Source organism: Podarcis cretensis (genome assembly GCF_951804945.1).
Source record: "Podarcis cretensis genome assembly, chromosome: 1".
Lineage (NCBI taxonomy): Eukaryota > Metazoa > Chordata > Lepidosauria > Squamata > Lacertidae > Podarcis > Podarcis cretensis.
Window position 1 is genome coordinate 158,968 of NC_137170.1, and position 71,097 is coordinate 230,064.

A 71,097-nucleotide genomic window follows, 5' to 3' on the forward strand; every position below is an offset into this window, starting at 1 on the left:
CTTGTACAGCAATGGTCCTAGTACGTGATTAATAAATGATTGAAATACTGCGGAACCCGCCTGGAGGCCGAAAGGCATAACGCAGTACTCAAATGCCCCCAAGGGGGTGAACATAGTGGTTTTCCACTCATCTCCCTTTCTCATACGTATCAGGTTATACGCCCCCCTCAGGTCCAGCTTGGTAAAAATCTTCCCTTTTCTCACCCGGGTCAGAATGTCATCGATTCTGGGCATAGGGAAGGTCACGGGTTCGGACACTGCGTTTAGGGCCCTGAAATCCACAATTAATCTCGGTTTGTCCGAGTTTTTTTTGTCTACAAAGAACACTGGGCTACCCCCCACCGCTCGTGACTCCCTGATGAACCCACGCTTGAGATTTTTGTCAATAAACTCCCTTAGCTCCTGCATCTCTCTGTCAGACATTGCATACACCTTGCCCACTGGCAATTGCGCTCCTGGAAGTAAGTTGATTTGGCAGTCAAAGGCTCTGTGCGGGGGTAGTTTATCTGCTTCCCTTTCGCTGAAGACGTCGGCAAAATCTGCATATTGTCGTGGTACCCTACCTTGTTCCATTGCTTCTATCTTTGCTAACGTGGCCTGAGTGCCTGCTTGGCCCCCTTTTTCTGTGCAGTGTCCCATACAATGTGCTGACCCAAAGGAAACCACTCTCTGATGCCATCCCACAAGCGGATCATGCAGCGCTAGCCAGCTCATCCCCAAAATGATGGGCGCTCCTCCCAACGTGGCTATATTAAACGCTATCCGTTCCGTGTGTCTTGCCACCCTCATTGTCATGGGGACCGTCTGCTGGTCTACTTCTCCCCCCAACAGCGCCCTCCCATCAATCGTGGTCACCTGCAGGGGATTTTTTAAAGGAATGGTTTGTATCTGATGGGCGGCTGCAAACTCCTTACTCATAAAGTTGCAGGAGCTGCCTGAGTCTAATAGCGCCTTCACTTTTAGTGGGTGTCCGTTTGCCAGCTCCAGCAATACCTCTATTACAAGAGCTGGTCTTGGGGGTTCTGGCGTGGGCACATTTACTGTTCCTTGGCCTGGCTGCTGTGCCCCGTCGGTGGCAGCCAGGCGTTGGCTTTTACTTGCTCCTTAGCTCCTTCTCCCTCCTCCCCAACAGCTCCCGCCATTCCTTGCCATTCCTTTCTTTGCGGACAAACTCTGGCAAAATGACCTGGCTGTTGGCAGAGAAAACATTTCTTGGCGCCTTTCCCCTCCTTCTTCCGCCCTTCACTGGGGTTTGAAATTGCGCGCGCGCGCGCTGTTCCGATTTCCATCGGCTCTGCTGGCAGAGAAGGCTGCTCTGGCATCTCTGGAATGCGGAAATCCCTCCAACGCTCCCCTTTCCCTTCCCGCTTCTCCAAGGCTCTGGCCTCCTGGCGTGACCCTATGGCCAGCGCTGATTTAGTCAGAAGGTCCATAGACTCCGCCCTGGGCCCCCGGGAAAGTTCGTCTTTCACTGCCGAAGATAGTCCTTCTTCGAACAGCATTTGTATCGGTTCCGCTGACAAATCCCATCCTAATTTATGGATCAACATGGTGAACTCAGTCCAGTACTCACGGACAGATCGGTTCCCTTGTTTACACGCCATTAACTGCCTGCGCGCCACTCCCTGCTCAATCTCGCTGGAAAACATCAGATCCATGGCGCGAAAAAACTTCCTTGTGTCCCTTAGGGCTTCATTATTGGCTGCCATTAGTGGCCTCACCCAATCCCGGGCTGTGCCTTCGAGATGCCCAATCACAAAACCAACCCTCGAATCCTCATCAGGAAAATCATCAAACTGCAGATTGAGGGCATATTGCATCTCTGTCCTGAAGGCTTGATAATTCCTGGGATCACCCCCAAACTTCTGCACCAGTCCTGGCACTTTCCTCGAGAGCTGGGCGGCTTTCCCCTTTTCTGCATCATGAGCCCTCCTCTCCTCCAGCCTCGCCGTTTGCAGAGCTAACTGTACCTCCAACATCCTGTACCTTTCTTCCAGGCTAGGACCGGCTGCAGCTGCTCCCCCATCTCCGCCTCCGGCTGGGTTGCTCATGATGCCTCTCTTTGCACAAGCTGCTTTCAGGGACTGTCAGATTGCTGTGGTGGGATAATGAGCAGCTTGTGCGTTAAAGCTGGATCCCTCAGAGCTCACTCTGTGTAGTGAAACCCTGCCTTGAGAAGAGCCCTTGAGCATGGCTCCCTCAGTCGCTGGTAGAATCTGACAGTGGGCGTTTGCGGAAACGTTTCCAACATAAGAGCTGTTTCACAGACATGCGCCTCCTGGATTCCCTGCGTGACAGCTTCCGGCGGGGGGTGGGAGTCCTTATGGGCTGTTCTGATACCTCCTCGCTGTTCTCACTGGAAGTATCCCAGAGCCTCCCCTCCGACTCCCTTTCCTTTGGAGCTCCCGCACTCCCCCTACTGGTTCCCTCTTCTCCTGAAGAAGAGGCTCTCCTATTCTGCTGAAGCCTTCTCACCACCTGTCCTTCCGATGGCAGTTCCCTGACACATACATTAAAAAAAATCTATCCTTCTTTGACACCAATTGGCCAAACATGCCCAGGAGAAAGGCCTCTGGTTTCTTCAGAAAGGTATATTTAAATACCTTTTTCATTTCATTATAGATCATCTCCCAGAAAGCCTTAATCTTTGGGCACGTCCACCAGAGGTGAAAGAATGTACCTTCATTTTCTTTACATTTTCAACATTTATTATCGGGCAAATGATAGATTTTTGCCAGCTTGACTGGTGTCATGTACCACCTGTATACCATTTTCATAATATTCTCTCTTAAGGCATTACATGCCGTAAATTTCATACCTGTGGTCCATAACTGTTCCCAGTCAGCCAACATAATGTTATGTCCGACATCTTGTGCCCATTTTATCATAGCAGATTTCACCGTTTCATCTTGAGTGTTCCATTTCAACAGCAAGTTATACATTCTTGATAATATCTTAGTTCTGGGATCTAACAGTTCTGTTTCCAATTTTGATTTTTCCACCCGGAAACCAATTTTCTTGTCCAAATTGTAAGCCTCCCTTATTTGATAATAATGAAGCCAGTCTCGCACTTTGTCTTTTAGTTTCTCAAAGCTCTGCAATTTCAATTTATCTCCTTCTTGTTCCAAGATCTCCCAATATTTCGGCCATTTGGCCTCCATATTAAGCTTTTTCTGAGCCTTTGCTTCCATCGGTGATAACCACCTTGGGGTTTTATTTTCAAGTCTTTATATCTTATCCAAACATTGAACAATGCTTTCCTGACAATATGGTTTTTAAACGCTTTATGTGTTTTAACCTTATCATACCACAAATATGCATGCCACCCAAATACATTATTGAAACCTTCTAAATCCAAAATGTCTGTGTTCTCAAGAAGCAGCCATTCTTTCAGCCAGCAAAATGCTGCTGATTCATAATAAAGTTTAAAGTCTGGCAGGGCAAATCCACCTCTTTCTTTTGCATCGGTTAGTATTTTAAATTTTATTCTGGGCTTCTTGCCCTGCCAGACAAATCTAGAAATATTTCTCTGCCACTTCTTGAAACAGTCCATTTTGTACAAAATTTGCAATGATTGAAACAAAAACAACATTCTTGGCAATACATTCATTTTTTATAGCAGCAATACGGCCTAGCAAGGAAAGCTTCAAATTTGACCATATTTCTAAATCTTTTTTCACTTCTGACCAACATTTTTCATAGTTATCTCTAAATAAGTTCACATTTTTTGCTGTCATGTTAATCCCCAAATATTTCACTTTCTTAACCAATGTTAAACCTGTCTCCTTCTGAAACCTTTCTTTTTCAATTGATGTTAAATTTTTCTCTAAAACCTTAGTTTTAAACTTGTTCAATTTAAATCCTGCCACTTGACCAAATTCTTGAATTAAGTCTAAAATCCTTTTAGTACTAGATTCTGGCTCCTGTAACGTCAAAACTAAGTCATCTTCAAATGCTCTCAGTTTGTACTGTTTGGCTCCAACCTGTATACCTTTAACCAACTGGTCTCTTCTAATCATATTCAGCAGGACCTCCAGAACCAATATAAAAAGCAATGGGGAAATTGGGCACCCCTGTCGTGTCCCGTTTTCTATCTTAAATTCTTCTGTAACCACATTATTTACAATTAATTTTGCTTTCTGTTCAGAATATATTGCACCTATACCATTTTCAAAACCTTGCCCTACCCCCATCCCCTGTAGATTCTTTTTCATAAAACTCCAAGAAATGTTGTCTTCCATCAATACTTTTTTCAATCTTTTAGCCAAAATGTCAGCAAAAATTTTGTAATCCACATTTAATAACGATATGGGGCGGTAGTTCTTAAGTTGAGTCTTTTCAGTCTCTGTTTTCGGTATAAGTGTGTGTCAGGGGCTTGGGCAGCTCTGACAGTGTGATATATGCCTCTTTCCACAACTCTGGCGCCCTTTTCCCTTCCAAAATTTCATTGCAGACTTCCTTTAATGGTGTATTATCCAGTCTTTCAAAGATCTATAATATCTTGAAGTTAAACCGTCCGGCCCTGGAGATTTACCCAGTTGCATATTCTGGATGGCACCTTCTACCTCCTGTTCAGTTATCTTGTAGTTCAACATTAACTTATTTTCTTGAGATATTTTTTGTAATCCATTTAATTTCAAAAATTGATCTATATCAATTTCTTTCTGTGGCCCTTGTGTATATAGTTGTTTAAAGTACCTCTGGAAACATTTTCTAATCTCAACTGGGTCCTGTATATTCTTTCCCTCCACTTCCAAATTTGTAATAGTGTTGAGTTTTTGTCTTCTCTTCATTTGCCAAGCTAACAATTTCCCACATTTGTTGGCCGATTCGAATGTCTTTTGTCTCATCTATTTGATTTTCCACTCTATTTCCTGGTTCATCATTTTCATATATTGTACTTGATGTAACTTTATTTCTCTCAGAATCTCTTGCGATTTTGGTTTCACTCTCAATTTCTTCTCACCTTCTTTTATTTTGTCCAAAATTTTATCTTTTTTCTCATTTTGGGTTCTCTTCTTTATTGCATTCTGTTGTATCAGAAACTCTCTCATAACCGCTTTGCTTGCGTCCCAGATTACTCTTTTTTCAACACTAGTCTTCAAATTTATCTCAAAATAATCTCTCAAAGTTTTTTGGGCCTTCTTGGTCACTTCTCCATCTCTAAACAAGGTGTCATTCATCCTCCATCTGAAGGAGCCAACTGGTGTTAGTTTCATCTCCATTTTCACAGCATTATGGTCGGAGCAAGTTTTAGGACAAATTTCCACTTCTCTAGTCTTTGGAGCCCCCTTCATGGATCACTGCCTTGCCGTGGCGAAGGGGCTTGAAGAACTCAGAGAAGCTATGAACTATGCCGAGCAGGGCACCCAAGATGAACAGGTCATAGTGGAGAGTTTTGACCAAACGTGATCCACCTGGAGGAGGAACCGGCAAGCCACTCCAGTATCCCTGCCAAGAAAACTCCATGGACAAAGACAACAGGCATATAAAAGTTATGACGCTGGAAGATGAGCCCCTCAGGTCGGAAGGCGTCCAACATGCTACTGGGGAAGAGCGGAGGGCAAGTACAAGTAGATCCAGAGCTGATGAAGAGGCTGGGCCAAAGCCGAAAGGACGCTCAGTTGCGGATATGCCTATCGCACAATTCACTAATTTCTCACGCTAGCAAGGTTATGCTTAAAATTCTACAAGGAAGGCTCAAGCAGTATGTGGACCGAGAACTCCCAGAAGTGCAAGCTGGATTTAGAAGAGGCAGAGGAACCAGAGACCAAATTGCAAACATGCGCTGGATTATGGAGAAAGCTAGAGAGTTCCAGAAAGACATTTACTTCTGCTTCATTGACTATGCAAAAGCCTTTGACTGTGTCGACCATGGCAAACTATGGCAAGTTCTTAATGAAATGGGAGTGCCTGATCACCTCATCTGTCTCCTGAGAAATCTCTATGTGGGACAAGAAGCTACAGTTAGAACTGGATATGGAACAACTGACTGGTTCAAAATTGGGAAAGGAGTACGACAAGGCTGCATTTTGTCTCCCTGCTTATTTAACTTATATGCAGAATTCATCATGCGAAAGGCTGGGCTGGATGAATCCCTAGCCGGAATTAAGATTGCCGGAAGAAATATCAACAACCTCAGATATGCAGATGACACAACCTTGATGGCAGAAAGTGAGGGGGAATTAAAGAACCTTTTATTGAGGGTGAAAGAGGAGAGTGCAAAATATGGTCTGAAGCTCAACATCAAAAAAACGAAGATCATGGCTACTGGTCCCATCACCTCCTGGCAAACAGAAGGAGAATAAATGGAGGCAGTGAGAGATTTTACTTTCTTGGGCTCCATGATCACTGCAGATGGTGACAGCAGCCACGAAATTAAGAGACGCCTGCTTCTTGGGAGGAAAGCAATGACAAACCTAGACAGCATCTTAAAAAGTAGAGACATCACCTTGCCAACAAAGGTCCGTATAGTTAAAGCTATGGTTTTCCCAGTAGTGATGTATGGAAGTGAGAGCTGGACCATAAAGAAGGCTGATCGCCGAAGAATTGATGCTTTTGAATTATGGTGCTGGAGGAGACTCTTGAGAGTCCCATGGACTGCAAGAAGATCAAACCTCTCCATTCTGAAGGAAATCAGCCCTGAGTGCTCACTGGAAGGACAGATCCTGAAGCTGAGGCTCCAATACTTTGGCCACCTCATGAGAAGAGAAGACTCCCTGGAGAAGACCCTGATGTTGGGAAAGATGGAGGGCACAAGGAGAAGGGGGCGACAGAGGACGAGATGGTTGGATAGTGTTTTCGAGGTTACCAGCATGAGTCTGACCAAGCTGCGGGGGGCAGTGGAGGACAGGAGTGCCTGGCGTTCTCTGGTCCATGGGGTCACGAAGAGTCGGACACGACTAAACGACTAAACAACAACAAAGTCTTTGGAGCCAGTCCTCTAGTTATCCAAATTTGGTCAATTCTTGTCCATGTCATTTTGGCTTCAGAGAAGAAGGTTCCCTCTCTACCCAAGGGGTTCTTTGTTCTCCAAATATCAACTAAGTCCAAATTGTCAGTCATCTCAAAAAAAGTTTTCGGTAGTCTACCATCCTTGGTGACTACCTGTCTTTGTGCCTTGTCCATATACAAATATGGATACCACTCCATTCATATCCCCCATCAAAATCACATTATAGTCCAAGTAATCCATCAAGGTCTCATGCAACTTTTTAAAGAATTCAGATTTCCCCTCATTTGGTGCATAAACTCCTACTATCAAAAATTTCTCTCCTTGTATTTGAATTTCAATTGCCACATATCTTCCTTAGTCATATTTAAAGATAAATTTCGGTGATAAACTCTCCTTTGCATAAATCACTACTCTTTTTTTTTACTTTTTTTTACTTTGTCCGATGAGATAAACTCTTGACCCAGTCTTTTGCTGATCAATACTTTTCCATGTAGCCTTGTCACATGTGTTTCCTGTAGACAAATCAAGTCCAATTGTTCCTTTTTTAATAAGTCAAAAACTTTTTTCCTTTTCTGAGGGGAGTTAAAACCATTAATGTTCCAACTTAATAGTTGCAGAGCCATGATGTAGTTACAGTTACAGATAGGTAGCCGTGTTGGTCTGCCATAGTCAAAACAAAATAAAAGAAAAAAATTTCCTTCCAGTAGCACCTTAAAGACCAACTAAGTTAGTTCTAGGTATGAGCTTTCGTGTGCATGCACACTTCTTCAGATCTGGAAGGCATGATGTAGTTACTTTGCTTTTCCTCTGACTGCGCCCAGTGTTTGTTCTTGTTCTGTCGGTGGTATCACTTTCTCTGAGCTGTCCCATCCAAAAGGTAGTGTTGCTATGTCTAGTATTCCTCTTCTTAGTGCTCTTGGCTCTTCTCCAGATTCTTTCTGCAGATCTTCTCCGTAATCCTTCAAAAATCTTTCTTTGTCTTCCACTGATCTTATTTTTATCTTTCTTCCTTTGATGCTGAACAAAAGGCCTTGGGGAAATTCCCACCTAAAGACAATTCTGTTACTTCTCAACAGGGCAACCAAATCTCCATAATTGGTATTTCGGAATACCATCGTAGGCACAGCCCAGCCTCACTTGGCTGACACCGGTCTCAGGGCCAGCCTTGCACTGAGCCTGAGGTCTGCTGGATCTTTTGCCACCGGGGCCAAGTGCTCAGCTCCAATGCTAGAAGCTTCAGCAAGAGGAGCACATGGGTGATTTTTTTAAGCACCTCAAAGATTTTGTCTACCTGAGAGTTCTTCTCAGAGCAGAGATTTCTTAGTTTCCCCAGTGGGAAATGAGAACCAGTGTGGTATATTAGTTAGAGTGTCAGACTGGGAGACCAGGGTTTGAATCCCCAGTTGGCCATTAAGCTTTCTGTGACCTTGGGGGCTTCTCAGCCTAAACAACCTCAAGGGGTTGCAGGGATTAAATGAGAAGGGGGAGAACCAATACATTTATCACCTTGAGCTTCTTGGAGAAACGAGGTGGGAGAGCAAGACAATGAATAAATGGATGCTGGTCTAGATGAGCCATTGGCCTGATCCAGCAGGTTTGTCTTATGTACTTATACAAGCTTCCATCCCCTGTGATCTCAAGGCAGGAGGGTTTGGTGTGAGATGTTGTCTTCAAAATCATTTCAGAATCCACACATGTTATGTCCTCTGGACCAGACCTTCCTGATGGCAGGCAGCTCAAAAGAGGATGAAATGACCTAGAGTGGAGCAAGACCAGCAGAGGCTCTCAGGTACCCCGCATGTGGCCAGCAGCTGGGCTGAAAAAGAGGAAGGGTCAGCCAGAGGCCTGACTGTGGCTCAGCCGAGAGAGAGAGAGAGAGAGATCCGTCCCTCACAAACAGCCACCTTCCGTGAGCAAGCAGAGCTGAAATTTCACCATCATCAGAAATGCTGTTTGTGTGCCCTGCTGCTGCCACTGAGAAAAACTTCCTTCTTCCCCCACCCGCCCTGGCAGCACCCAGGAAAGTCCAGTGGAGTACCTGGGTGCAGCAGGAGCTGCCTCTCCCACCTGCAGGAGCCCCCTAGCTCTGTAGATGGAGAAACTCGATTCAGTTTCCACTGAAAGGGGAAGCAAACCTTGCAAGAATTCAAACACAGCTATCCTTTAAAATTCACCCCCCCCACCAAATTTTGGAATGTAGTTCTCCAGCCAGGTAATGTATACTAAAATGCACATACGGTAATCAAGTGCACATAAAAGTGCATGCATTGGTGAAAACAACATACAAAAATCCATTATTGGGGGGGGGGGCACTTTGCAAAGAAGTGTCTTATCAGGCAAAATCACCTACAAACATGGCAATATTGGGAGAAAACACACTGAGGGTAAATACTGTTGGACAGTGGAGCAGACTCTCTTGGAAGGTGCTGGGCTCCATCATTGGGGGGTTTTAAGCAGAGACTCAATCACCAACTATCAGGGAGGCTTTAGTTGTGATTCCTGCATTGCAGGGATTTTGTCATGGGCCAGGAATCAGCTTCACCTGTTGAGCAGCAGCCTGAAGGAGCAAAAGGCAGAGTGACGCCACCTGCCACTGATCAGCCTTCTTGCTCCTGATGAGAACCAGCTGGCTCCAGCTTTCTTCAGCAGGGTTTCCAGCCTCAGTCAGTTGCTGGAAACAATATTGGTCGTTCCTGGCCAGACCTTGCTGCTTCTTGCCTCTTGTGACCTTGGACTCTCTGCTTTCTTGACCCCAGACTGTCTGACTACATGAACTGAGATACTTCTGACCTTAGGACTGGACTGAACCTTGCATATAGACTCTGCCTCCAGACAAGTACCCCCTGAGACTCGGCTGGTTGGCTGGCCTCTCCTGCCACTGAGCTCTGCCATGGTTGAGCAGCACGGGACTATGACAGGGTTCGACTAGATGACCCTTGGGACCCCACCCAACTCTATAATTCTGAGAGTCCCTGCTGCTGCTATGACTACTATTAGAACCACTCCAGTCTACTCTCCCTTTAGAGCCAGCGAAGCCCGTGGGCCATCAGAGCTGGGGGCAGCAAGGTTGTGGCTAAGGTGAGTTTTGAACAGGGGGTGGCCAGTCCTGGCCCACACCTTGAACCCGTGGCCAGTTCCTTACAAGGAACAGGATTTCTTTGGGTCAGCTGTTTCGCAATTCAAACGGCAACCACTTGATGGTTAAAGATTTCCTCACATTGGTTAACACACACACAGCCAACCCAATCTGCTCCTGGCCTTATGAGCATCATCCTGGGGGTGCGTGGGCCAGTCAGCCTGTCCACCCCAGCAGGGGCTGAGCAGGAGCCAAGAACTGCGGGGTTGGCACATCCCTTCCCCAGCAGGATTGCCCCAGCAGCTCTTCCTCCCTTGCTCTTGCTCACTTAGGGCCAGATTGCACCAACATTTCCTCCCCATGCGACTTTCATAACTGTGTCACGCGAGTCACCCTGAAGTGGGGCAATATCTCTGGCCAAAGGGGCAGGAAGGCTCCCAAACTCCCAAGCCCCTTCATTTGGGAGGGAGGTGCCAGGAGGGGGTTTCTGCTGCCCCTCCACAAGGCACAAGACCAAGAGTAGCTTGGAAACAAGGAGTTGAGCCCAGGTGGAGGTGGAGGGCCAGAGCAAGCCCAGCCCAGGACCAAGGCCAGTGTCAGGGCAGCCAAGAGTATGGGGGGGGGGCTCCATCAACAGGTGGGAACAACTGTACCTTCTCCTGGAGCACTGCCAGGGGAGGAGGGTGGCCAGGATATGAGCAAACTCACTACCTCCAATAAGGTCTAGGAGAATCTCTGTTGGGGGACAGAGCACTGAGAGGGTGGCAAAGTCAATCTTTCTCCTCTTACCCCACCCCTAAGCTTGCCAACCTCACTGCCAGTAGCCACAGGCTAGCACATGCCCCCCCCACCCCACCCCAGGTGCTCGTTATCCGAGGGCAGTGGAAGATCTGAAGATGTAGGGATTCTGTGGCAGGAATGAGCCTGTCCAGTTAATCTGATGGCAACTGGAGTGTGTGTGTGTGTGTGTGTGTGTGTGTGTGACGCCGTCCCTTGCTTGAGCCCCTCCTTGCCCCTCCCTCCAGGTAAGTGGGTGAGCCACAGTCCTGGGGAGGAGTGATCTTTTCCAAACTTTTATCCCTGGCAGTCACTGGTGAACATGCAGAACTAGATGTAACAAGATTCCCTGGACAGGAAAACCATCAGCTCAGGGTGTGGCCCTTCATAATAATCTGCTTGCCGTTGGCCTCTGTTGCCACTCAGTGCTGAGGCAGCCTGAATGGAGCAACATAAAGGAGATTCTGGCTGGATCAGTCACTGAGGTGAGCCGGGAAATGCCAGCATTGCTTCCTCTGCCATGGCCTGGAGAACGGTGGAGCCAACAGCAGAGCCCACCTTTGCTTCTGAGCTCTGTCCTGAGAGCAGGCAGCTCCTGGGCCCCTTGCTCCAGACCCTGCCATGTGCCTCCCCAAGTGAGGCTTTCTCCATGGGCTGCAGTTCCTTGTACAGATGCCCAGTCCACAAATTGGTCAGAGGACTTGCTGTCTTGAGATGTTTGTTGGGCAAAGGGATAGCACCGCTGCATCAGAAGGAGAGGAAGAGCAGGGAAGGCTGGCCTGCCATGTGCTCCCGAGTGGCACCAAGGCTCTGCCTTGACTCCCTGTAGAAAGAGAGCTACTTTCCAGTTTCAGTGGGAAGGCCCATTAGCAGGAAGAGGGTTCCCTCTGCTTTTCCTGTGAGTGAAACTGCAACCCTGGAAGAATTGGTAGATGTATCAGCTTGTGACTCAGGGGAGTCACATCCGTCTCATGAGTAGAAATGCATATGGGTAGTTTTTCCTTGCCACACAATCTTTCATGGAGGGTTTTGACACAAGGAACCTCTTCTTAGTCACTGCCATGACGGTCACTGGGGCAAATGGCCGGATCCTGGAAGCCAGCAGGCCCCATCACAGCTCCCCTGCCTGCTTGGTCCCAGCACTGGCTGAGAGAGCAAGGGGCAAATCCTCAGGAAGAGCCAGCTCTGGAGGTTCCAGCCAGGCTGGTTCATGTGTGGCAGCAAAAATAAGTTGGTGTGTGAATATGCATCAGTTGTTTAAGAAGCCTATTAACATAAGAAGCTTTGAGCCTCTCCTGCATGTGGGTTGCCCAAGAATACTGGAGAGAAGGTGGGAGGGAAAGGGACCCTTTCTGAGGTGCCTTTGGAGGGTCTCCTTCCTTGAGTGCTTTGTTGCCACAGGCCTGTCATCAGTCCTGTGCTGGGATGGGCGTATTGGAGGCAGGAGGTGGTGTGTTCCTGCTTTTGACAGAAATGGCCTTGACTTCTCTGGTAACAAGTTCAGGGAAGAGTTGACCTGCACACAGGCAGCTGCAGCCATCTGCCACCTCCCACCCAGCAGAACTGCAGCTGGCAAAGTGTCTGACATGCAGGGAGTGCGGGATGCAGCAAGGAATTAGAGTTAAGGAAGGATTGCAGCTTAATGAGGTTGCACCACCGAGCTGTTCCCCAGTGGGAAATGCTGGCTTCATGGCTGCATGAGTTAAGAGATGCCCTAGTTGTAGAGCCCCTTCATGGATCACTGCCTTGCCGTGGCGAAGGGGCTTGAAGAACTCAGAGAAGCTATGAACTATGCCGAGCAGGGCACCCAAGATGAACAGGTCATAGTGGAGAGTTTTGACCAAACGTGATCCACCTGGAGGAGGAACCGGCAAGCCACTCCAGTATCCCTGCCAAGAAAACTCCATGGACAAAGACAACAGGCATATAAAAGTTATGACGCTGGAAGATGAGCCCCTCAGGTCGGAAGGCGTCCAACATGCTACTGGGGAAGAGCGGAGGGCAAGTACAAGTAGATCCAGAGCTGATGAAGTGGCTGGGCCAAAGCCGAAAGGAGGCTCAGTTGCGGATATGCCTGGAAGCGAAAGGAAAGTCCAATGCTGTAAAGAAAAATATTGCATAGGAACCTGGAATGTAAGAACCATGAACATGGGTAAGTTGGAGGTGGTCAAAAATGAGATGGCAAGAATAAATATTGACATCCTGGGCATCAGTGAACTAAAATGGACGGGAATGGGTGAATTCAGTTCGGATGACCATCATATCTACTACTGTGGGCAAGAAACCCGTAAAAGAAATGGAGTGGCCCTCATAGTCAACAAAAGAGTGGCAAAAGCTGTACTGGGATGCAGTCTCAAAAATGATAGAATGATCTCGATACGAATCCAAGGCAGACCTTTTAACATCACAGTAATCCAAGTTTATGCACCAACTACTGGTGCTGAAGAAACTGAAATTGACCAATTCTATGAAGACTTACAACACCTTATAGAAGTGACACCAAAGAAGGATGTTCTTCTCATTATAGGGGATTGGAATGCTAAAGTAGGGAGTCAAGAGATAAAAGGAACAACTGGCAAGTTTGGCCTTGGAGATCAAAACGAAGCAGGGCAAAGGCTAATAGAGTTCTGTCAAGAGAACAAGCTGGTCATCACAAACACGCTTTTCCAACAACACAAGAGACGACTCTACACATGGACATCACCAGATGGGCAGCATCGAAATCAGATTGATTATATTCTCTGCAGCCAAAGATGGAGAAGCTCTATACAGTCAGCAAAAACAAGACCTGGAGCTGACTGTGGCTCAGATCATCAGCTTCTTATAGCAAAATTCAAGCTTAAACTGAAGAAAGTAGGAAAAACCACTGGGCCGGTAAGATACAATCTAAGTCAAATCCCTTATGAATACACAGTGGAAGTGAGGGACAGGTTTAAGGATTTAGATTTGGTGGACAGAGTGCCTGAAGAACTATGGATGGAGGCTCGTAACATTATACAGGAGGCAGCAACGAAAACCATCCCAATGAAAAGGAAATGCAAGAAAGCAAAGTGGCTGTCCAATGAGGCCTTACAAATAGCGGGGGAGAGAAGGCAAGCAAAATGCAAGGGAGATCGTGAAACATACAGGAAATTGAATGCAGATTTCCAAAGAATAGAAAGGAGAGACAAGAAGACCTTCTTAAACAAGCAATGCAAAGAAATAGAGGAAAGCAATAGAATGGGAAGAACCAGAGATCTGTTCAAGAAAATTGGAGATATGAAAGGAACATTTCGTACAAAGATTTCCATAATAAAGGACAAAAGTGGAAAGGACCTAACAGAAGCAGAAGACATCAAGAAGAGGTGGCAAGAATACACAGAGGAATTATACCAGAAAGAAACGGATGTCTCATATACCCCAGGTAGTGTGGTTGCTGAACTTGAGCCAGACATCCTGGAGAGTGAAGTCAAATGGGCCTTAGAAAGCACTGCAAATAACAAGGCCAGTGGAAGTGATGGTATTCCAGCTGAACTATTTAAAATTTTAAAAGATGATGCTGTTAAGGTGCTACACTCAATATGCCAGCAAGTTTGGAAAACTCAGCAGTGGCCAGAAGATTGGAGAAGATCAGTCTACATCCCAATCCCAAAGAAGGGCAGTGCCAAAGAATGCTCCAACTATCGCACAATTGCACTAATTTCTCACGCTAGCAAGGTTATGCTTAAAATTCTACAAGGAAGGCTCAAGCAGTATGTGGACCGAGAACTCCCAGAAGTGCAAGCTGGATTTAGAAGAGGCAGAGGAACCAGAGACCAAATTGCAAACATGCGCTGGATTATGGAGAAAGCTAGAGAGTTCCAGAAAGACATTTACTTCTGCTTCATTGACTATGCAAAAGCCTTTGACTGTGTCGACCATGGCAAACTATGGCAAGTTCTTAAAGAAATGGGAGTGCCTGATCACCTCATCTGTCTCCTGAGAAATCTCTATGTGGGACAAGAAGCTACAGTTAGAACTGGATATGGAACAACTGACTGGTTCAAAATTGGGAAAGGAGTACGACAAGGCTGCATTTTGTCTCCCTGCTTATTTAACTTATATGCAGAATTCATCATGCGAAAGGCTGGGCTGGATGAATCCCTGGCCGGAATTAAGATTGCCGGAAGAAATATCAACAACCTCAGATATGCAGATGACACAACCTTGATGGCAGAAAGTGAGGAGGAATTAAAGAACCTTTTATTGAGGGTGAAAGAGGAGAGTGCAAAATATGGTCTGAAGCTCAACATCAAAAAAACGAAGATCATGGCTACTGGTCCCATCACCTCCTGGCAAATAGAAGGGGAAGAAATGGAGGCAGTGAGAGATTTTACTTTCTTGGGCTCCATGATCACTGCAGATGGTGACAGCAGCCACAAAATTAAAAGACGCCTGCTTCTTGGGAGAAGGGCAATGACAGGCCTAGACAGCATCTTGAGAAGTAGAGACATCACCTTGCCAACAAAGGTCCGTATAGTTAAAACTATGGTTTTCCCAGTAGTGATGTATGGAAGTGAGAGCTGGACCATAAAGAAGGCTGATCGCCGAAGAATTGATGCTTTTGAATTATGGTGCTGGAGGAGACTCTTGAGAGTCCCATGGACTGCAAGAAGATCAAACCTCTCCATTCTGAAGGAAATCAGCCCTGAGTGCTCACTGGAAGGACAGATTGTGAAGCTGAGGCTCCAGTCCTTTGGCCACCTCATGAGAAGAGAAGACTCCCTGGAGAAGACCCTGATGTTGGGAAAGATGGAGGGCACAAGGAGAAGGGGGCGACAGAGGACGAGATGGTTGGATAGTGTTTTCGAGGTTGCCAGTCTGACCAAGCTGCGGGGGGCAGTGGAGGACAGGAGTGCCTGGCGTTCTCTGGTCCATGGGGTCACGAAGAGTCGGACACGACTAAACAACTAAACAACTAGTTGTAGAGAGGCCCGTGTACCTGCCCCAGAGGGCTGGCCACTTGAGGGCTTTGTGCCAAGGCCTTCCTAGAAAGACTAGGGGAAAGGTTACTGGTGGCTGATTCAGGCCCCTTTCTTCTGACCTGGAAATGACTCCCTGCTGCATGCACCCTTTCTGTCATCAGCCTTCCTGGAGTGAAGAGCCACCCAGAGTCACTCCTGCCTGCCCCTCCCATGGCAGGCGCACTCTGTCAGGGAAGGTTGCAGCACTGTTGGTGTGGCTTGTGAGCCTCGCCCACCTTTGGACAAAAAGGAGGAGTCTCCAGTGTGCTGCATATAAGGCGCTTCCAAGCCCCTTGAGAGACTCATCCTATCCCTGGGAGCTTCTCTAGAGGACCCAAAGAGCAGCAGAACAAGAGAGAGGATGGCTGGTGAGTACAAGCTGCCCTGGGCAAGGCCCCAGTATGGGCTGCCTGCAGGGCTGGGCAGGTGCAAATAAGGAAGGCTTGGCCAGCATTTCATGGACCTGTTGGGCATGCCAGCAAATCAAGGCTTTGGCTTTGCCTTTGCCCTCTCCTCTACCCCTCCACAGCACCAGCTAATAGAATACAAGTCAGCTGGGTTCTCCTGCCTCTACCTCTGCAGGGGGAGCCTTTGCATCTCTCTGGTGGGCTGGCCTTCCTCTAGCCATGCACCCCACCTTGCTCGGACAGACCCAGCACACCTGCCTCCCTGCCCAGAGGGGCTAGGCACAGCCCTGCCCATTTTCCCCAGCCCTGTTGCTGCTGGGAGCACAGCCTGGAGGGGCTGGTGAGGGTGGTCTGCTTTCTAGAGTGGATAAAGACCTGTAGGGCTCATCCTGGGCCGGCAGCAAAGCAGAGCCAGCTCATCAAGGACATGGATGGGAAAGGGGACCACCCTGGGCAGGGCAGGGCTGGAGCAGAGAGGCTGATCGCCTGACGGGGGTAAAGTTAACCTCTATCCTGACCCCAAGGAATATGCATATACCACTATATCACAAAAATAACCCGTGCTTACAACATCTATATGCAGCTAAAAGCACATGAAAATCTAAACACAGGAATCCTCCACTAACTACAGTATTATGGTGTCTGTTCCAACCTTTGGAACTCCCTCTCTAGTGATCGCTCGGTCCGTAGAGTATGAGGCTCTTACTCTCAGGGTCATGGGTTCAGCCCCACCTCGGGCAACAGATTCCTGCAATGCAGAGGATAGACTAGATGACCCCGGGGTGCCTTCCAACTCTACTGTTCTATGAGCCTTTGAAAGGTGGTGTCTTAATTGTCTGCATGAGCTGGGCAGCGCGGAAAAGTTTTCAGCAGGTGTCCATTGGACTTCCAGTGACAGCGCGTTCCGCAAGGCGGGGCCGGCTCTCTCCGAGGAGCCTCGCCAGCTCGGGGGACCAACGAGGCTCCGGCAGTTCCGTTATGGGGCGCCCGCCGCCAAACAGCAGCTTCCCAAAGGCAAATCTTTAGTCCTGGGCTGGGACCTGGGGCTGCCCTCTCCCCACCGGGACACGCTCCGCGCGCTGTCCGCCCCGTTTGAAGAGCCGTGATTACAGCGAGAGGCGGGGGCAGGGCAAGCCGGTGCTTGCGGAAGGCGGCTGGGCTCTGGGCTTCGGGGCCCAGCTCCCTCGGTCCGCAGCCCAGCCCAAGCGCTCCGCACCCCGGGCCACGGAGCGGCGGGGCCTGGAGTCTTCCCAGGGCGATGCAGGACGCACGAGGGACGGTTGCACAGAGAGAGCGCGCGCGCGCAGGCTTGGCCGCATCCAGAATGTGGCCGGGCGGCCATGGCGAGAGTCTGGGCGAGTGCCCCCCTCCCCTCCTTCCCTGATGAACTGCTTGCCCGCCCGGTCCCGTCCCAGGCGCTAAGAGAGGTCGCTCCGGAGCTGCCCAGCAAGTGCTGAGCCCTCAGATTCGTGAGTGGTTTTTGCTTAGTCACAATCCATCCCTTGACTAAATACGTTGGCACCGGGGACGACGGTTTCTGTTCTGTATACGCAACCCAACACGCGTGAATCCGCAGAAAGCGACTGAGCTCAGCTGGCGCCAGGCCGGGACAGGTGGGCTGGTGCCCTTGCGCTGCCCTGCTCCGCAGCGGCTGCTCTTGCCGAAGTGCCGCAGCGCCACGTGGAGGGTCTGCCCTGCCCACAACTCCGCAGCTGCCACAGATCTCCTCCTCCTCCTCCCCTCGCACGGGAGATCTACAGCATTTGCATTGGTGTCAAATGCGATGAAGTCGAGCATCAAGAGCTGCGTTTCTCCAGCCGGTCTGAGGGAAAGAGGCGCTAGGAAAGGCGGTCCCTTGGCTCTTGGTCTTCAGGGAAAGGAGCGCCCTGTGACTGAAGGGTGCCTTCTGGGTCGCTGCGAGGGCATGACCTGTTTCGGAAAGGTGCAGGCGAGCCTCTCTGCCTCAACCTTCGTGGTCTTGTCCCCGTTTCTGCAGCTGTGCCGAAGATTGACTGGAAGCGGAAAGCCAATGGCAGCGCGCACCACACCGAGCAGTACCCCGGCACCGAGCTGGTGGTGCGACGGGCACAACTTTTCTATATCTCTCTGGCCTTCGGCGGAGCAGCGCCAGCTCCAGGCAGCCTCACGTTCACCGTCGAAACAGGTAAGCCGCCACCGAATTGCAGAGTCCAGCTGGGTGACTCCTGGGCTCTCCATGTCGAGGGGGCCACTTGGCGTAAAGGCCCCCACCCGGAGGGCGGGCGGGCTGCCCAAGATGTGACCTCCCCTATGCCCAAAGCTCACCGCCTTCCTCCTGCTGCCAGGATCGACCTCTGCCCTGCACGAGAAGACCCGCGTGGCTTTCGGCATCTCCAGCGCCGCACCCAGCGGCGGCTCCTGGGGCGCGGTCCAGGACTCTCCGGCGGCTTCGGGCTCCCTGAACATCGCCATTTCCAGCCCTGCCAGTGCCGCCATCGGGCGCTACCGGCTGGGGATCAAAACGAGCGCCGGCGCCTCCCACCTCGGCACCTTCGTGCTGCTCTTTAACCCCTGGGCGACAGGTATGTAGTTATTGATTAAATCTGTATGCCGCCCTCCATCCGTAGAGCTCAAGGTGGTTCACAACATAAAAATATAAGAAACACGAAATACTTAATAAAAACAAGAGCGAAAACAAACCCAAAACACAGCCCCCCCCAGCGACTGATGCCCCCGACCCCACCGCACCGTCCCCTCCCCGACGACTGCCCCCTCGGCCCCCGGGACCCGAGACTCCTCCTCCTCCTCCTGGCTAGGTGCTTCCAGCTGCACGAAGCGGCCTCAGGGTGGCTCAGGAGTGGCGCCGGGGGGCTTCGTGCCCCCAAGGCGCACAGGGACAGGACGGGCCACCTGCAGCTGCAGGGAGGAGGGCTGGGGGCGTCCCAAGGAGGTACTCAGCACCGGCCGGTTCTTTCGCTTGCAGGAGACGACGTCTTCATGGGCAACGACGCGGAGCGCAAGGAATACGTCCTCTCCGAGTTCGGCGTCGTCTTCGTGGGCAGCGCGAACCGCATCTCCAGCTTCGGGTGGAACTTTGGCCAGGTAGGGGGAAGCCTTTGGGCGGGGCTGGAGACCGGGGTGGGGAGTCCGGCTTAGGAGAGACGCTACCGGCCCCGTCCAGAAATGCCCAGAGCAACTGGAGCTCAGCTGCGCGCGCGCGCGCGCCCTCCAAATCCCGGGTCCTGGGTGTGAAACCAAAGGACCTTTCCAGCTCCTCCTCAATTCCAGGTGTGGATGGCAATGCCTCCTGTCTCCTCACTTCCTAGGCTGGCGGGACGCTCCCTGGGGGTCTTCGGGTTGCCATCTTTGGAAGAGCAAAAAACAGGACACATTTGACGACTTCTGCTTTTAGCTATGGATCACCATGATAGGGCTGCTATACGTCTCGGTTTTCCCCCAGACACGTCCGTGAATCGCACTGTCAAAACGGTGTCTGGGAGGATTTTTCGCCAAATTGGCGAAATGTCCAGAAAACTCCGGAAGTATGGCAACTTTGGGCACTTTTTGAGGAAAATTATGTAAAAATCCCCCCAAAGACCCCAAACTTAGTTTTTTGGGGGGAGATGATGGCTCTACCCGGGAAGTGGGGGGGGGGGAGAGGGAGAAGGAGGAGCCCCTGGCCTGGGTCGTCTTAACAAGCTGAACCTTCTCTGGGACAGTCTGGGTTACTCCCAAGCCTCTGCCCAAGGGAGGGAGGGGGGCAGGAAACCTTGGGAGCCACTGTGGGGCCCCTCTCGCCCACCCAGGCCCTGTGAGAGATTAGCAGCCAAACCTCACAAGCACATATTTATATTAATTATTTATGTTATTAAGTTTGTATATCAGCCTTCTTCCAAAGATCACAGTTCACAACAGAAAAATACAGAAAAATACAAAATGAAAACACAAAATAAGTAAGAAAATCAAAAGCAAAACAAGCCAGTAATTCCCCCAACACATGAGAAGGCGCTAAATCCACAGAACTGTATTGATGAGAGGCCGACTCAGACCATAGAAATGCAATTGGTAGAGAGGGCTCTGTGTGACATCATTTCCCCTCCTCTCCTGCAGAGGAAGGAACAAATAGTACCTCCTGGTCCTCTCTCTCTTCCTTCAACCAGTTCATCGTTGGAGTCGCTCAAAACGCAGGGGGAGCTCCAGGTTATTATGTGTGTAGCACTGGGGGATGCTGCCACAGGATGAAGAACCATTTCATTTGTCTTCCTCTCTGTGTTCAGTTTCAAGACGGCATTTTGGACATCTGCCTTGCCATCCTAGACCGGAGCTTGAGCTACCGCAAGGACCCAACTGCTGACGTGCGCAGACGAAATGACCCCAAATACGTTGGGCGGGTGCTCAGCGCCATGGTAAGGAAAGCCCAGCATGAGCCAGCCTCCCCCCCCCACCCCACGGATAGGAGCGAGTGTCCCCGAGAGGAGCCACGAGGGGGCTCTCACCTGCCTGCCTACAATTTTATGATTCTATTAACTTTGCAAAAGGATGTGGAGGTGGGATCATGGGTGGAAAGGGGAAGGCAGGCGGGCAGCCCACTACTCCCTTCCTGCTGCTCCCTGGTCCAATCCAGCCTGTGCAAAAAAGGGGGAGCAGCTCATTGGCCTCTCTCGACTCCCCCCTCCCCCGCTGCAGGTCAACAGCAATGATGACAGAGGAGTCCTGCAAGGAAACTGGAGTGGGAATTACAGTGGTGGGGAGAGTCCAAGCAGCTGGAATGGAAGCGTGGACATCTTGAGAAAATGGAAGGACTCGGGATTTAGACCTGTCCTGTATGGGCAGTGCTGGGTCTTTGCTGGAGTGCTGACTACAGGTAGGTCTGCCTGAAACACTGGCATGCACCACCAAGCCGCTGGGGTGAGGAATTAGCTCAAGCACCAGCTGTGGGTTTTCATGGCAGGCTCTGCTGCCTCTGGTCAGCAGCCAAACCACAGGTGGCAGACCTGCAGCAAGCATTTAGTCTGGACAAAACGGATGGCTGAGTGCAAAGGGTGCCAATGCCTTTTGCTGCAAGCAGCTTCTCTGCTGCTGCTGCTGCCCCCACCACCCCCAGAACATTCAGAGTCTCCAGGGAACCATTGCTGGATGGATTTTGTGGGAAGGGTAGGATATATGATTTCCCCCTTTCTCCCTCTTAATAAAAGAATCACATGTAGAATAGTACTTACATAAAGTCTTGCACTTGATTCCAGCAGTTACAAACAGGCAAATTCTGCTTCTAGATTACAATACATAGTTGAGGTCAAAAATGGGATCTCCACTGGAGCAGAGACCAGACAGACATCCATCTGCCTCAGAAGCATGGCGGAAAAGATAATGAGTTCTGAAGCAGGAGGAAGTAGAAAAAATTAAATCCCTTTGTCTTTTTCCTGCTAGAGAACTCAAGGGAATTTGCAGCACTGTGGTTGTTAGTCTCTAGAATTAAGGGTAAAGGTAAAGGGACCCCTGATCATTAGGTCCAGTCGTGGACGACTCTGGGGTTGCAGTGCTCATCTCGCTTTATTGGCCAAGGGAGCCAGCGTACAGCTTCCGGGTCATGTGGCCAGCATGACTAAGCCGCTTCACCACCACCTTCAGATCAGCAAGCCCTAGGCTCTGTGGTTTAACCCACAGCACCACCCGTGTCCCTAGTCTCTAGAGTTACTCAACCTCAATAATGCATTGTTATTTTGACTACAAACCCCCACAACCAAGGGGTCACAGAAAATTCTCTAGAATATTCCAAGGGGATATTCTAAGCATATTCCAAGGGGGTCACAGGTGAAAATCACATAAATGGGGGGGGCCATAGCACGAGGCTAGGGGGCCACAGAGGGAAGTGAGAAGGGAAGAAAAATAGGCACATATAAAATCCTGATTAGCTAGCTATGCGCTTGGTCAATGGCAAGTGGGTAAGGGGGAGGCCCACCAGGGCCTAGCACTCCTTTTTGCCACATGTGTTTACTTGGCGCAGTCCTGGGTTGTTTCTGATAGGAGAGGGCGATTGCTGATGCTCCTATTTTGACCAGTAGAGCTACCGATCCAGAACCCCCAGGTCAGGTGGGGTGGCAATGGGTAGGGCTGGGCGAACCAGAGCTGCTTGTAGCTGCCACCAGTGCTGGGCCCAGTGGCAGCCTGGGCCTGACTCTGCAAGGCACAGGGTCCAATCCACCCAGCACTGGATCAGGTAGATCAGGGTCTTCAGATGTTGCTGAGGGGCACAAGGCCTGTTGGCAGCATCTGCTCAGCTTTGCAAGGCGCAAGGTGAAGCCCACCCCAGCGCCTAGCTGAATGGGGTCGTTTGGTGCAGCTGACTTGCATCTAGCAAAGAACTGTCTACTCAGAAGAAAGCTGCACTGAGTTCAGTGGGCCTTACTCTCAAGTAAGGGGGGCGCTATAATGTTTTATCTAGGCAGCCAGGGCTCCTCCGGATGACAATATCTTTTTGCACCCGGTCAGTGAGGACCACTTGCTTTTTAAATTTCTCCCATACATGCAGAACTCCCTGTGTGCCTTTTGGACTGTATCTGTAGGTATCCCCCTCTGTGTCAAATAACTGAGGTCAAACAAGTGTTTACTTTTTATAAGGAGGGAGGTTCTGGACTCTCCTTCCTTGGAGGTTTCTAAGCAGAGGTTGGGTGGCCATCTGTCAGGGATGCTTGAGCTGAGATTCCTGCATTGCAGGGGTTGCACTAGAAAGATGATCCTTGGGGTCCCTTCCAGCTCCATGATTCTATGCTTTTCTGCTTCAACATTTCATTATGTTCCTATCATTTGATGTAACTGTGGCAAGTGAAATGTCCAGTCCAGGGGTCACAATCACACACAGGCCTAGGAGCGGGACAGAAGGATGTGCTGCACCAGTAAATCCGGAAGTGAGGAGAAGGAGCCATAGCTGGATCCAGAGAGCCCTTTGCTCCACGGCTCCCCTTCCTCCTCATGGCTCAGAGCGACCTGCACTTGTGCTTCTGGCCTGAGCTTTGATTCAGACTTGTGGCCCTTTCTGCCTGGGATCCTGGGCACGGAACTGGGCTGGGTGTGTTTGTGTTGTGACTGGGGAGAAAAGCGTCACCCTCTCTGGATCTGCGAACTCCCCTGGTGGGGCTCTTTCCGGCCTGGTGGTCTCGGTAGTCTGATACGCTCTGCTGGGTCCCCCTGGCATTTTCAGATGTGTGAGGAGGCAGAAAAAGTGCTGGCCCTGACAAAGAGGGCAATGGGGCATGAGGCAGCCGTCTAGCTAGTGATGAAGTTTCAACTTTGCACCTGCCTCTCGCGCCCAGCACCTTAGACCAGTCCTCGTCACAGGAGACTCCTGAGTGGGAATGGCAGCCACTGCTCTACTTCCTTCCAGTGACCGCTCCCCTTTCCATGCTTGCTCTTGTGCCAGCCCACAGGGGAAGGGGGTTGGTCAATGGCAACGTCTCCCAAGGAGTGCTCACAGGCCACAGAGCCAAGAGCACCTGCCTGAGAAGTTGATGTTTCAACCAAGAGTATTCTGCAGCCATTGCCTCTGCCCCTGAGGAACAGCCTCACAAAGTTCGTATTCTCTCTCTCATTCCCTCTCAGTCCTCCGATGCCTGGGAATTGCAGCACGCATGATCTCCAATTTCAATTCTGCCCACGACACTGACAGAAGCCTGACTGTGGACGAGTACTATGACAGCTCTGGGAACCCCCTGAACATTGCCTCCGACAGTGTCTGGTAACTCAGCCTGACTCTTCCCCCACCTCACCAGCATCAGTCACATTTCTGCACAGAGAGGCAGGGCCCTGGGTGGGTGAAAGGGATCTTTTGGTCCTTTCCTTGCCTCCCTTGGCAGGAGGAAGTTGCCGTGGTGGAAGCCACAATCTACCCTCATCTCACTGCAAACCTTCACATCAAACTTGTTTATTCTCTGGCCCAGGAACTTCCATGTCTGGAATGAAGGTTGGTTTGTCCGGCCGGACCTTGGCTCCCAGTTCAATGGGTGGCAAATTCTGGATGCAAAACCCCAGGAGAGGAGCACAGGTGAGGACGGGGGCGGGGGGGGGCTGATTTGTGCTTTGCCTTCTTGCCACACTGTTCCCCATGGCAGAAATGCCCAGGTTTAGCGAGGGGCTAAGTGGCGGGCAGCAGAATCAAAGAACTGTAGTGTTGGAAGCGACCCAAAGGCTCTGTGTTGTTCCAGTTCAATTCACTATTTGGGACCAATTCTGATCTGCTAAATCTCCAGCACTGTCCCCTCCCCCTTGACTATAATGGGAAATCTAAAATCAGCAATAATTCCCCACCTGCATTTTTGCAGAGGCGGATGACATTTGCAGGCAAAGGATCTCCTCCAGAGTGGAATCCAAAGCCTGCCAAGCTTCAGGCGGATTCGTCCAGGGGAGTTTCATCCAAGGGACCTGTGGGAATGTTCAGGGTGGCAGGAGAGGATATATTTTTTATTAATATTCTTCCTAACATGCGCTAGCAAGTTCCTTATGTAGCAGAGTTACGTTCCCCTTCTCATGCACAGCAGAAACTGGTTGCAGGCTTGTTAGAACCTCTTAAGGTAAAGGTAAAGGTACCCCTGCCCGTACGGGCCAGTCTTGACAGACTCTAGGGTTGTGCGCTCATCTCACTCTAGAGGCCGGGAGCCAGCGCTGTCCGCAGACACTTCCGGGTCACGTGGCCAGCGTGACAAGCTGCATCTGGCAAGCCAGCGCAGCACACGGAAACGCCGTTTACCTTCCCGCTGGTAAGCGGTCCCTATTTATCTACTTGCACCCGGAGGTGCTTTCGAACTGCTAGGTTGGCAGGCGCTGGGACCGAGCGACGGGAGCGCACCCCGCCATGGGGATTCGAACCGCCGACCTTTCCTAGGCACTGAGGCTTTTGTGATAAGATCTTAATTGGCTAATTACTTTATGGCCCCAATTAGCCCCAGTTTATTGCGGTCCGGCACACTTCTTAGCCAAGCTGCGCAGACCTTCTGCTCTCCGGTTTCGCCTTGCAGAGTAAAAACACAGCGGAACAAAAACCGTTGCTGCTTGCTTAGATCCAAACACACCAAGCACTGTGAGTCCAAATTCTTATCAGTTCTTTATTGCAGCAAAATATTTACAGCTCAGCATTTCTCAGATTCTCCTGGACTGCTAGCATTCATGGCGTCCTCCTCTTTTAGAGACCAAGAGAGAACAAAAAGTAATGCTCCTCCCTCCTTCCACACGTCAGAATGTGAGGCGTCACAGAACATCTTAACCCTATAAGTTCTGAATCCCAACACCCCCTCTCGCCGAGCATTCTGACAAGACCTGTGGATGTACCTTTGCAGACCTCTGTGAGATCAATCCCTTCCCTAATGCCTTGCGCCCTCTCCTGGCGTTCCTGTCAGGCATCTGTGGAACATCCTCACAACTCTCAGATTCGCACTGTGCGAAACTTACCCACGCACCTGTGGCCTGATATCTCTCAGGTGGAATACCCTTCGTTGTGCGACTGGACCGTCTGGGCACAAACTCAGGCACTTCCTCTGACTCACTGCGGTCAGCAGGTGTGTCCTCTGCATCCCGGGATTCCCCCTCTGACTTAACGCGTCTTCGAATCCTTTGCATTACCCTCACAGGAGAACTAGGCTCACTCTTGGGCTCTCTTTTTACAACTTGTGGAGATGCCCCATCCTGTTCCTGACTTTGGTCAGTGAGCTGATCGTCATCAGCAGACTCAGCCCCTGGCTCTCCTTCCTCCTCATCAGAACCTTCCTGCTCTGAATCAGAAAGACATTCTGAAAGAATATCACGTCTGGCAGGAGTCTTTGACCTTTCAACCTGCTTACAGAACTCAGCGTGTTTACTGATCAGCAGCTTACTCTGATCACCTGACGGGTACGCAAACCTCCATGCATGAGCCGCTGGCTCATACCCACAGAAGATCATTTCCTGGAACTCGGGTTCACCTGGCCCTCGCAAAGCTTCAGGCACAGGCACCGAGGCCGTTGACCCAAACGCACGGAGGAAGTGAACCTGAGGTTTCCTCCCGTGAAGCATGAAAAACGGGGTGTCTCCTACCACTGAATTGTAGGACCGATTCCAGGTGAAGCTCACATATTTAATTGACTCCATCCAAAACCTTGAAGGTAACCCAGAATCTGACAGCATCACCTGTGCAGCCTTAACCAGAGCCTCACTTCTTAGCTCTGCCACCCCCCTCTGTTGAGGAGAAGTCACTGTGTGACGTATCCCTTTCTTGTGAAAGAACTTCTGCAAAGCAGACCCAGTAAACTGTGCATCTCTGTCACTAGCAATTGCCTGCACTTTCGTGGAGAACCTTAGTTCCACCTCCTCAATCCAACGTCTAATCAGCTGTGCTGCATCTTCCTTGGATTTGAGACCATGTGTCCAGGTGTTCTGCGAAAAATCATCCTGCAGCGTCAGCAGAAACCTGGCCCCTCCCAAACTTGGTTCCTTCATGGGACCCAACAGATCTATGTGCACAAGATCAAAAGGTTTTGTGGTTACCCTCTCCACCCTGGGATAACTGCACCCTTTTACCTTCGCCTGTCTGCAAGCCTGACAATCTAGGACTCTTGCACATTCCTCAATTCTACAGCCTTTGCTAACCTCAGGTAGCACCTGTAGTTCTTCAACAGAAGAATGAGCTGTCTTCTTATGCCACGCACAAGCACATGAAACATGAGTGGGAACTGTAGCACGCAGGGCTTGTGCTTTCTCAACCTTCCCCTCACCCTCCAGAGACGTTTTAAGAATGAAGAGATCATTCTGCCCCTTTGCAACTCTGACCAGTTGCTTCCCTCCTTTGGAGATTGTACAAAAACCGTGTTCAAAGCAAACCTTAAACCCCTTTTTCAACAAATAAGGCACAGATAAAATACAGTGTTGCACTCCCGGCACAATGCAAACTTCCATCTGCTCCTGCAAAACAGAAAAAAAGGCATTTGCAACATTAGTCACATTTTTCTTTTCCCAATTTGCAAACTGAACAGTTTTCCCAGCCGGAATTGCCGTGCAATTCCACATCTCGACTGCAGGGGTCTCTGGAATCAGGTTGCAGTTAGCTCCTGAGTCGATTACAAAGCGTAAGTCAGTGTCTCTCTCAGAGCTGTCCTCAAACAACGCCATAGCAACAAACGTCTCGCTGCCCCCTCTCTTTGGGCGTCTGCAGCTGTTCTCTCTGGTTGTCTCGGCAACCAACTCCCCCTTGCTCAGGACCTTGGCAGCTTCCGTAGAACTAGCCTCCTCCGTTGCCTTGGAGACCGGACTGGTCTCTGCGTTCCCACGCGCCTCTTTAGGCCTTATCTTCACTTTGTCCAGGTGGCCGACCTTGAAGCGTCTAGCTCCTCTCCGCAGTTTTCCAGACTTTGGCTGACGACGAGCACCAGTGGAAAAACACTGCCCTGGGCTTCTCTCAGCTGGCCTGGCCCCCCTTCTTCCGGAAGAGCACTCTGTGCCAGCCCTGCCCTCGCTGAAACTGCGTTTCACTTCAGCACTCACAGTGGAAAACTTTTGAAACTTGCCTTTGGAACTCTCAGCCCCCCCGACTTGCACCTCAGGGACTGGGGCTTCAGCCATCTCCAGGCTTTTCATGACTTCTCCAGGGCCCTGGCCTCCTGCTGAAGTTTCACACAAACTTCTCAGCACCTCCCAGGCAGCCCTTGCTGACTTTACGCCTTCCAAACTGGGCAAGAGCGATGCGTGTACGCATGCTTTCAGCATAGCAAGCTCTCTTTGCATTCTCTGCTGGCTATCTTCAGGCAACGCAGCCTCAAAGCCTGCAATGTCTGTCCCTTCAGGACCTGGATTTAGGGGTAGTGGCTCTTTCTGGCTTACATCCCAAAGCCCAGTAACCAGAAACCAACCCCTTACTCTTCTGGACCAGGTTGCCCAACTTCTTAAAGTGAGCTTTTCAAGCGGAACGTCCTCAAGGACCTGGCTGTCTGCCATTCTCTCCTCTTCCCCGGGGCCCCAGCTGCTACTCACGTAAAACCAGTCAGCTCTCCGGCACCCGATATTTCAGCTGCTTTCCCAGCTCTCAGCTCTCAGCATCTCTTGCCTCTTAGCAGCAGGCAAAACACAGAACGCAGACCTCCGCTTCGGTAGCGTCTTCCCAGCTGAGCAAGCTGACTTCAAAGTACACCGGCAGACTTTCAGCAACAGTTTTATAAGCGGTAATTACTGTCCATAACCTGTGATAAGATCTTAATTGGCTAATTACTTTATGGCCCCAATTAGCCCCAGTTTATTGCGGTCCGGCACACTTCTTAGCCAAGCTGCGCAGACCTTCTGCTCTCCGGTTTCGCCTTGCAGAGTAAAAACACAGCGGAACAAAAACCGTTGCTGCTTGCTTAGATCCAAACACACCAAGCACTGTGAGTCCAAATTCTTATCAGTTCTTTATTGCAGCAAAATATTTACAGCTCAGCATTTCTCAGATTCTCCTGGACTGCTAGCATTCATGGCGTCCTCCTCTTTTAGAGACCAAGAGAGAACAAAAAGTAATGCTCCTCCCTCCTTCCACACGTCAGAATGTGAGGTGTCACAGAACATCTTAACCCTATAAGTTCTGAATCCCAACAGCTTTTACCGAGAGCGCCACCCGCGTCCCTCTTACTATTATGCAATTCATTCTGCCTCATAATGTTCCTGGTAAGATCCCCTTTTACATCCCTCTTAAAAGAATAAAGACACCACAATCCTCTTCATAGTCAACAAAAAGTAAGTTTACTCTCTTTTGGGCAGTGCACAGTATCAGTCCCGAAGGCTTAAAGACTTAAACTTACAAATAGCAACATGTGGATTTACCCCATATCCCTGTGCTGCTGGTTGGCTGAAAGCCAACAGAGCAGTCATAGCTGGAAGCAGACAAAAGGAGAAGGAAAAAAAGGGAGGGAGTGCTGCATGACTCGTCCTTTTGTTTTTTTGAATTTTGTTTTTTAAAAAATAATGTTTATTAAAGTTTTGAAAGTTACAGGAAAAAAAGAATTAAACATAACAAAACCATACAATACAATACAAAGACAAAAATACTACATATACATAACAAAAATAAAACAAAAACAATTAAAAAAAACACATCCAATACTTTCAATGTTACTAACTTTCTTTTACTTGTTTCAGCGACCTCCTCACACCTCCCTTTTTTTGTATTCCACTTAATTGTTTAATTGTTTCAGCAAATAATTGTTTAATTGTTTCAGCAAATAATTGTTTAATTGTTTCAGCAAATAATTGTTTAATTGTTTCAGCAAATCCTTTCCATCTTCCTCAATTTTCTGTCCTATCATTTAACTTGACAAATTCTAACATTATTTTTTCCTTTAATCCATTTACAATCTATTGTACTTAATTCTTTATAACATTTCTGCTAAAGCCATGTAACTTCATTCCAACATCTTTCTAACATTCCTTAATTTTACAATATTTCTGTAGATAATCTTTAAATTTCTTCCAATCTTCTTCCACCATCTATTCTCCCTGGTCTCGGATTCTGCCAGTCATTTCCGCCAATTCCATGTAGTCCATCAACTTCAACTGCCACTCCTCCTGGGTGGGTAAATCTTGAGTCTTCCAATACTTTGTGATGAGTATTCTTGCTGCTGTTGTTGCATACATAAAAAATGTTCTCTCCTTCTTTGGCACCAATTGGCCGACCATGCCCAGGAGAAAGGCCTCTGGTTTCTTCAGGAAGGTATATTTAAATACCTTTTTCATTTCATTATAAATCATCTCCCAGAATGTCTTAATCCTTGGGCATGTCCACCAAAGGTGAAAGAATGTACCTTCAGTCTCATTACATTTCCAACATTTGTTTTTGGGCAAATGATAAATTTTTGCAAGCTTGACTGGTGTCATGTACCACCTGTAAATCATTTTCATTAAATTCTCTTAGGGCATTACATGCCATAAATTTCATACCGGTGGTCCATAACTGTTCCCAGTCAGCCATCATAATGTTATGTCCAACATCTTGTGCCCATTTAATCATAGCAGATTTCACCATTTCATCCTGAGTGTTCCATTTCTCTAAAACCTTAGTTTTCGTCTTGTTCAACTTAAAACCTGCTACCTGACCAAATTCTTGGATCAATTCCAATACCCTTTTAGTACTAGATTCTGGCTCCTGTAAAGTCAATACCAAATCATCAGTAAAGGCTTTCAGTTTGTACTGTTTAGCTCCCACTTGTATACCTTTAACCAATTGGTCCTTTCTAATCATATTTAGCAGAACCTCCAGGACCGATATAAAAAGTAATGGAGAGATTGGGCAACCTTGTCGTGTCCCTTTCTCAATCTTGAACTCTTCTGTCACTACATTGTTCACAATTAATTTTGCCTTTTGTTCTGAATAAATTGCACCTATAGCATTTTCAAAACCTTGACCTACCCCCATCCCCTGTAACTTCTTCTTCATAAAACTCCAAGAAATATTGTCAAAGGCTTTCTCCACGTCTACAAATATCAGAACTGCTTTAGTATTAATATTCATTTTTCTAAAATATTAATTATGCTCCTCGTGTTGTCAGACAAATGTCTGCCCGGGAGAAAGCCCGCTTGATCTTTATGAATTTCTTCTACAAGCACCTTTTAAATCTCCTAGCCAAAATATCTGCAAAAATTTCTACAAAATATCTACAAAATATGCAAAAATTTCTACAAAATATCTACAAAATATGCAAAAATTTCTACAAAATATCTACAAAAATTTTGTAATCCACATTAAGCAGCGATATGGGGCGGTAATTCTTAAGTTGTGTCTTTTCAGTCTCTGTTTTTGGTATAAGTGTGATGTAAGCTTCCTTCCACGACTCTGGTGCTCTTTTCCCTTCCAATATTTCATTGCAGATGTCCTTCAATGGTTGTATTAGCCATTCTTTCAAGGATCTGTAGTATCTTGAAGTCAAACCATCCGGTCCTGGAGATTTACCCAATTGCATGTTCTGTATGGCCCCTTCCATTTCCTGATCCGTTATTTTATAATTCAACATTAACTTGTTTTCCTGAGAGATTTTCTGTAGTCCATTTATTTTCAGAAATCGATCACTGTCCATTTCTTTCTGCTTCTCTTGTGTGTATAGTTGTTTAAAGTACCTCTGGAAGCACTTTCTGATCTCCACTGGGTTCTGTATATTCTTTCCTTCCATTTCCAAATTCGTAATAGTGTTAAGTTTTTGTCTTTTTTTAAATTGCCAAGCCAACAATTTTCCACACATATTTGCCGATTCAAATGTCTTTTGTCTCATTTGTTTGATCTTCCATTCTATTTCCTGATTCATCATTTTCATATATTGTACTTGATATAACTTTATCTCTTTCAGGATCTCCTGTGATTTTGGTTTTGCTCTCAGTTTCTTCTCTCCTTCCTTTATTTTCTCCAGGATTTTATCTTGTTTTTCATTCAGGGTTCTCTTCTTAATTGCATTCTGTTGTATCAGAAATCCTCATGACTCGTCCTTTTGTTACCTGGACAGGTGAGGTCATGCCCACCTCTGGTCACATGCAAGAGGAAGGATGCTCCAGGCCAGGAGGAACAGGAAGTTTCAACTGGCTGGACCAAACATTCCCTTGCATGTCCACTCTAGCATTACAAGGAATGTTGTACATCCCACAAGACCTTTAAGGGTTATTTTTCTCATGGGAGCAAAAGAAGGTTGCTTGTTTATTTTGTGGCAGAATTGGAATAAGAGGCATCCCCTCCTGAGAGGAGGATGTCTCTGTGAAGGGCAGTGGTCCCTCCTCAGGGGCTGCCGTTGGCATTTGGGGCAGGTGGGGAGAAGCCCCCTTGCCTCTCCCAGTCTTATGTGGGCAACTGGGAACCTGAGACTGGGAGCTGCCCTTGGCTAAGAAACCTGCCAAAGTTCAGACAAAGAGGTCCAGGGGCTCTCGTTTTAGGGAAGCTTACCTTTGTTGTCTAAAAAGGGGGGGGGAGTCACAATTTTTCTTCCCCCAGTGTTTCTGGAAGAGTCAGTGCTATAGGAACAGTGATTCTCAAGGTTTCCCACCAGCTATTCTCTTTTTAAATATAATTTTGTATCATTCACTATTAAATGTTGATAGTTTTGTTTTACATGTACCGATTTTAGGGAGCCTGGCAAGGGGGTGAACAAAACCTTTTGCTGCAATGTCATCCTGGTGGGGGATTTGTGGGAGCAGTCAATGTCAGAAGGAAAATGAATGAAAAATGGAATTAATTTTTAAAGAAATTTAAGCAGGGGGACCTTTTGCCCATCATATTACGAAACCTGCTGGAGTGCCGTGTACAATAATATGTATTTTTTGAAAGGAAAGATTTTGTGGGGGGCAGAACACCAAGGTTGATTGTAGGGACCAACCAGCAGCAACATTTGGAATTTGCACCAGCTGCCATTCTGCTATGGGGCCAAGTTCAAGGCCTTGGTACTTACATATATGGTCCCTATACAGCTTGGGACCAGGTTCCTTGCAAGAGAGACCATCTTATCCCTTTGCTGTCCACAGGGCCGGATTTAGGTTTGATGAGGCCCTAAGTTACAGAAGGGAATGGGGCCCTTTATATGTCCAGCTGTCCTTTGTCAACAACAAATTGTCCATTCACATCAAAATAATTTTGAATTACCAATATACATAAAATTGATTAATTTTAATAGGTCCATACACAACACAAAACACTGTTGCTGTATGTAGGTTTTATTTTATTTGTTTTTTGTCTTATATTTTGGAAATGTACATCCAGGTTGTTTTTTTCCTTTTGATTTTTTTTCGGGGGCCCAAGCTATGTAAATCTGGCACTGGCTGCCCAGCAGGTGGCTGCAGCTGGCAGGAGGTTCCTCCTGCAAGTTAAAAAAAATCTCCCCTGCCTCTCTCTCTGCCCCTTCTCTCACTCCCAAACTCACAATGCCTACAACAACAATGGCTCTCACCAAAAGCAACTGACCTGTAAAGAAGAGGGCTTTGAGTGTGGCTGCCCTTCTTCTGTGGAGCAGCATCCCTGTTGAAATAAGACAGGCAGCCGTCATCTGCACTTTCTGGAAGCAGCTGAAGACATTTTTGTTCTGACGGGCTTTCCCAGCTGACTCAGTGGGTCTTTGCTATGAAAGTTTATTTTGTATGCTTTTGATTTTGTTTTAAGTGTATCTGCTAGCTGGGGTTTTGTTTGCCCCCTCCCAAACGGTTTTCTTGCATGTGGCCTTGAGGCGCAGAATGCCCACTGGTTCGCCTTCCCTTTCCTTCCTGCAGGCATCTTCCAGTGCGGTCCAGCTTCGCTGACGGCCATCAAGGAAGGAGACGTCGACCTGAACTACGACTGCCCCTTCGTCTATGCGGAGGTCAATGCCGACCGCGTCACCTGGACGTATGACACGAACACGGGAAAGAAAACAAAGGTCTACTCTGAGACCAAGACGATTGGCCAGAACACAAGCACCAAGGCCGTGGGCAGCTATGCCCGCCAGGATGTCACCAACAATTATAAATACCCAGAAGGTAAGGCATGCAAATTGAGACAGAAACTGGAAATGTTGAGGGATCTGGATTATTGCCAAGGAAATGAGCACTTACCCAAGTTGTGAGGACAAGACTGGCCCATCAGGAGAGCAAAGCAGAGGGAGGCTCACATGGGTGTAGCCAGTATTTTTGTTGGGGGCAGAACCTCAGTTAAACATTTTTATGAATTTACTTGATGGGGGGGGGAGCTGCTCCCCCTTAGCTACACCCATGGAGGCTTAGGTGTTTCTCAGAGCATTTCCCAGAAGCTACTTTGGGCGCCCTGTCAGCTGATTGGCCAGGGCAGGGAGGGTGGAACATGGGTGGCATTGCCCACCAATGAGTGGGAGGGAGGGCAGGCAAAAATGTTCAGTCCATGCCCCACACCCAAACCAGGCCTGAGCAAAGAGCCCCATGGCCTGCCTGCCAGCCTTCATGACCCCAGCCCTCCTGTGCCACCAGGCCTTGCACTGCTAGGATGGCTGCCAGGCTGAGGCCCCAAGAGCCCCTGGCCTGGCGAAGGAGAGGGAAGGTGCCCTTCATGCAACTGCGGGTCCCTATGGCTCCTGCACTGGGGCCTAACAGCCCTGCTGGGCTTTGCCACCTGCTGTTTCTCTTCCAGGCTCAGAGAAGGAAAGAGCCGTCTTCAAAAAGGCCAGCGAGAAGCTGAACCTGAACACGTTCAATGCCATATCTGCCAAGGGTCCGGATGCTGTGAACCCAAACCTCTCAGGGACTCTGAAGTCCAAGAGCCCTGAACCAAAGGTTGGTCAGGATGTTGACTTGGTCTTCACCCTGAAGAACCTTGCCTCCGAGGCCAGGAGCCTGACGGCCAAGATGACCGCCTGGTCCATCGTCTACAATGGGAAGCCCATCCATGAAGTCTGGAAGGATTCTCTCGCAGTGACTCTGGGCCCGCAAGAAGGTAAGCCTTTTGTGGGCTCCCCACAGCAAGGGGGCAGCCTCCAATGCCCCCTCTTCCTCCTCCTTTGCCCACAAGCCACAGTCGGGCCTTCCAGAGAAGCCCCACTCAGGTGGGGGTGGTGGCAGAGGCACCTCTCATAGGTCTCCCTCATGGCTTGCTGGGGTGGGGGATGGCGAGTTCCAGCAACCTCCTCAGATCTTGGGGTGCAAGGAACTCCCACTGCTGGTGTGTGCTGACCTCTGTGCTTGGCCTGCCCCTTTTTCCACTTGCTCTACCCCAAGAGATGGGGGGGCTCCTTTTTTTGCACCCATGGGCAATGTTGGGGGGCAAGGGACACGGAAGAGGGGGGTCATTGCTCCCCATATCTGCCCCCAGCTAGCCAAGTTCCTGCCTTGGCAGCCCCTGACTGTTCTCCACCAAGGGCTATGGGACTCACCTTCCCCTGAAGAAAGGGCAACGCTTTGGGGTTCTGCCTGGCACCCGAGGGGGATTTTGAGCACCGCAAGAGGTTCCTCTGCATCGGCCGCTGAGCCACAAGGTGTTGCAACTATGATGCAGTGCATGTGCATGAGGTAGGGTGCCAAATTAGGTCTTCCACGGGTGCTGCTGAACTTTGGAAAACCAAAGTCTGCCCCTGCCGGCTTGCTTGACCCACATCTCATGGAAGGCCCTTTGGTTACTTGTCACTTTCAGAGAAAAAGTTTCCTCTCAAGATCTCATACGCTGAGTACCAGCAACACCTGACGCCAGACAACATGATTCGAGCCACAGCCTTGTGCCAGCTCTCAGAGGGAACCGAAGCCGTGGTGGAAGGAGACATCACGCTGAGCAACCCCTCTGTCACCTTGAAAGTAAGCCTTTCTCAGCCGTCTCTGTGCCCAGGAGAGGCTCCTGAGTGCCTCTTTACCTTGATGCTCACAGAATTGCCTCTCAAGTTTCTCTCTCTGCTTGCTGGGCGGTGCATGGACCTCCCAGGCATGCTTTTGGAGGCCTGTGCCCTCCTGGCTGTGCCCCCTGGCCTGCCCCCTGGGAGGCCGGGGGAGTGGCCATCCTACTCAATGGGGGCTTTTCTCTTGGCAGGTGCTGGGACAGGCGAAAGTGGACCAGCCGCTGAAGGTGGAGGTGGTCTTCACCAACCCTCTCAATGAAGAAGTGAAGGACTGTGTGCTGCAGGCAGAGGGCAGTGACTTGCTGGCAGAGAAGCTCAAGCTGGAGTAAGTGCCTGGGACATCCAGACAGGCAGGGTGCCCAGTCCCCTCCCCAGGACTGGGGGTGGCTGCTGGGGTGCTCCCTTGTGGTGCTCCCACCTCCCAGTTCCTCAGCTGCACTTCCAGAGCAGGCAAAGTCGGGGCTCCAGTCTCCCGGGGGGGGGGGTCCTGGAAAGGGGTGCCCAGAAGGGACTCCCGTGTCTTCCTGGCCATGTGGGGCTTCCTTTGCTCACTACCCAAAAGAGTCACAGTCCACTTTTCTATCACCTTCCAAGGCAACTTTTCTACATGCACCAGGAATTGTCAGTGACAGAGGCTGGGGCCCCTTTTGCCTCAGAGGTGTCTTTTAATAGTTGAGAAATTGCTTCAGGGAATCGCGAGTGTGTCTGTGTGTGTGTGTGTGTGTGTGTGAGAGAGAGAGAGAGAGAGAGAGAGAGAGAGAGAGAGAGAGAGAGAGAGAGCGCTGTGCACAGGCAGCCTCTGCTGCAGACATGGGTTTCAGCCACCCTTTAGAAATCTTTGCCCCCAGGACCCCACTGCTCAAACTGCTCATTTGTACCCCCCCCCCAGCTTGCCAACCACCCCAGGCAGTACTTAGCACTGGTGCTGTCACTCACCCCACCTGGTGGCAGCTGTGTGGGGCTGGGGCTGGGTGTCCCCATTGCCTTTCAACACTCCAGCCAGGAACTGGCAAAGGCAGAGTTGGGCTGCTGTTTCTTTGGCACATCCAAAGTCAGGAGGAGGCTGGGCAGCCAATGGGGACAAACTACTCTGAGGAAGAAAAGTGATCTTAGAAGAAAGACTTCAAGGAGGACCCTTCTAGAGAGGAATTGGGACACTGGGTCCCTGCTTCCTAATGAGCAAACTTTGATGGGATGTGGAAGTATTTTGTGGGGAGAGGGACCCGTGCTCCAAACTGAAGGTCCCACAAGCCACTTGTGTGCTCAGCTGGGCCCAGGCTGGTTCCCCACCTGGCTGGCGTGGATGTGGGAGCTCATGGCTACCTTCAGCCTGAGCTGCTTAACTGGGGAACATTTAGTTTGACCCTCAAATCAGAAGAAGGATAAATCCCCCCCCCAATACCCTTCCTGCCATCTGTTGCCGCTGCCACAAGGTGATGGGGCAAGGGAGGGGCCGTCCAGAGCTGCTCTTCCTAGGGTGGACTGAGAGGGAGGTGAGCGGTAATGGGAGTTTGCTCAGCACCCACTGCCCGCCCCCCAAGTGGGTCCATCATGCTCAGCCTAGGGCTGCCACCCATCGTTTCTCCAGGCTCAGAGTCCCCCCACTGGCTGCACCTCAGGCTGGTACCTTCTGGTCCACCTGAATGATCATGGCATGTCCAACCTGGACCCCGTTAGCCCCAACCCCCCTGCTCTGGTCCCTTTGGCAGCTGCCCTCCCAGCCGTGGCTCCTTCTGCAGGGGGAGCACCTGCTTCTGCCACTGCTCCCCCCCCAACTCAGGGTTATTATGCTTGATCTAATTAGTAGTGAAAAGCAAATGAAGCAGCAGCCTGGCCTGTGCATGGGAACCCAGCAGCGAGAGGGAGACCCCGCCTGGTGGGCAGGGCCTGGGAGAGCCTCTGGCTTGGCGGCTGCTGCTGCTGCAGGAGCTAGCCCTGGAGTCCTGAAGGGCAGAGGAGGGCCAGGCAGCCCCATGCCAGGCCCACAGCTCCTCCTGAGCATCAGCTGACTGGCTCCTTTTGCTCCTTGTTTGCAGCGCGCCACCCCTGCAGGCCAAGCAGAGCACCCGCCTTGAGTTCGAGGTCAAGCCCAGCAAGAGTGGGACGAAGCAGCTGTTGGTTAATTTCTCCTGTGACAAATTTCAAGACATCAAAGCATTTGAGCCCATTAATGTCTCTGCCTGAGCATGACTAGCCATGTGGCAGCCTGCCAGGAGAATGGAGCCAAGCGGTGGAATGGGGAGCCTGAGCACAGCGGGGCCTCAGCCCCATTGTTTTCATGTGCATTTTAATACAAGTTTTCATCTTATATCTCCACTGTGTGACGTCCTCTTCTTCTGGCTGGTGCGTGCCTTTGAGAACCCCCCAAAACCCGACACATTAGCTGTGAGACCTTAACCCCTTTGGTCTCTCCCAACTCTGTGGCTCTCTGATTCTATGACATTTTGACTCTTGGGACACCACGGCCTGCCGACCCAGCGGACAGAAACAGGAGATGAAAAGCAGCCCCCATGCAATCAACAGGACTCGGGGGGGGGGATTCCAGCCTCTATGCAGGAAGGGGGCGCTGGAACCTGGCAAGGAAAGTCCCCTGTGGGGCAGCGAAGCCCTGCCAGGGACCATCATGGTTGGAGCAGTAGCGGCCATTCCTTCACCAACCATCCATCTCCTTCATGTGTGTGTAATCCTTGGACCCCCAATAACAGCCCAGAGCAGAGGACACCAAAGGGGGGGGGGAATCCCATCCTTGGCTGCAACATTAAAAGCACAGGGATTAGGCTATGAAACCTTGTGTCAGAGCTGCCTCTAGGCCCCAGCTCACAGAGGACCAACGCTAGGCTGTAGTTATGTACAAAAGTCTTTATTGAGGTTCAGTTTCCATTTTAAAGTCGCAGCGCGCAGCTCTACGTCTCAACCCTAGACCGGCGAAGTCCCGTCTGAGTCTCCTCCCCTTCCACACCAGTTTAAGACTCTCGCCTTACTCCACCTCTTCCTAAGTTCCTTTCTCCTCTGGGCCCTCCTGCCCGCTAGGGTTTCATCCTTTCTGGACTCCTCTGACGCTGACCCTGATGATTCTTCCCCCTCCTTCCGGCGGGCTTTAGGACCTGGTTCCCTATCCGGGCTACCTTCTGTGCCGCTCGCCTGTACATTTGAACTTGGCGCGCGCGCCCATCCTGCAACTTTCCTCTTGACCGTTCCCTCGCTCTCCGATGGAGGCGTGGCCACCCCTGACTCATCTTCTCTCGCTGGTGGTGAATATGTGGGCTCTGATACCTGGGACTCCTCCCCCCCACTACGCTCTGGTGGGGAAGCTGGTCCTGATTTCCAACTGCTGCTCTGGGAGTCCCCGCTGGCCCCTTGTTTCTGGGGTGTCCCCCTTGGGTCCCCCCTTGCCCTGCCCATCGGCACCCCCTTCTGTGAATCTTCCGATTCGCTGGAGAGGCTCACGGAATCTATTGGGCTGCTGTCATCCTCTCCTACGCTGCCCTCGGATTGCTCCCCCTCGCTCTCCATCTCCTCTCCTCCCTTCGCTCCCGCTGAGTCCCTGACATCCATCCCCCCCTCGAAGCCCCCCTTCCCCCTCCCCCTCTTCTGGCGTGGGTTCCGGGTGCTCCAATGCTGTGGGGGTGCATGCCGGATACAGTTCTTCCCCCCTGGCATGCTGCCAGTCCGTGACGGGTACATCGACGACGATCTCCTCCGCCTCCATCTCGTTGCCGGTGTGCTCGAACCCAGGGTCCTCCCCCAACCTGTCCATGCCCCCTTGTCCCCCCATTTCCTCTGGGGAGTCTGCGTGCCAGGGCCCTCTGAGCAGTCTCCTGCGCCACTCCTCCTCGGGTTGAGCGTCCCACCAATAAGAGTGTTCCGCACCCAAGTCTGAGATCGACCCCTCCGGCGAGGTAGTCTCTGGAGCCGTCTCCTCAGCCGAGGAGAACCCCTGAAACGTACTGGCTGAGAGTGTGGGGGTGAAAAGATATTCGTCAAAATAATCCTCTGGCATGGGCCTGTGTGGGAAGAGTGCGTGGAACTCGTCTTTGAGGTAGTGCTCCTCCACCGCATAGTACGGCACCCAGCTGTTGGCACTGGCCGGGGCACCTTCCCTTGCAAGGAGATATTCGACCCCCTCTTCCCCCCATCTTGAGTCCAAAATCTCCGTTACCTCATTGAGTGGCTCCGCCCTCGGCGACCCCCCTGTCGTGGGTGCGTCTCTAAGCGGACTGGGAGCTGTCCCTGGCTCCTGAAACCTGTGAGGTGCCTTGTAGGGCGTTAGCACCGATCTATGAAAGACCGGGTGCATTCTGGAACCCTCCAGTAGTGTCAAACGGAAGGCCACTGGGTTGATCTGTGCCTCGACTAGGTAAGGGCCTAGCTGCTTGTGTCCTAGCTTCTTCTTAGCTAAGGATCTGGCCGGCACTGCCTGGGCTGCTAACCAGACCCAGTCCCCTACCCGTATGTCCTCCCCCACTCTTCTGTGTTTGTCTGCCTGCATCTTGTATACGTGTTTTGCCAGCTCTAACTGCCTACGGAGCTGTTCATGGACCTCCTGTAACTCCTCTGCCAATGCCTCTGCTCCCTGCGGCTCCCCCTCCCCCTCTTTCTCTAAGCCCGGGAAGGTCCTGGGATGTCGCCCGTTGTTGGCGAAAAACGGTGTCACCCCCGTGGACACATGTTGTGTGTTGTTGTAGGCAAACTCGGCCAGGGGCAGGTAGTCCACCCAGGTCGAGGGCTGCAGGTTAGCGTAGCATCTCAGGTACTGCTGCATGATGGCGTTGACCCTCTCCGCTTGTCCGTTGGTCTGCGGGTGTCTTGCCGACGCTAGGTTGACCTTGACGTTCAGGATCCCCATCAGCTTCTGCCAGAAACTCGAGATGAACTGGCGCCCCCGGTCGGACAGGATAGACCGTGGCAGGCCGTGCACCTTGAACACGTGGTCTATGAACAGCTTGGCTGTCTGTTCCGCTGTGGCCACCTTCGCGCAAGGAATGAAGTGCGCCATCTTGGTGAACATGTCGACTACCGACAATAACTTCGGTTGGCATGCATATATTTGGTATGACAAGGTTAAAGTGTATAAGGGTTTTAAAAATCACATTGTTAGGAAAGCACTTTATAACGTTTGGATTCGGTATAAAGATTTATTGGAAAATAAAACCCCCAGGTGGCTTTCACCAATGGAGGCCAAGGAGGTAAAGAAACTCAATATGAGAACTAATTGGCCGAAATATTCTGAAATTTTAGAACAAGAGGGTGGTGAACTTAAACTACAAAGTTACGAGAAAATAAAGTCCAAGGTATGAGATTGGCTCCATTATTTTCAAATAATGGAGGCCTACAAACAAGACAGGAAAATTGGTTTCCAGGTGGAGAAATCGAAATTAGAAACAGAACTGTTAGAACCCAATACTAAGAATTTATCAAGAATGTATAACTTGCTGTTGAAGTGGAATACAATAGATGAGACAGTGAAGCCAGCTATGGTTAAATGGGCACAGGACATAGGTCATGACATTATGTTTGCTGACTGGGAGCAGTTATGGACCACAGGTATTAAATTCACGGCATGTAATGCCCTACGAGAAAACATTATGAAAATGATTTACAGGTGGTACATGACCCCAGTCAAGCTAGCGAAGATTTATCATTTGCCCAATAACAAATGTTGGAAATGTAAAGAGACTGAAGGTACCTTCTTCCACCTTTGGTGGACCTGCCCAAAGATTAAGGCCTTCTGGGAAATGATTTATAATGAGATTAAGAAAGTGCTTAAGTGCACCTTTCACAAGAAACCAGAGGCTTTTCTCCTGGGTATGGTCGGCCAGCTGGTGTCGAAGAAGGACAAGAATTTCTTTTTGTACGCTACTACGGCAGCAAGGATTCTCCTAGCAAAGTATTGGAAGACACAAGAGCTATCCACGCTGGAGGAATGGCAGGCGAAAGAGATCGACTTTATGGGACTGGCAGAAATGACCGGCAGAATCCGCGACCAAGAGAAAGAGACTGTGGAAGAAGACTGGAAGAAGTTTAAGATGTATCTTAAGAATTATTATAAAATTGAGGAGTGCTAAAATGCTGAGGGAGAGGAAGACGTAGAATTGCAGCGGTAAACTTTGTTTAATTTAGGGTGGAATTGAAAAGGAGAATGAATTTATATCTAATTGGCTAAGAAGGGTTGCTGAATAATTGTTTAAAATAAAGGATGCAAAAAGGGGAAGGTATGGGGAAGTCCGGGAAAAGAGGTTTATGGAAATAAGGTAAAGAGAATATGATTTTTTTGTGTGTGTGTTTGTTTTTATGTTGTTTTTGTATTTGTTAAAAATTTGGAAATTAATAAAAAAATTTATTAAAAAAAAAAGAACATGTCGACTACCACGAGTACTGCTGTTCTGCCCCTCGAGCTGGGCAGATCAGTGACAAAGTCCAAGGCCACCCTCTCCAACGGTTCGGACGGGGTCTGTAGCGGTTCCAACAGTCCCGCCGGCGGTCTGTGTACTGGCTTGGCCCTTTGGCATGTGTCGCACCTCATGACGTAATCCGCGACTTCTCCCCGCATCTTGGGCCACCAAAAGTCTCTGGCTACTAATTCCACCGTCTTGTCCTTGCCGAAATGTCCGGCGCTGGGTGCGTCGTGTAGCTGTTGCAGTACTCTCGCGCGGAGTTCATCTCCCGGCACGTAGATGGCCCCCTTGCGGAGGAGCAGTCCGTCGCGTATCTGGAACTCGTCGTCCTTCGCCGTGCCGCTGCGCACCTCCTCCATCTTGGATCGTGCGAAGGAATCTGTTCGCAGCTCGCGCCGTATCGCTTCCAGGTCTACGGTGGCCGAAGCGCATGCCCACGCCTTAGGTGCGAAAATGTGTTTGGCCGCTACCGGTGCTGCTTCCTCCAGATACTGCGGCTTCCTGGATAGCGCATCAGCCATGATGTTGTTGTCTCCGGGAATACATTCTATCCTGAAGTCGAAATCCGCAAAGAACTCCGCCCAGCGGATGTGCCTCTGGTTTAGGAACCGCGCCGTGCGCCAGTATTCCAGGTTCTTATGGTCCGTGCGAACTTGCACCGTGTGTTTGGCTCCGATGAGGAAGTGCCGCCACGCCTTGAAGGCTGCATGAATGGCCAGCAACTCTCTGTCCCAGATGGTGTAGTTCTGCTCCGACTTGCTGAGTTTCCTGGAGTAGAAAGCACACGGCCTCCAATCCCCTTGCGGGTCTTGCTGCAATAGGACTGCCCCCACGGCTCTGTCGGAGGCATCCGTCTCCACCCTCATGGGTCTGCTGGGGTTCACGTGTAGCAGTTGTTCCTCGGAAGCGAAAAGACGCTTGAGTTTCTGAAAGGACTGCTCCGCCTGCTCCGTCCAGATGAACTTCTTCTTCTTGGAGCTGAGGGTGTCCGTGATGGCCGCCGTCTGCATAGCGAAACCCTTGATGAACTTGTGATAAAAGTTAGCAAAGCCGACAAACCTCTGGACCTCCTTCCGATTGCGCGGGCTTTTCCAGTCCAGTACTGATCGTACCTTGGCGCTGTCCATGGCGATTCCCTTTTCGGACAGCTTGTAGCCTAGGAAATCCACCTCCGTCATGTCGAACTGGCACTTCTCCAGTTTGGCGTAAAGCCTGTGCTCCCATAGTCTTTGCAGGACTTCCTTGACATCTCTCTCGTGAGCCTCCTGCGATTCCGAGAAGATCAGAATGTCGTCCAGGAAGCAGACGCACTTCTTGTAGAGGAGCCCCGCTAACACGTGATGCATGAAGGCTTGGAAGCAGTGGGAGCCATTTTGTAAACCGAAGGGCATAACCCTATACTCATAGGTGCCCAAGGGCGTGAACATGGCCGTCTTCCACTCGTCGCCCTCCCGCATGCGTATAAGATTGTACGCCCCTCGTAGATCCAACTTGGTGAAGATGCGTCCCTTCCTCACCGTCGCGAGCAAGTCGTCGATCTTGGGCATCGGGAAAGCCGTGGGCTTGGTTTTCAAGTTTAAGATTCTGAAATCAACTACCAGCCTCTTTTGGGGCGTGTCTTTTTTCTTCACAAAGAACACAGGACTGCCCCCCACTGCTTTGGATTCTCGGATGAATCCCCGCTTCAAATTGTGATCTATGAACTCCCTGAGCTCTTGCAGTTCGTCTTCAGACATGGAATACAGTTTTCCGGTCGGCAGCGTTGCCCTCGGCAGGAGGTCAATCTTGCAGTCGTAGGGTCTGTGGGGAGGCAGCTTGTCCGCTTCCTTCTCGCAGAAGACCTCCAAAAACGCCTTGTACTTGTCGGGTACCGCTTGCAGCATGCCCAGTTGTAGCTGTGGGTCATCCTCTTGCCCCTCATCCTCCTGGTTAGTCATGATGCAATGTTCTGCGCAGTAGGAGGAGCAGAAGGTCAATTTACGCTGGTACCATGCCAATGCCGGGCTGTGCCTGTCCAACCAGCTAATGCCCATCACTATGGGCGTGTCTGACAGTTGGGTGACATTGAAGCTGATGACTTCGCGGTGATTTCCAATTCGCATCACCATTGGCGGCGTTTGCTGTACCACCTGTTCCCCCAGCAATTCTCTTCCATCGACTGTCACTACTTTCAGGGGGCATCGTGGCAGGCAGGAGCGCTATACTATGTTGCTTGATGAAATCCACTCCTATAAAGTCTGCATTGCTACCAGAGTCAATGGTAATAGGGACTTCCATGGTGAGCCCATTGGGAAGCTGGAGTGTTGCGGTGAGCTGCACCACTGGTTTGGGCGGGAGGGGGTCTGTGGGCTGTAAGATTCCTGGGGACTGCTTCACTGATTCGTCTGGCTGGGCCCCAGTGGCTCTGCTTCCAGCCAGACTTCGTCGTTTCCCTGCTGTGGTTCTCTCTGCTGAACTGCTTCTGTTACTTTTGGTGAGGCTACATTGTGCTTGTGGAGCCTCTGGGGGCACTCTTTTGCCATATGCTGAGCACTTTCGCAGATGTAACACTTCCTGTTCCCTCTAGGAGGCTTCACTTTGGCTGCTCCTGGTGCTAGGGCTCTGGTTGCTGACTGAGCCTTGGCACCACCTATCTCCATTGGCTCCTCTCCCCCTCCCAGTGGAGGCGTGGATTGAGCGCGCGCTGAGTCTCTGGGAAAGAAAGGAGGTGCTCTTGCTGGCGTGCGTCCCCAACGCCCTTCGTCTTTGCTCCAGGGACGTTCTTCCAGCCTCACACCAATCGTCAGCGCTTTCTGGACCACTTCTTGAGTGCTCCGTGGTCTCTCCCCCCTTGCGATTTCGTCTTTCACAGCCCCGTTCAGCCCCTCCCAGAACAGGTCCCTGACGGACGCTGAATCTTTTTCCCATCCCAGCGCGTTGACCAATGCAAAAAAGCGGGAATGATATTGCCTTACAGTGGCTCTGCCTTGTTTCAAACCGTGAATCTCTTTTCTAGCGACATCCACATCTATCTCTGATAAAAAACAATCGTCCATTGCCTTAATGAAGGCTTTTGCGTTTTGGGGAGCTGGATCATTATCTCTCCACAGATTGCGCAACCACGCTTTAGCTTCTCCATGGAGATGCGTTAGTATGAAGCCTACTTTCTCCTGCTCATCTCTAAAGTCCTTCTCCAGCAACTTTAGCGCAAAAACTACGTCTGCTCTGAAGTTAGGATATTGCTGCAGATTCCCATCGAAATGCGACACAAGGCTCCCTCCTCTCTTCCCGAGCCCAATCCCCTCTGATTCGGCTCCCGGTGGCCCCTGTTTAGTCAACATTTCCAACCTGATTTGCAGATCCTTGCAGACAGCATCTGATTCCTCTTCTCTCCTCCTTGCCGCTAGTATTTCTGCGTTAAGTTGTGCCACGGCGTTTTGCAAAGCTGCCTGTCGTTCTTCGGTAGTCATTTTGTGCTGCTTTTGTGAGCTCGCGAAGCACCAATCTTCGCCCCTCGCTGCGTCCTCTCACGTTGCGAGGTTCTTTGAAAAGGAGACGGGACTTACTGTCAGAGCTGCCTCTAGGTCCCAGCTCACAGAGGACCAACGCTAGGCTGTAGTTATGTACAAAAGTCTTTATTGAGGTTCAGTTTCCATTTTAAAGCTGCAGCGCGCAGCTCTACGTCTCAACCCTAGACCGGCGAAGTCCCGTCTGAGTCTCCTCCCCTTCCACACCAGTTTAAGACTCTCGCCTTGCTCCACCTCTTCCTAAGTTCCTTTCTCCTCTGGGCCCTCCTGCCCGCTAGGGTTTCATCCTTTCTGGACTCCTCTGACGCTGACCCTGATGATTCTTGCCCCTCCTTCCGGCGGGCTTTAGGACCTGGTTCCCTATCCGGGCTACCTTCTGTGCCGCTCGCCTGTACATTTGAACTTGGCGCGCGCGCCCAGCCTGCAACTTTCCTCTTGACCGTTCCCTCGCTCTCCGATGGAGGCGTGGCCACCCCTGACTCATCTTCTCTCGCTGGTGGTGAATATGTGGGCTCTGATACCTGGGACTCCTCCCCCCCACTACGCTCTGGTGGGGAAGCTGGTCCTGATTTCCAACTGCTGCTCTGGGAGTCCCCGCTGGCCCCTTGTTTCTGGGGTGTCCCCCTTGGGTCCCCCCTTGCCCTGCCCATCGGCGCCCCCTTCTGTGAATCTTCCGATTCGCTGGAGAGGCTCATGGAATCTATTGGGCTGCTGTCATCCTCTCCTACGCTGCCCTCGGACTGCTCCCCCTCGCTCTCCATCTCCTCTCCTCCCTGCGCTCCCGCTGAGTCCCTGACACCTTGTTTTGAGCAAGTCCAGCTTTCAGCTCAACTGACTCTCCCTTTCTTACCCTGATTAACAAAGTCAACAACCTGGGAAGTAAGTTTAAAATATAATTTACTTATTATCATGCATTGGTTCACAGCAATGGCAGGAGTAAAAATTATGCAGGCAAAATACCTCTGAGATTTTATGGCCTTCAAACTCCTGCCTTAAACCAATCGCCCAGCACACTTCCAGCAGTGTTGTAAACATGCAGCTTTTGTAAGCGGATTTGCCCTGATGGATAAACAGCTCAAGACGCAAGAGCAGTCCAAGCAATAAGCTCTTTATTGCCCGTATTAAGCGTAATTGTTGAAATATATACAGAAAGTCCATTTATGGCTGCTGGTCCCAACAGTGGAACATCTCACTTAGCATACTATGGCACACAGCAGTAGTCTAAGGAGAAACTCCAGGTATAGGGCGGTATATAAACTCAATAAATAATAAAATAATAAAAAGCACAGTTTTTCAAAGCTATTTTTCCAGATGCTGCAAGCTGAGAATGATCTCATTCTTATATTGCAGCAGTGTAACCATTCTGGTTTTTCTGGCCAGCATCTGAAAGTTGCATCACATACAGAACAGAAACTCACTCAGTTGTCTGTAAAACAAATGATCAATCCCCCAACAATATTTACCTTTACAGTACAGTCAAACCTCAGTTGTCGAACGTAATCCATTCTGGAAGACAGTCTGACTTCCGAAACGTTCAACAACCAAGGATCAAAGGGTGGCCAGCAAAGTCAATGGAGATAAAAGAAAAAAACTCCACAGAAGCTGTTCGGCTTCCGAAAATTGTTCAAATACCGGAGCAGTTATTTCTGGGTTTTCGGTGTTCGGGAGCCAAAATGTTCCAAAACGGAGGCGTTTGGCAGCCGAGGTTTGACTGTATAACCAGTTTCTGGCACCTGCCTGCAGTGGAGCAGGCAAAGGGAACGTTTGCCCTCTTGGCTGGCCAAAGGGAGAGAGAGGAGCAGGAAGTACCAGGAGGTGCCCAGGGAGTACCCAGGAGAGGAGAGGAAATGACATCACACACAGTCCTCTCTACCAATTGCATTTTGATGGTCTTGATCCTTAGCTGTCAGCTGTAGTCTTAGCCCCTTCTCCTGCTAGCTAGCAAGAACCTGCACTTTTTAGGTTGGACTGCCAACCTAACCCTAACCCTCAGATTCAGGTAGGTTGCCATGTTGGTCTGACGCAGTCAAAATAAATAAAAACAAAAAAAAATTCCTTCCAGTAGCACCTTAAAGACCAACTAAGTTAGTTTTTGGTATGAGCTTTCGTGTGCATGCACACTTCTTCAGATACACTTCTTCAGATACACACTTCTTCAGATATTTCGTGTGCATGCACACGAAAGCTCATACCAAGAACTAACTTAGTTGGTCTTTAAGGTGCTACTGGAAGGAATTTTTTTTTGTTTTGACTATGGCAGACCAACACGGCTACCTATCTGTAAAATAAATAAAAACATTGTCCAGTAGCACCTTAGTGACCAACTAAGTTTGTGCATGCACACAAAAGCTTCTACCCAGAACAAACTTAGTTGGCCTCTAAGGTGCTACTGGACAATTTTTATTCTAAGCCTCAGAGAGAGCCCTCTCTACTAATTTTATTTCTATGGTCTGAGTCTCTGCCTGTCAGCAGTACTGCTCTGTGATCTTAGCCCCCTCTCATGCTAACTAGTAAGAATAGGCTTTTGTTTTGTTTGGCTGCTAATCGCCCACACTTTTTCAGCTGAGGCAAGCAGACCTGTGCCCCAGCACACCCTGTTCTGTTCCCCATCCACAGTTGGGCCAGGCAGGCTGCAGTGGGGTTCTCTTTCTTGCTCAGGCTCCGCAGGCGTCCTGCTGGCCCTCTGCATGTTCAGCAGTTTCCCAATGAGCCGCCTTGGGCAGGTGTGGCAAGGAGATTTGCTCTGTGGGTGGCCCAGCCAGGGAAGCGCCACTGGATCCCCTTGGCTGTGCTGGCCTCCATCAGGGCAGCTCTGGCAGAGCAACTCCCCAAGCCCCCCCAAGGAAAGCTGCGTGGTGGCTCATCCTCACCCCCTCCGTGGCACCCTGAGCCCCAATGGATCTGTGTCCCACTGCCCCACTTCAAGACTCTCTCCTCTGCCGTTGCCTGCAGAGGTATAAAAGCCAAGGGTGAAATGCCCCAAGCCCACTGAGGCGAGCCCCAACCCAGGGACTGTGCAAGAAGGAAGACGTCCAAGACTAATCCTTGTTAGCTCCTCTCCCCCTTCCTCTCAATGAGGCCCAATGGCTTTGGGGGAAGGGCATCTCTGAGGATTTGCCTTCCAGCTCTCGTGATGTTCAAAAGAAAAATCCTCACTGGGGCACCTGCCTCCCCCTCACCTGCAGTTATGAAGCTGGGATTGGCAGTCCAGAGGGTAACACCAAAGTAGGACCAAAAGCAGAAAAAAGACAAAACTTCTCCCATTGGGAAGCTGGCAGTGAAGTTAAGTTTCCCCAGAAAAATTGCAGAATGAAGGAGAATAACAGAACCCTGAAAACAGAAGCTGCAGAGGGATAACCCTTGGCAAGAGAGTTTCTCAATGCTCCTTGTTGTGGTTCTGGTTCATACATAAACTACTTATGCTGCAAATTACCATCATTAATGGAATTGATCTGTGCAAGACCGAGGTTGCCTAAGGCAAAACACCTGTCTGTCCCTGTAATTTGCAGGCGCCCCAAATGTGGTTTGAGCATCATGCTCCCCTTCCAGTTTATTTTCTTTTTTAAAATAATAATAATAATATTTATTACTTTTAAAGCTTACAAAAAAGAAAGAAGAGAAAGAAAACAAAAAAAGAAAAAAAGAAAACAATACAATACAATATATAAACAATACAAAACACAACCTTAACACATTAAACTAAACACAATAAACAAAACAAAACAAAACAAAAACAATTTAAAAGCATACATCATACCTTTTCCATACTCTATCTTTCATTCCCTTGTTTCATCGACCTCCTCTCACCTCCCTCTTTGTATTCCACTTCCATTAATTGTTTCAGCAATTCCTTTCCATCTTTCTCTATTTTCTATCATATAAATGTCTTAACATATTTTTAATCTTATTTCCATTAAAACTAGTATACTTATTTAAGCTTAACTCCTTATAACATTTCTACTAAGACCATAAAATTTCATTCCAACATTTTTCTATCACTCATTAATTTTACAATATTTCTATATATAGATTTTAAATTTTCCAATCTTCTCCCACCATCTCCTCTCCCCGGTCTCGGACTCTGCCAGTCACTTCTGTCAACTCCATACAGTCCATCAACCTGGAGATCTTATGTCCAAGGCTCTTAACTCTTTTCCAAGTCCCTTCTGCAGGTCTTCTTCATATTCTTTGATGCTATAGAGCAGATCTCGGGGAAACTCCGACCTAACAATACTTTTGTTCCTTCTCGACAGGTCAGCCAAATTTCCATAGTTAAAGCTAAAATCCATGAAGTATTTCAGGACATGTTTCAAGATTCCTCCAAATCCAAAGGCCCCCAGAACTCCAGTCTCCTCCTGACCCAAGTCCATGTCCCAAAAGTCAGTTAATCCCTGCATGGAGGGATCTTTCCAGCTTTCCTTCTCCAGTCCAGGCCGGGCTCCGATCCTCAAAATCTGACTTTTTCTAGATTCAATCATAAAAGGCCTCAACTTATAGTCCTCAATTTGCCTCTGTAAGGCTGAGGCTCCCACTTGTATTACTTTAGGTTCGACAACAACAACTTTCTCCTTCTCGTTCTCCATATTTTGTTCTGCTAAAGTAGATTCCTGTAGCAAATCCTGAATAATTTTTGTATTGGTGCTCACTTTTTGTCCCAAATTAATCACTTTTTGTCCCAAGTTATCAATTTTAGTAGCCATAACATCCATCTTCTTGTGAAGCTGTTCCAACGAATAGCTTATCTTGCATAATGCAGTCACTAAGGCTTCTCCTGTCGACATTCTTAAATGGTCCAGGGTCAATCCTTGATTCTCACAGTTCTTATCCTGCAGCTGGAGATTCAGCTCCACTCTTGTAACAGTTTCAAAAGCTCCCTCTAGAGGGAAACAGTCTCCACTTGTATCAATCCTTTCAAGCACAGTTCCAAAAGTAACGTTAGTTTCAATTTTCAGTTACTTTTCCTCCTTTTTAAACGCAGAAGAGGGCAATGGAAACAATATATTTCTCTTATTTAACTGTCAACATACGTTTTATTCACAGTCAATGAACTCTGCCAAAACGTCAATCTACTGGCAGCCCGTTTCCAGGTTCAGAGCAGTGGTAATTTAATTTTTATCACTCTCTCCTGCAGGCTTACACGATCCAAAATTTCCCCCCTCTTCTCCTGCTTCCAAGGGGGGTTTAATGATTTTAATCGATGGAAGTTTAATCCTTTACATAAGACTTTCCAAGACCTTAGCTTGCAGCTTCTTTGCTTCAATCTATTTACAAAAGGGGAAGGCGGACTTCCTGTTTGAAACCTTCCCATTTCGGTACCAAATTAAGACGTTTGTAAATCCAATTTTCCGTTCTACTCACGGGTAGTTGTTAAGAGTCAAATTGTCCACAGGAAAAAGTCAGCGCTCTCTGGCAACAGCAATGCGGCTTCCCTCCGTGAAAAAAGCAGTCAATTCGAAGCACCGCGCCACTCACCCCACGTCGCTCCGGATCCCCAAAACTGGGTTTCCCCACGAGCAGGGGAGACGCAAAGGGTGCCAGCCGAATCCCACATTCACAAGCTTCTCCCGTCTGTGATTTTAATGGGTCTCCGCCTTCGTCGTGGCGGTCAGACCCTGATTTCCACGGAGCAAATTCCTCCCGATCGGAGGAACTCCGCCATTGCCAGAGGCACCAACCCAAAAGTCCCCTTCCAGTTTATTTTCTTGCTCTCTGGCTCCCTGGTTTCCAAGATGCCTGGTGAGGCCAGAAAGCAGAGGTTATTCCTCATTTTGCTTTCTCCTGGAGGGGTTTCTAAGTCCAAGTTGTATTTCATAGGAGTACAACGAAGACAGGAGATGGGACAGGACTGCAAATGTGGAAAGGGTGTTTAGGCTGGAACCCCTTTGTGGTTGAATGTTAGATAAACTGAGCATTTCACTAGTGGTGTGCTGGACCAGTCTTTCTGAAAACATGCCCTGTGGGAGATGCAGCAGAAATCTGGGGTGACAAAATATAGTGAAATATCTCTAAGCACATGGTCTGAGCTAGTAGTGAGCAGGCTTTGGCCCATTCTAAGTGAGTTTTCATGACGAAAGAGACTGAACAAAGGAGGAAACTTCCTTCCAGGTGAGGGGAGTGAGCTAGATGAGTCTAGGAATACAATTCTGTGGTCTTAACCATTTCATGCATTAACGAGCACTAATAAGCTTTACTACAATTTCCCACAGCTTGCTCAGGGTGGTTGAAACAAAGACTGTGAGGAACTCTCCAAACTGAGAGGATGTTCACAATAACAGCTTGGCATGCAGTGAGGTCATCCCTCCTCCTGGCTACACTGAAGCACAGAGCAGTTGTTTGCACCAGAAAGGGGGTGGGGTGGGGATGTCTTTCCCCAATGAAGCACATGACCCTTTTGGATCCCCCTCATCCCCTTCCATCTTTGCCTGCGCCACTGCTGTTCACGTCACCACTTGCTCCTCATCCACTTTCCTAAGTGGACTGAAACTGGTTTGAGAGAAAATGCATCAAAGAGCAGGATTTGCCAGGAACCTACAGAATTGATACAGCTTGTGGCAAACAGCGCATGGATGCAGCTTCGGAAATGAAGTAGGAATGCCCTGGATGGGAATGGGGAGGAAAGGGGCAAGGGCAATTCAATGCAAACAAGTTTTTCTTTTTTAAAAATAGATGTTATTAAAGTCTGAAAATGAATTCAAAGGTCAACCTAAAAGATAAAAAACTAATCTAAACCAAAGCACAAACAAAAAAGAAAAGAAATAAAGAAAATTATAACTTCTGATTCTTTGTCTGTCAGCTATATATAGAAAATTGTTCAAAGAATCCATTCCAAAATAATTCCCAGAATTCCACCAATATCATTTTTAATCCTCAATATTATATTATAAGGTCACTTTCTTTTTAATGCAAAAAGTCTATAAGGAATGTCCAATCTTGAGTAAATATTGACAATATTTTTCTCTGATTAAACATGTCTACTTCACCATCTCAGCTAAATCCAATAATTTTAACAACCATTCCTCCATGGTAGGTAATGATGAATCTTTCCATCTTTCTGCTTATAAAAGTCTCACAGCTGTAATCATGTATTGAAATAAAGTTCCATAATCTTTTTCTAATTAGAATCATAGAATTATAGAGTTGGAAGGGATTCCCCCAGGCTGATCTAGTCCAACCCCTGCAATGCAAGACTCTCAACTCAAGCTCCCATTCAGTGCCTTCAGTATCTTCTTGTATGGGAAGGGGGATGATCTATTCTCTTACATTCTTGTATTCTCTTGACATAGTGATATTTCTGACTTGCAGCCACATCTGATACTCAGCAAACCCCTAGCCAGTTCAGGTATCTCAGGTGTTCCAGCTCAAGCACACCTGGTGCAACTAATCAACACCTGTTGTATTTGTGCTGTTGTGAGGGATTCTATTCAGGGGGTTGAATGATAGTGAGACTGGAGTTGCAAATTCAGATGAATTGGAGGGAAACCACTTGAAGCATCCATTGTGTTGAGCTCTTTCAATTGCTTTTGTTTGATTTGCTCATTGCAAACAGCCGAAAGTCTGTAATTTTTGATAATAAACCTGATTTGCAATGGGAGTTGAATAATTTTGATTTCAACTGTATGTTGTATGAAATAGCCTCTTATGAAAGCTTAATTGAATCCCAAACTGTTTGCATCTCTATGACTTTGTCTGAATTATTCTCCAATAAATGTTTTAACTTCTGTTTGCAGTCTTGTACAACCTTTTCTTGTAATAAGTCATTACACAAACATTTTTTCCTGTTGAAAGTCATAATAACTGGATTATGATTGAGAAAGTCTTTGGTAATGTTAAAGCCGGAGGGGGGGATTGTGACACCCTAGAGTGGCTGGGGAGGCCCAGCCAGATGGGCGGGGTATAAATAATAAATTATTATTATTATTATTCCCCTTCATGGATCACTGCCTTGCCGTGGCAAAGGGGCTTGAAGAACTCAGAGAAGCTATGAACTACGCCGAGCAGGGCACCCAAGATGAACAGGTCATAGTGGAGAGTTTTGACCAAACGTGATCCACCTGGAGGAGGAACCGGCAAGCCACTCCAGTATCCCTGCCAAGAAAACTCCATGGACAAAGACAACAGGCATATAAAAGTTATGACGCTGGAAGATGAGCCCCTCAGGTCGGAAGGCGTCCAACATGCTACTGGGGAAGAGCGGAGGGCAAGTACAAGTAGATCCAGAGCTGATGAAGCGGCTGGGCCAAAGCCGAAAGGACGCTCAGTTGCGGATATGCCTGGAAGCGAAAGGAAAGTCCAATGCTGTAAAGAAAAATATTGCATAGGAACCTGGAATGTAAGAACCATGAACATGGGTAAGTTGGAGGTGGTCAAAAATGAGATGGCAAGAATAAATATTGACATCCTGGGCATCAGTGAACTAAAATGGACGGGAATGGGTGAATTCAGTTCGGATGACCATCATATCTACTACTGTGGGCAAGAAACCCGTAAAAGAAATGGAGTGGCCCTCATAGTCAACAAAAGAGTGGCAAAAGCTGTACTGGGATGCAGTCTCAAAAATGATAGAATGATCTCGATACGAATCCAAGGCAGACCTTTTAACATCACAGTAATCCAAGTTTATGCACCAACTACTGGTGCTGAAGAAACTGAAATTGACCAATTCTATGAAGACTTACAACACCTTATTGAAGTGACACCAAAGAAGGATGTTCTTCTCATTATAGGGGATTGGAATGCTAAAGTAGGGAGTCAAGAGATAAAAGGAACAACTGGCAAGTTTGGCCTTGGAGATCAAAACGAAGCAGGGCAAAGGCTAATAGAGTTCTGTCAAGAGAACAAGCTGGTCATCACAAACACGCTTTTCCAACAACACAAGAGACGACTCTACACATGGACATCACCAGATGGGCAGCATCGAAATCAGATTGATTATATTCTCTGCAGCCAAAGATGGAGAAGCTCTATACAGTCAGCAAAAACAAGACCTGGAGCTGACTGTGGCTCAGATCATCAGCTTCTTATAGCAAAATTCAAGCTTAAACTGAAGAAAGTAGGAAAAACCACTGGGCCGGTAAGATACAATCTAAGTCAAATCCCTTATGAATACACAGTGGAAGTGAGGAACAGGTTTAAGGATTTAGATTTGGTGGACAGAGTGCCTGAAGAACTATGGATGGAGGCTCGTAACATTATACAGGAGGCAGCAACGAAAACCATCCCAATGAAAAGGAAATGCAAGAAAGCAAAGTGGCTGTCCAACGAGGCCTTACAAATAGCGGGGGAGAGAAGGCAAGCAAAATGCAAGGGAGATCGTGAAACATACAGGAAATTGAATGCAGATTTCCAAAGAATAGCAAGGAGAGACAAGAAGACCTTCTTAAACAAGCAATGCAAAGAAATAGAGGAAAGCAATAGAATGGGAAGAACCAGAGATCTGTTCAAGAAAATTGGAGATATGAAAGGAACATTTCGTACAAAGATTTCCATAATAAAGGACAAAAGTGGAAAGGACCTAACAGAAGCAGAAGACATCAAGAAGAGGTGGCAAGAATACACAGAGGAATTATACCAGAAAGAAACGGATGTCTCATATACCCCAGGTAGTGTGGTTGCTGACCTTGAGCCAGACATCCTGGAGAGTGAAGTCAAATGGGCCTTAGAAAGCACTGCAAATAACAAGGCCAGTGGAAGTGATGGTATTCCAGCTGAACTATTTAAAATTTTAAAAGATGATGCTGTTAAGGTGCTACACTCAATATGCCAGCAAGTTTGGAAAACTCAGCAGTGGCCAGAAGATTGGAGAAGATCAGTCTACATCCCAATCCCAAAGAAGGGCAGTGCCAAAGAATGCTCCAACTATCGCACAATTGCACTAATTTCTCACGCTAGCAAGGTTATGCTTAAAATTCTACAAGGAAGGCTCAAGCAGTATGTGGACCGAGAACTCCCAGAAGTGCAAGCTGGATTTAGAAGAGGCAGAGGAACCAGAGACCAAATTGCAAACATGCGCTGGATTATGGAGAAAGCTAGAGAGTTCCAGAAAGACATTTACTTCTGCTTCATTGACTATGCAAAAGCCTTTGACTGTGTCGACCATGGCAAACTATGGCAAGTTCTTAAAGAAATGGGAGTGCCTGATCACCTCATCTGTCTCCTGAGAAATCTCTATGTGGGACAAGAAGCTACAGTTAGAACTGGATATGGAACAACTGACTGGTTCAAAATTGGGAAAGGAGTACGACAAGGCTGCATTTTGTCTCCCTGCTTATTTAACTTATATGCAGAATTCATCATGCGAAAGGCTGGGCTGGATGAATCCCTGGCCGGAATTAAGATTGCCAGAAGAAATATCAACAACCTCAGATATGCAGATGACACAACCTTGATGGCAGAAAGTGAGGAGGAATTAAAGAACCTTTTATTGAGGGTGAAAGAGGAGAGTGCAAAATATGGTCTGAAGCTCAACATCAAAAAAACGAAGATCATGGCTACTGGTCCCATCACCTCCTGGCAAATAGAAGGGGAAGAAATGGAGGCAGTGAGAGATTTTACTTTCTTGGGCTCCATGATCACTGCAGATGGTGACAGCAGCCACGAAATTAAAAGAGCAACGGAAAATCCACACAGGATATAACAACGTTTGTTTTTAACCCGCTTGTGGAGACTATCAGAGGTCACAAAGAAAGGAATATACGATAACAACAAGAAGATGAAGAAAATAATAGAGAGAAGATTGGACAGAACTGTGAATATTAAAGCAGCAGCAAGAGAGATGTTTGGATCCCTTTCTGAGCTCGAAGCATGGGTACCCCCAACAAAAATTTAAAAATTTGGTTTAGTAATTTGGAATCAATGTGATCTGATTGGTTTGTTAATAAAAATTATATGAAAAAAAATCTACCTTGCTCATCAGTTTTGGGCAAAATTGGAATGTCTATTTTTTTAAAACAAATAATATTTATTACTTTTAAAACTTACAAAAAAGAAGAAAAAAAAAGAGAAGACAAGAGAGGGAAAAAGAACAAGAAAGAAAAAACAGAGAGAAAGAACAATACAATACAATATATAAACAATACAAAACACATCGTTAACACATTAAGCTAACACAATAAACTAAACTAAACTAAACAAAAACAATTTAAAAACATACATCATACCTTTTCCATTCCCTTTTTCATTCCCTTGTATCATCGACCTCCTCTCACCTCCCTCTTTGTATTCCACTTCCATTAATTGTTTCAGCAATTCCTTTCCATCTTTCTCTATTTTCTATCGTATAAAAATCTTAACATATTTTTAATCTTATTTCCATTAAAATCAGTATACTTATTTAAACTTAACTGCTTATAGCATTTCTACTAAGGCCATAAAATTTCATTCCAACATTTTTCTATCACTCATTAATTTTACAATATTTCTATATATAGACTGTAAATTTTCCAATCTTCTCCCACCATCTCCTCTCCCCGGTCTCAGACTCTGCCAGTCACTTCTGTCAACTCCATACAGTCCATCAACCTGGAGATCTTATGTCCGAGGCTCTTAACTCTTTTCCATGTCCCTTCTGCCAGTCTTCTTCATATTCTTTGATGTTAAAGAGCAGGTCTCGGGGAAACCCTAACCCTAACCCTAACCCTAACCCTAACCCTTAACCCTTAACCCTTAACCCTTAACCCTTAACCCTTAACCCTTAACCCTAACCCTAACCCTAACCCCTAACCCTTAACCCTTAACCCTTAACCCTTAACCCTTAACCCTTAACCCTAAACCCTAAACCCAACCCCAACCCCAACCCCAACCCTAACCCTAACCCCTAACCCCTAACCCTAACCCTCTAACCCTAACCCTCTAACCCTAACCCCCTAACCCTAACCCCCTAACCCTAACCCCCTAACCCAACCCCAACCCCAACCCCAACCCTAACCCCGAACCCGAACCCGAACCCGAACCCGAACCCGAACCCTAACCTGAGCCCGAACCCGAACCCGAACCCGAACCCAACCCCAACCCCAACCCCAACCCCAACCCAAAACCCTAACCCTAAACCCTAACCCTAAACCCTAACCCTAAACCCTAACCCTAACCCTAACCCTACCCTAACCCCTAACCCCTAACCCCTAACCCAACCCTAACCCTAACCCTAACCCTGCGTGCAGCTCTACGTCTCAACCCTAGACCGCTGAAGCTCCATCTGAATCTCCTCCCCCTCGACACCAGTTCAAGACCCTAGCCTTGCTCCACCTCCTCCTCTCCTCCTTTCTCCTCTGGGTCCTTCTGCCCTCTGGGGTGTCGCCCTTTCTGGACTCTTCTGATGCTGATTCCCCGGATTCTTCCCCCTGCTTCCGGCGTGCTTTAGGACCTGGCTCCCAATCTGACCTCCCTGCTGTCCCGCGCTCCTGTACATTTGAACTAGGCGCGCGCGCCCAGCCGGCAACCTTCCTCCTGACCGTTACACTGCTCCTGTCACTGCTTCCCCCTTCGGGGGGGGGTTGGCTGGGTTTGACTTAGCCTCCGTTCCCTCACTCAGCGATAGGGGCGTGGTCAGCCCTGCCTCATCTTCTCTCCCCACTGAAGGGGAAGCTGGCCCTGACACATGGGACTCTTCCCCCCCGCTACGCCCTGGTGGGGAAGCTGGTCCCGATCTCCAGCTGCTGCTTTGGGAGTCGCCGCTGGCCCCTTGCTTCTGGTGCGTCCTTCCCGGGACCCCCCTTGCCCTGGCCATCGGTGCCCCCTTCTGGGAGTCTTCCGAATCGCTGGAGAAGCTCATGGAATCTCTCGGCCCACTGTCATACTCCCCTACGCTGCCCTTGGATTGTTCCCCTTCACTCTCCGCTTCCTCTCTCCCCTGTGCCTCTGCTCCTGAACCCCTGACAGTATGTAACCTGAAGCGTCTGTACACAGTTAACTTATTATACCCCACAATAATTTCATAATTATCTGTCTATGCATTCCTAACAGTATAACCAAATCAGTAGTAAAAAGTACTCTGGAAATTTATTATTCCCAAATTGAAACCTTCATCTGGTTGTAAATATTAAGATTATACAAGCAAGAATGTAAAAATATGTTTTAAATTGATTTGATTTCAATCAAATCCACCCTGCATCACACACATCTGGGGAGGTGGCTGGAGGTGTTGGAGGATGGTGTCCAAAATCTCCCTTTCATCCATCATCTCTAAAGCTTCTCTGATTGTTCTTCCTCCCAGCATTTTCTTACCCATCCACAGGAATTCGAAGTTTTCATCAGAGAGTTCTTCAGAAAGAAAGAGAGAGAGAGAGGTGAGTAAATGAGGCGTATGAGAGGGAAAGGTACTGTATTTTTCCATGTATAACATACCCCCATATATAAAACGCCCCCTATTTTTGGCACTCGAAATTTAGAAAACGGGGGCAGATTGCCAAGACTTGTTAAGCTTTTTTGGGGAGGGGTTGCCCAGAGTGGTTGAGCTTTATTTGGGGGGAGGGAGCCATTAATCAAATTGCACAATTGCACGCATCAACCACCAAGTCACCTATCATCTGCCAGTCGGACTACAGCCCTTTCCACAGCAAAGAAATCATAGCTGGGAATCTCCTCCTGGCGGCTACAACCAAGCACCTGTCTGTGGCGTTCGTACAGAGCACCCAGATGTCTCACGGATTATTGACCCGTACACCACTAATCCGCTGCCACCAACCAGGTCCTCCCTGGTAAAATCACTTCAGTCTCAGTCAGCTTTTCAATTACCAATAAAGAAGAGTGTATTTTATTTCAGAGATAAAACAAAACTTTTGCTGCATTCCAAACGGTGTTCCTCTTTACTTTCTTAGTCTTATGTTCCTCTCTCTGCTACCTCCCCACACTCAAAGACCAACTGCCCTAACTGTCTCTCTATTACCAACTGCCTTTCCCAACCAGCCAGCCCATGAAATCCAACCAACCAACCACCCACAACTCCCAACGAACTCCTCTCAGAACTCTTCCCAGAACTAGTTTTATAGACCCACTGACTCCATCCCCCTGGGTCCTGTCTGTGCAACCTATTTAACTATTTCCCCTCCAGCACTCTCTCATATATGTTAAGGTCACACCGTCCCCCCTCAGCACTCCCCCTGTAGAAGAGGAGCCCCAATTTGACACTTGATTTGGGGGGTAAAAAAACCTCGTCTTATACACGAGAAAAGACAGCAAGTTCTTTCTCAGGGGGCTTCTTGCCTGTTGCAATGAGCGGGTGTATGCCATATCTGAACAGGGATCATAGAACTGTAGCGTCTGAAGGGACCTGCGGGGTCACCTAGTCCAACCCCCAGCAATGCAGAACAGGGGCAGCCACCCGGAAGTCCCTGCTCCATGTTACACGCCTCTGAACAAGGAGGGGTGGGGTGGGGGGGACCTCCACCCAGACATCAAGGAAACCAAGAGAGACCCCGACCTTGTATCATAATAATAATAATTTTTCCCCAGCCACTCTGGACGGCTCCCAATCAAGTATTAAAAACAATACAGCGTTAAATGTTAAAAACTTCCCTAAACAGGGCTGCCTTCAGATGTCTTTTAAAGATAGGATAGCTACTTATTTCCTTCACATCTGAAGGGAGGGCGTTCCACAGGGTGGGCGCCACTACCAAGAAGGCCCTCTGTCTGGTTCCCTGTAACCTTACTTCTTGCAATGAGGGAACCGCCAGAAGGCCCTCGGTGCTGGATCTCAGTGCCTGGGCCGAACGATGGGGGTGGAGACGCTCCTTCAGGTATACAGGACCGAGGCCGTTTGGGGCTTTCAAGGACAGCACCAACACTTTGAATTGTGCTCAGAAACGTACTGGGAGCCAATGCAGATCTCTCAGAACCGGTTTCATGTGGTGCCGGCGGCCGCTCCCAGTCATCAGTCTAGCTGCCGCATCCTGGATTAATTGCAGTTTCCGGGTCACATTCAAAGGTAGCCCCACGTAGAGTGCGTTGCAGTACTCCAAGTGGGAGATAACTAGAGCATGCACCACTCTAGTGAGACAGTCCGCAGGCAGGTAGGGTCTCAGCCTGCGTACCAGGTGGAGCTGGTAGACAGCTGCCCTGGACACAGAATTAAGCAGCGCCTCCATGGACAGCTGTGAGTCCAAAGTGACTCCCAGGCTGCGCACCTGGTCCTTCAGGGGCACAGTTACCCTATTCAGGACCAGGAAATCCCCCACACCCGCCAGCCCCCTGTCCCCCAAAAACAGTACTTCTGTCTTGTCAGGATTCAACCTCAATCTCTTAGCCACCATCCATCCTCCAACCGCCTCCAGGCACTCACACAGGACCTTCACCGCCTTCACTGGTTCTGCATACTGATGAACACCCAGCCCAACCCCCCTGATGATATCTCCCAGCGGCTTCATATAGATATTTAAAAGCATGGGGGAGAGGACGGAACCCTGAGGCACCCTACAAGTGAGGGCCCAGGGGTCTGAACACTCATCCCCCAACACCACTTTCTGGACACGGCCCAGGAGAAAGGAGCAGAACCACCGTATAACAGTGCTCCCAGCTCCCAGCCCCTCTAGACGGTCCAGAAGGATGTTATGGTCGATGGTGTCAAAGGCCGCTGAGAGATCCAGCAGAACTAGGAAACAGCTCTCACCCTTGTCCCTAGCCCGCTGGAGATCATCGACCAGCACGACCAAGGCAGTTTCAGTCCCATGGTGAGGCCTGAATCCCGATTGGAAGGGATCCAAATGGTCTGCATCCTCCAGGCGTGCTTGGAGTTGTTCGGCAACCACCCGCTCAATCACCTTGCCCAAGAATGGTAAATTTGAGACTGGGCGATAGTTGGCCAAACTGGCTGGGTCTAAAGATGTTTTTTAAAGAAGCAGTTTAATGACCGCCTTTTTCTGCGCCTCTGGGAAGGCTCCCTCACAGAGAGAAGCATTCACCACCCCGCAGAGCCCATCACCCAGCCCTTCCCGGCTCGCTTTTATCAGCCAGGATGGGCAAGGATCAAGGAGACAGGTGGTTGGTTTCACTTGTCCAAACAGCCTGTCCACATCCTCGGAGGTAACAGATTGGAATTGATCCCATGTAACAGGACTAGACAGAACTCTAGCACTCTCCCGCCCTGGCCCTGCTCCCATGGTGGAGTCTACCTCCTTCTGAATCTGAGTGACTTTATCTGCAAAAAAAACTTTGCAAAAGCATTGCAGGAGATCTTGGGGTCCCTACCAGGCCCCGGTGGTGCAAGTGGTTCTGATAGATTGCAAACCACCTGAAAAAGTCTCCTGCTGCTGTTTTCTGCATTGCCACCTGGTAGGCTTGACGTTGAGCTCTAGCCCGTGTCCGGTCTGATTCAGAGTGAGTTTTCCGCCACCAGCGCTCTAGCTGTCTCAACAATTCACCCTCAGCTCCGGGGAAAACCACAGGGCTGTCCAGGCTCCATGCAATCGGAGAGGGCGCTTCGGAGCCAGACAGTCAATAGCCCTGGTTAACTCCACATTCCAACGGGCCACCAGGGAATCAGCCGAGAGGCCACCAACTTGGGATAAAACATCCCCTACCACTCTCTGGAATCCAGTTGGATCCATTAAGTAGCAGGGGCGGACCACCCGAATCGGTCCCACCTCCCTGCAGAGGGGAAGGGTGGCGGAGAAGTCCAGTTGCACCAGGAAGTGATCTGACCATGGCACTTCTTTTGTTTCGCTTTTAGTTAGTGTCAGATCACCAACATCCGTAGAGGTAAACACCAGGTCTAAGACCAAGGGGAACCCAAGAGGGATCTGGTTCTGCCTACTCACCTGGGAACGCTGGCCCAGAGTCCTCGAGGCTCTTCTTTTTTGAGGGCCGCTGCTGGCTTGGGTCTTGCTTCACCAGCCCTGGCAAGACTAGGGGTCTGGCCTCTGCCGGTCTGGCCTCTGCCGCTGATGGGGTAGGCTTTGCCAATGCCGGCAGTAGGGCAGGGGCCTCGTCCTCATATGAGGGGTAGATCTTTTGATTTCTCCTCCTGCCCTCTGTGGCTGATGTTGAAGGCTTCGCCAATGCCGGCAGTAGGGCAGGGGCCTCATCCTCGTATGAGGGGTAGATCTTGTTTTTCTTTTTTCTTTTTAGAAAGAAAGCCATCCTGCAAGATGCAAAAAGATTAGGAATTATTGGGAAATGATATATAATGAATTGAAAAAAACTGTTTAAAAAGACTTTTGTTAAGAAACCAGCATATAATAATAATAATAATAATTTATTATTTGTACCCCGCCCATCTGGCTGGGTCTCCCCAGCCACTCTGGGCGGCTTCCATAAAAACCAAAAATACACTAAAATATCACAGATTAAAAACTTCCCTGAACAGGGCTGCCTTAAGATGTCTTCTGAATGTCAGGTAGTTATTTATTGCTTTGACATCTGATGGGAGGGCGTTCCACAGGGCAGGCGCCACGACCGAGAAGGCCCTCTGCCTGGTTCCCTGTAGCTTTGCTTCTCGCAATGAGGGAACCGCCAGAAGGCCCTCGGCACTGGACCTCAGCGTCCAGGCAGAACGATGGAGGTGGAGACGCTCCTTCAGGTATACTGGGCCGAGGCCGTTTAGGGCTTTAAAGGTCAACACCAGCACTTTGAATTGTGCTCGGAAACGTACTGGGAGCCAATGTAGGTCTTTCAAGACCGGTGTTATGTGGTCTCGGCGGCCGCCCCCAGTCACCAGTCTAGCTGCCGCATTCTGGATTAGTTGTAGTTTCCGAGTCACCTTCAAAGGTAGCCCCACATAGAGCGCATTGCAGTAGTCCAAGCGGGAGATAACCAGAGCATGCACCACTCTGGCGAGACAGTCCGCAGGCAGGTAGGGTCTCAGCCTGCGTACCAGGTGGAGTTGGTAGACAGCTGCCCTGGATACAGAATTGACCTGCGCCTCCATGGACAGCTGTGAGTCCAAAATGACTCCCAGGCTGCGCACCTGGTCCTTCAGGGGCACAGTTACCCTATTCAGGACCAGGGAGTCCTCCACACCAGCCCGCCCCCTGTCCCCCAAAAACAGTACTTCTGTCTTGTCAGGATTCAACCTCAATCCATTAGCCGCCATCCATCCTCCAACCGCCTCCAGGCACTCACACAGGACCTTCACCGCCTTCACTGGTTCTGATTTGAAAGAGAGGTAGAGCTGGGTATCATCTGCATATTGATGAACACCCAGTCCAAACCCCCTGATGATCTCTCCCAGCGGCTTCATATAGATGTTAAAAAGCATGGGGGAGAGGACGGAACCCTGAGGCACCCCACAAGTGAGGGCCCAGGGGTCTGAACACTCATCCCCCACCACCACTTTCTGAACACGGCCCAGGAGGAAGGAGCGAAACCACTGTATAACAGTGCCCCCAGCTCCCAGCCCCTCTAGACGGTCCAGAAGGATGTTATGGTCGATTGTATCAAAGGCCGCTGAGAGATCCAGCAGAACTAGGAAACAACTCTCACCTTTGTCCCTAGCTCGCCGGAGATCATCAACCAGCGCGACCAAGGCAGTTTCAGTCCCATGATGAGGCCTGAATCCCGATTGGAAGGGATCCAAATGGTCCGCATCCTCCAGGCGTGCCTGGAGTTGTTCAGCAACCACGCGCTCAATCACCTTGCCCACGAAAGGAAGATTTGAGACTGGGCGATTGTTGGCCATACTGGCCGGGTCTAAAGATGGTTTTTTAAGAAGCGGTTTAATGACCGCCTCTTTCAGCAGATCTGGGAATGTTCCCTCACAGAGGGAAGCATTCACCACCCCGCAGAGCCCATCGCCCAGCCCTTCCCGGCTTGCTTTTATTAGCCAGGATGGGCAAGGATCCAGGAGACAGGTGGTTGGTTAACTTTTATCGCAAGTTCATCAAGGGTTTCGCTATGCAGACGGCGGCCATCACGGACACCCTCAGCTCCAAGAAGAAGAAGTTCATCTGGACGGAGCAGGCGGAGCAGTCCTTTCAGAAACTCAAGCGTCTTTTCGCTTCCGAGGAACAACTGCTGCATGTGAACCCCAGCAGACCCATGAGGGTGGAGACGGATGCCTCCGACAGAGCCGTGGGGGCAGTCCTATTGCAGCAAGACCCGCAAGGGGATTGGAGGCCGTGTGCTTTCTACTCCAGGAAACTCAGCAAGTCGGAGCAGAACTACACCATCTGGGACAGAGAGTTGCTGGCCATTCATGCAGCCTTCAAGGCGTGGCGACACTTCCTCATCGGAGCCAAACACACGGTGCAAGTTCGCACGGACCATAAGAACCTGGAATACTGGCGCACGGCGCGGTTCCTGAACCAGAGACACATCCGCTGGGCGGAGTTCTTTGCAGATTTCGACTTCAGGATAGAATATATCCCTGGAGACAACAACATCATGGCTGATGCGCTATCCAGGAAGCCGCAGTATCTGGAGGAAGCAGCACCGGTAGCGGCCAAACACATTTTCGCACCTAAGGTGTGGGTATGCGCTTCAGCCACCGTAGACCTGGAAGCAATACGGCGCGAGCTGCGAACAGATTCCTTCGCACGATCCAAGATGAAGGAGGTGCGCAGCGGCACGGCGAAGGACGACGAGTTCCAGATACGCGACGGTCTGCTCCTCCGCAAGGGGGCCATCTACGTGCCGGGAGATGAACTCCGCGCGACAGTACTGCAACAGCTACACGACGCACCCAGCGCCGGACACTTCGGCAAGGACAAGACGGTGGAATTAGTAGCCAGAGACTTTTGGTGGCCCAAGATGCGGGGAGAAGTCGCGGATTACGTCACGAGGTGCGACACATGCCAAAGGGCCAAGCCAGTACACAGACCGCCGGCGGGACTGCTGGAACCGCTACAGACCCCGTCTGAACCATGGGAGAGGGTGGCCTTGGACTTTGTCACTGATCTGCCCAGCTCAAGGGGCAAAACAGCAGTACTCGTGGTAGTCGACATGTTCACCAAGATGGCGCACTTCATTCCTTGCGCGAAGGTGGCCACAGCGGAACAGACAGCCAAGCTGTTCATAGACCACGTGTTCAAGGTGCACGGCCTGCCACGGTCTATCCTGTCTGACCGGGGGCACCAGTTCATCTCGAGTTTCTGGCAGAAGCTGATGGGGATCCTGAACGTCAAGGTCAACCTAGCGTCGGCAAGACACCCGCAGACCAACGGACAAGCGGAGAGGGTCAACGCCATCATGCAGCAGTACCTGAGATGTTACGCCAACCAGCAGCCCTCGACCTGGGTGGACTACCTGCCCCTGGCCGAGTTTGCCTACAACAACACACAACACGTGTCCACGGGGGTGACACCGTTTTTCGCCAACAACGGGCGACATCCCAGGACCTTCCCAGGCTTAGAGAAAGAGGGGGAGGGGGAGCCGCAGGGAGCAGAGGCATTGGCAGAGGAGTTACAGGAGGTCCATGAACAGCTCCGTAGGCAGTTAGACCTAGCAAAACACGTATACAAGATGCAAGCAGACAAACACAGAAGAGTGGGGGAGGACATACGGGTAGGGGACTGGGTCTGGTTAGCAGCCCAGGCAGTGCCGGCCAGATCCTTAGCTAAGAAGAAGCTAGGACACAAGCAGCTAGGCCCTTACCTAGTCGAGGCACAGATCAACCCAGTGGCCTTCCGTTTGACACTACCGGAGGGTTCCAGAATGCACCCGGTCTTTCATAGATCGGTGCTAACACCCTACAAGGCACCTCACAGGTTTCAGGAGCCAGGGACAGCTCCCAGTCCGCTTAGAGACGCACCCACGACAGGGGGGTCGCCGAGGGCGGAGCCACTCAATGAGGTAACGGAGATTTTGGACTCAAGATGGGGGGAAGAGGGGGTCGAATATCTCATCGCAAGGGAAGGTGCCCCGGCCAGCGCCAACAGCTGGGTGCCGTACTATGCGGTGGAGGAGCACTACCTCAAAGACGAGTTCCACGCACTCTTCCCACACAGGCCCATGCCGGAGGATTATTTTGATGAATATCTTTTCACCCCCACACTCTCAGCCAGCACGTTTCAGGGGTTCTCCTCGGCTGAGGAGACGGCTCCAGAGACTACCTCGCCGGAGGGGTCGATCTCAGACTTGGGTGCGGAACGCTCTTATTGGTGGGACACTCAACCCGAGGAGGAGTGGCGCAGGAGACTGCTCAGAGGGCCCTGGCACGCAGACTCCCCAGAGGAAATGGGGGGACAAGGGGACATGGATGGGTTGGGGGAGGACCCTGGGTTCGAGCACGCCGGCAACGAGATGGAAGCGGAGGAGAGCGACGTCGATGTACCCGTCACGGACTGGCAGCATGCCAGGGGGGAAGAACTGTATCCGGCATGCACCCCTACAGCATTGGAGCACCCGGAACCCACGCCAGAAGAGGGGGAGGGGGGAAGGGGGGGCTTCGAGGGGGATGGATGTCAGGGACACAGCGGGAGCGCAGGGAGGAGAGGAGATGGAGAGCGAGGGGGAGCAATCAGAGGGCAGCGTAGGAGAGGATGACAGCAGCCCAATAGATTCCGTGAGCCTCTCCAGCGAATCGGAAGATTCACAGAAGGGGGCGCCGATGGGCAGGGCAAGGGGGGACCCAAGGGGGACACCCCAGAAACAAGGGGCCAGCGGGGACTCCCAGAGCAGCAGTTGGAAATCAGGACCAGCTTCCCCACCAGAGCGTAGTGGGGGGGAGGAGTCCCAGGTATCAGAGCCCACATATTCACCACCAGCGAGAGAAGAGGAGTCAGGGGTGGCCACGCCTCCATCGGAGAGCGAGGGAACGGTCAAGAGGAAAGTTGCAGGCTGGGCGCGCACGCCAAGTTCAAATGTACAGGCGAGCGGCACAGAAGGTAGCCCGGATAGGGAACCAGGTCCTAAAGCCCGCCGGAAGGAGGGGGAAGAATCATCAGGGTCAGCGTCAGAGGAGTCCAGGAAGGATGAAACCCTAGCGGGCAGGAGGGCCCAGAGGAGAAAGGAACTTAGGAAGAGGTGGAGCAAGGCGAGAGTCTTAAACTGGTGTGGAAGGGGCGGAGATTCAGACGGGACTTTGCCGGTCTAGGGTTGAGACGTAGAGCTGCGCGCTGCGGCTTTAAAATGGAAACTGAACCTCAATAAAGACTTTTGTACATAACTACAGCCTAGCGTTGGTCCTCTGTGAGCTGGGACCTGGAGGCAGCTCTGACAGATAGCTACTTATTTCCTTCACATCTGAAGGGAGGGCGTTCCACAGGGTGGGCGCCACTACCAAGAAGGCCCTCTGTCTGGTTCCCTGTATCCTTACTTCTTGCAATGAGGGAACTGCCAGAAGGCCCTCGGTGCTGGATCTCAGTGCCTGGGCCGAACGATGGGGATGGAGACGCTCCTTCAGGTATACAGGACCGAGGCCGTTTGGGGCTTTCAAGGACAGCACCAACACTTTGAATTGTGCTCAGAAACGTACTGGGAGCCAATGCAGATCTCTCTGCATCGCCCTCAGCTCCGAAGAAAACCACGGAGCTGTCCGGGCTCCATGCAATCGGAGAGGGCGCTTCGGAGCCAGACAGTCGATAGCCCTGGTTAACTCCGCATTCCAGTGGGCCACCAGGGAATCAGCTGAAAGGCCATCAACATGGGATAAAGCATCCCCTACCATTCTCTGGAAACCATTTGGATCCATTAAGTGGCGGGGGCGGACCATCCAAATTGGTCCCACCTCCCTGCAGAGGGGAAGGGTCGCGGAGAAGTCCAGTTGCACCAGGAAGTGATCTGACCATGGCACTTCTTTTGTTTCACTTTTACTTAGTGTCAGATCACCCACGTCACTAGAGGTGAACACCAGGTCTAAGGCATGTCCATGACTATGAGTTGGGCCAAACTTATTCAGGGACAGCCCCATGGAGGCCATGCTTTCCACGAAGTCCCGAGCAGCCCCTTGTAAGGTCGTGTCGGCATGGATGTTAAAATCTCCTAGGACAACCTAGGTAGAAGTAATTTAGGTAGGTTCAATCACCATGGTATTAAAGATTTGGAGTTGGAACATTAATGGGATAAACGAGAGAAAAAAAAGGAACAAAATCCAACAAATCTTGAAAAAAGAAAATGTAGACATTATTTGCTTACAGGAGACCCATATAACAAGAAGACATAAAAGAATTCTGATAAATAAAACACTGGGAAATGAGTTCATATCATCTGATAAAGTCAAAAAAAGAGGTGTGGTTATTTATGTTAAAAAACAGATTGAGGCCCAGCAAATCTTTAAAGATGAAAACGGAAGGATAATGATGGTACAAATTAAATGGCATGGACAAAATGTAATTATAGTAGGACTATACGCTCCAAATGATAATAAATCCGAGTTTTATAAAACCTTGGAAGAAAAACTAGCTGAATACGTAGATCAAAAAATGATTATACTCGGCGATATGAATGGGGTGGTCTCACTAGAAATGGACAGACTAAGAGATGGGGGGGGTAAGGAAGGGAAGCTGCCCAGAACCTTTTTCTCATTGGTTAAAAACTGTAACCTAATAGATGCCTGGAGACTTAGACATCCGCTGGAAAAGCAATTTACGTACCACTCTGAGCCTAACCAATCACTGTCCCGAATAGATCAGATCTGGGTCTCGAACGAACTAACACCAAGAATTATAAGGGTAGAGATTCAGGCCAAAATAATATCTGACCACAACCCAATAAAGATGGAACTGAAAGGTCTGGAAGAAGGTACTTTTAGATGGAGACTGAAGGATTATCTCTTAGATGACCAAGATATAGTTGAAAAAGCGCAGAAAAGGATGAAAGAATTTTTTGAGGACAATATGAATAAAGGCACCAAAACTAAAGTGGTATGGGATGCGGGCAAGGCAGTGATGCGGGGCTTTTTTATCCAGCAGAATGCCATTAAAAATAAAGGAAGAGATAAAGGGAAAAAGGACATTCTGAAACAGATAACGGACTTGGAGGGGAAATTAGTTAAAAAACCTAATAATAAGAGAATAAAAGAAAATATTAAAGTACTGCAAGCCCAGTATGCAACAATAATAAATAGGGAAGTAGAGTGGAACATAAAAAAACTAAGACAAAGAACGTTTGAGTTTGCGAACAAGTCAGGGAAGTTTCTGGCATGGCAAACCAAGAAAAGAAAGGAACAAAGCACAATAAATAAAATTGTAGCGAACGGAGAAGAAATAACTAACCCCAAGGAAATAAGGAAAGTTTTTCTGGATTATTACAGAGGATTATATAAAAATAGAGAGAGATTTAACCAGAGAAAAATAGAAAGATTTTTGAAAGATAAGCAGGTTCAGAAGATCCCAATAGAGAAAAAAGAGCAATTAAACACCTCAATAGAGATAGAAGAAATAAAATTAGCAATTAAAGATTTAAAAAGAGGAAAAGCCCCGGGACCAGATGGCTTCACGGCAAGCTACTATAAAGAAATGGAAAATACTGTACTGGCACCACTGAGAGAAGTAATGAATAATATCTTGAAAGAAAAAGAAATACCAGATACTTGGAAGGATGCTTTCATTACTTTAATCCCAAAACAAGACTCAGATCTGTCGCAAGTTAAGAATTACAGGCCGATCTCGCTGTTAAATGTTGATTATAAAATTTTCGCAGGAATATTGGCAAGTAGAGTTAAAAACATATGGTCAGAATATATCCATGGAGATCAGGCGGGCTTTCTGCCGGGCAGGCAAATGAAAGATAATATTAGAAATATAATAAATTCTATAGAATACTTGTCTGCCAGGTATGATAAGCAAGCCATAATGATGTTCGTGGATGCAGAGAAAGCATTTGATAATATAGTTTGGGACTTTTTACTAAAACAGCTAGAATATATGGAGGTCGGTATGAACTTCTTCAACGGAATAAAGGCAATCTATACGGAGCAAAAGGCCAAATTGATTATAAACAACGTGGTGTCAGAAGAAATAATGGTAGCGAAGGGTACAAGACAGGGTTGCCCACTCTCCCCGTTGCTATTTATAATAGTACTGGAAGTACTTCTGAACTCAATAAGACAAAATAAGAAAATAAAAGGGATTAGAATTGGTCAAAATGAATATAAAGTTAAGGCGTTCGCAGACGATTTAGTAATAACAACAGAAGACCCGCTGAACTCAATAAAAGAGATACTGGAAGAACTGGATCAATTTGGTAAGGTGGCTGGTTTTAAGTTAAACAAAAGAAAGACTAAAATAATGGTGAAGAATTTAGATTCGAAGGCAATCGAGGAATTACAACAACAAACAGAAATAGAAGTGGCCAAAAAGGTAAAATATCTAGGAATATGGATAACCCCGAAAAATATAGACCTATTTAAGAATAACTATGAGCAGGTATGGAAAGAGATAAAAAAGGACTTGGAGAGGTGGGGGAAGCTGAGATTGTCATTCTGGGGTAGGATAGCTTTAATCAAGATGAACGTTCTCCCGAGAATGTTATTTCTGTTCCAGAACTTACCGATAATCAAGGGCACTAAGATATTTAAAGAGTGGCAAAGAGGAATCTCAAAATATGTCTGGCAGGGCAAAAAACCAAGGATTAAGTTTAAATTGTTAACAGAAGCTAAAGAAAGAAAGGGATTCGCTCTGCCAGATCTGAAATTATATTATGAGGCATCGTGCCTTTGCTGGGTGAAAACGTGGATAAAATTGGAAAATAAGGAACTATTAGACCTGGAGGGGTTCGACAACAGAGCAGGATGGCATGCGTACCTATGGCAGGGGAAGAGGAAGCACAAGGGTTTTGCAACGCATATTTTTAAAGGCCCCCTAATGGAAGTTTGGGAGAGGAATAGATTTTTACTAGAACCTAAAGTACCACACTGGCTATCCCCATTGGAAGTTA

General features: G+C 49.1%; 1 protein-coding gene and 1 long non-coding RNA gene across 2 annotated transcripts; one reads left to right on the forward strand and one right to left on the reverse strand.

Annotated features, from left to right (window-relative positions):
• Positions 1-8,347: 8,347 nt before the first annotated feature.
• LOC307208924 lies at positions 8,348-24,732 on the reverse strand. The gene is made up of 3 exons (XR_013835267.1): positions 24,478-24,732; positions 21,396-21,445; positions 8,348-8,711 (listed from the first exon to the last, which is right to left on the reverse strand). It is a non-coding gene; the product is annotated as an uncharacterized lncRNA (long non-coding RNA).
• Positions 16,021-37,766, forward strand: LOC307226001 (protein-glutamine gamma-glutamyltransferase E-like). Its single transcript, XM_079994468.1, has 13 exons — positions 16,021-16,158; positions 18,194-18,361; positions 18,522-18,758; positions 19,160-19,278; positions 20,454-20,582; positions 20,863-21,040; positions 23,773-23,908; positions 24,111-24,214; positions 33,397-33,642; positions 34,265-34,567; positions 35,261-35,418; positions 35,648-35,781; positions 37,493-37,766. Exons 1-13 carry the CDS (start codon positions 16,152-16,154, stop codon positions 37,638-37,640), a joined length of 2,067 nt encoding a protein of 688 aa, XP_079850594.1. The 5' UTR covers positions 16,021-16,151; the 3' UTR covers positions 37,641-37,766.
• Positions 37,767-71,097: the final 33,331 nt, after the last annotated feature.

Coding starts and splice junctions, on each gene's coding strand:
- LOC307226001 (XM_079994468.1), top strand. Junction 21,041..23,772: donor TGCTGGAGTGCTGACTACAG/GTAGGTCTGCCT, acceptor ATTCCCTCTCAG/TCCTCCGATGCCTGGGAATT. Junction 35,419..35,647: donor ACCCCTCTGTCACCTTGAAA/GTAAGCCTTTCT, acceptor TTCTCTTGGCAG/GTGCTGGGACAGGCGAAAGT.